General features: G+C 44.0%; 10 non-coding genes across 10 annotated transcripts; all 10 read left to right on the forward strand.

Moving 5' to 3' along the window:
* Window positions 1-4,604: 4,604 nt before the first annotated feature.
* TRNAI-GAU (transfer RNA isoleucine (anticodon GAU)) lies at window positions 4,605-4,677 on the forward strand. The gene has a single exon. It is a non-coding gene; the product is annotated as a tRNA-Ile (tRNA).
* Window positions 4,678-5,338: 661 nt separating this feature from the next.
* On the forward strand, window positions 5,339-5,411 carry TRNAI-GAU (transfer RNA isoleucine (anticodon GAU)). The gene has a single exon. It is a non-coding gene; the product is annotated as a tRNA-Ile (tRNA).
* A 662-nt stretch (window positions 5,412-6,073) lies between these two features.
* TRNAD-GUC (transfer RNA aspartic acid (anticodon GUC)) lies at window positions 6,074-6,146 on the forward strand. The gene has a single exon. It is a non-coding gene; the product is annotated as a tRNA-Asp (tRNA).
* Window positions 6,147-9,157: 3,011 nt separating this feature from the next.
* TRNAN-AUU (transfer RNA asparagine (anticodon AUU)) lies at window positions 9,158-9,230 on the forward strand. Its single transcript has one exon. It is a non-coding gene; the product is annotated as a tRNA-Asn (tRNA).
* Window positions 9,231-9,745: 515 nt separating this feature from the next.
* On the forward strand, window positions 9,746-9,818 carry TRNAD-GUC (transfer RNA aspartic acid (anticodon GUC)). Its single transcript has one exon. It is a non-coding gene; the product is annotated as a tRNA-Asp (tRNA).
* A 955-nt stretch (window positions 9,819-10,773) lies between these two features.
* On the forward strand, window positions 10,774-10,846 carry TRNAN-AUU (transfer RNA asparagine (anticodon AUU)). The gene has a single exon. It is a non-coding gene; the product is annotated as a tRNA-Asn (tRNA).
* A 515-nt stretch (window positions 10,847-11,361) lies between these two features.
* TRNAD-GUC (transfer RNA aspartic acid (anticodon GUC)) lies at window positions 11,362-11,434 on the forward strand. Its single transcript has one exon. It is a non-coding gene; the product is annotated as a tRNA-Asp (tRNA).
* A 13,521-nt stretch (window positions 11,435-24,955) lies between these two features.
* TRNAT-GGU (transfer RNA threonine (anticodon GGU)) lies at window positions 24,956-25,028 on the forward strand. The gene has a single exon. It is a non-coding gene; the product is annotated as a tRNA-Thr (tRNA).
* Window positions 25,029-26,085: 1,057 nt separating this feature from the next.
* On the forward strand, window positions 26,086-26,158 carry TRNAT-GGU (transfer RNA threonine (anticodon GGU)). The gene has a single exon. It is a non-coding gene; the product is annotated as a tRNA-Thr (tRNA).
* Window positions 26,159-27,215: 1,057 nt separating this feature from the next.
* On the forward strand, window positions 27,216-27,288 carry TRNAT-GGU (transfer RNA threonine (anticodon GGU)). The gene has a single exon. It is a non-coding gene; the product is annotated as a tRNA-Thr (tRNA).
* Window positions 27,289-71,085: the final 43,797 nt, after the last annotated feature.

The following is a 71,085-nucleotide window of genomic DNA, read 5'->3' on the forward strand; positions in this document are numbered from 1 at the left end:
AACTTTGGCTTTCTACGTTACATTTGAGATCCCACAACACCGCTCCCGGGTGGGCTCGAACCACCAACCTATGGGTCAACAGCAGAACGCGCTAACCATTGCGCCACGGAAGCCCAAAAATTAAATGCTCGTCAGGTTTTGTGTGTGGTTCGAGCCCATCCGGGAGCGGTGTTGTGACGTCTCAGATGTGATGTAAAAAGTCAAGGTTTTTTCCACAACACCTGACGACCATTTAAATTTTGGGATTCCGTGGCGCAATGGTTAGCGCGTTCGGCTGTTAACCAATAGGTTGGTGGTTCGAGCCCATCCGGGAGCGGTGTTGTGAGGTCTCAGATGTAACGTAAAATGTCAGAGTTTTTCCACAATACCTGACGAACATTTAATTTTTGGGCTTCCGTGGCGCAATGATTAGCGCGTTCAGCTGTTAATCGAAAGGTTGAAGGTTCGAGCCCACCCGGGAGAGGTGTTGTAGGGTCTCAGATGTAACGTAACAAGTTGGGAAAACCAAAATATTACCTCTCCGAGACAAGATTACCCATATATGGAAATGTTTCTTTTTAATGAACAAATGCTGAAGTTAATTTTATGAAATATTAAAGAAGTATACAAAGCATAGCGAATATACTGTAAATCAGACGACTTTTTACATCCAATAAGGATATACTTGTGCACATTAAAATCATCCGATGGGGAAAAAACGGGAAATAAAGGGATAAAACTTTAGAGGGATATTACCTTTACGTGTTTGTAAAGGCCCCATTTTCTACTCCTCAACTGTATACCCTCTATGTTCAAAGCCAGATTCACAACAGGGTTGCCGTGTAAACACTATCCTCTCGGTTCACCTCGACGATTTTCTTAATTTGTCAACATGACTGTTAACGTTACATAACACCAAAGCGTATTTGTGGCTACACGCATTGAAAGTAATTGCGCACCATATAACGCATGAAAACACGAAGCTAGAACCCGATAACGATCAGACCTTTCACTGATCTGCGCTGCCTTCAGCAGAGCTCACCAAAAAGACAGCGGATTTTGGAAAACGTTAACCGGTGAGCTCTGTCATCATAGCTTTGCTGAACGCTTTTCTCCGGTCATCGGTGTTTTAAAAATTACGCTAGTGCAATAAAGCGTGCAAGGTACCAAGGTTTAACAAAAATTGTATGATAACATATTTATAGAGATAGATAAGAACAACTTTTATAATTAAAATTAGAAACTAACATCTCTCTTAAAATTCTCGCGTGATCAACTGGTTTCACGCCAATTAAATAGGTATAGTCCCATCAGAATCAGCAAGAGCTATTTGTAATAATACCTCCATGTTTTTACCGCCAAGCTGACAACTACGCGTTTTACGTCACGTTATCCAAAAACTCGACTATTTTCTTTGGTGACCGCGCTGGCTCAGCGCTGAGCTCTGAGCACCGTGACGTCAAAATTCTAAAACCAAATCCCTTTCTGTATGACATTGCTAACAGTGTATTTAACTTTCGGCCCACTCTGAACCGTTAATGTCTCTGCATTACAGAAACGAAAACAAAACCCAAGCGTTTACTTTTGGGTTCACTAGGCCTATTGAAAAACAAAAGTTCATTTGACCGACACAGTAGCGTTCTCCTTGTTATCAATAACGAAAGGTTTATGCTATAAACAGATGTAGTATAGCTTAAGTAATATATAAACATCCATTTCAAATAATAATTATAAAAAATATTCCTGTGATATCAAAATGAAACAGAGCTTTAAAGCTACAAAACTACTAAAGGCATCGAAATTACGAAAAATATTTCCATATATTAATTTTACATTATGAGAAAACCAAATATTAAGGTTTTGTAGAATTTCTTTCCACATCAACACAAGGCGAATTGCTAACGCGAAGCACTAGTGTAACAACGGACGGACACACACAGACAAACACAGACAAACACATAGACTGCTGTTTTACCCTTTCCGTATTAATTTTGTTTTGAGAGACAAGATTACTTTAAATACTAAAATAAATATAACAAATATAATTATTATAATATATTTTCTTCGTTAGTTGTTCGCCTTATTGAACGTTACATCGTTTTGATAAAGAACAATTAAACATTCTTGAGAGACTTGACTAATATTGGCGTTTGAAATGAAGCATACGCCGCTTGCTTCGCGTTACTCAAATAGGTAGTATATAATGGTGTCGAATCGCAGCTACGGATAAGAACATCGCAATTGCGTGAACCTTGGCGGAAGACCCCGTCAATGGAAGGCTAGACGTTTCTCGTAACCCTAGCCGATCGCCGCGTATGTCTTAACCTTAAGGATGATGGTGTTGTTAGAAGCCAGGTGTGCAGACTGGTGTCCATGTGGGATGGACAAAGGATAGAAGATGGTGGTGTTTAGAAGCCAGCAAGTACAGACTGGTGTCCATGTGGAATGGACAAAGACGAGAAGGTGGTGGTGGTGTTTAGAAGCCAGTAAGTTCAGACTGGTGTCCATGTGGAATGGGTGAAAGACTAGAAGATGGTGGTGTTTAGAAGCCAATAAGTTCAGACTGGTGTCCATGTGGGGTGGAAAAATGAACAGAGTTGTTAAACAGGCAATGGAGTAATAGCCTGTAAGTCGAATGCAATTTCCGGGACTGTAAATACGGTCTGGAAATTGAATACACGTTTGCTCCGATTTGCAAACTGCGAACGCGGTCACGTGGGTGTAACAACGGACAGACAGACACACAGACACACAGACAGACACACAGACACTTCGAAATTAGAACCTCTCCGTGACATACGTCACTCGGAGAGGTAAAAAGTCTTAACTTATCTACAATACCTGACAACCATTTAATTTCTGAGCTTCCGTGGCTCAAAGGTTAGCGCGTTCGGCTGTTAACCAATAGGTGTGTGGTTCGAGCCCATCCGGGAGCGGTGTTGTGACGTATCAAATGTGAAGTAAAAAGTCAAGGTTTTTTCCACAACATCTGACGACCATTTAAATTCTGAGCTTCCTTGGCTCAATGGTTAGCGAATTCGGCTGTTAACAAATAGGTTGGTGGTTCGAGCCCATCCGGGAGCTGTGTTTTGGGATCTCAAATGTAACGTTGAAAGCTAAAATTTTTCCACAATACCTGACGACCATTTAATTTTTGGGCTTCCGTGGCGCAATGGTCAGCGCGTTCAGCTGTTAACCGAAAGGTTAATGTTCGAGCTCATCCGGGAGCGGTGTTGTGACGTCTCAGATGTAACGTAAAATGTCAGAGTTTTTCCACAATACCTGACGAACATTTAATTTTTGGGCTTCCTTGGCGCAATTATTAGCGCGTTCAACTGTTAATCGAAAGGCTGGTGGTTCAAGCGCACCCGGAAGAGGTGTTGTGGGGTCTCAGATGTAGCGTAAAAAGTCAAAACTTATCCACAATACGTGACAACCATTTAATTTCTGAGCTTCCGTGGCTCAAAGGTTAGCGCGTTCGGCTGTTAACCAATAGGTGTGTGGTTCGAGCCCATCCGGGAGCGGTGTTGTGACGTCTCAGATGTAACGTAAAATGTCAGAGTTTTTCCACAATACCTGACGAACATTTAATTTTTGGGCTTCCGTGGCGCAATGATTAGCGCGTTCAGCTGTTAATCGAAAGGTTGAAGGTTCGAGCCCACCCGGAAGAGGTGTTGTGGGGTCTCAGATGTAGCGTAAAAAGTCAAAACATTTCCACAATACGTGACAACCATTTAATTTCTGAGCTTCCGTGGCTCAATGGTTAGCGCGTTTGGCTGTTAACCAATAGGTTGGTGGTTCGAGCCCATCCGGGAGCGGTATTGTGACGTCTCAGATGTGAGGTTAAAAGTCAAGGTTTTTCCAAAATACCTGACGACCATTTAATTTTTGGGCTTCCGTGGCGCAATGGTTAGCGCGTTCAGCTGCTATTCAAAAGACTGGTGGTTTGAGCTCTCCCGGAAGCGGTGTTGTAACGTCTCAAATGTAACATAAAATGTCAGAGTTTTTCCACAATACCTGTCGAACATTGAATTTTTGGGCTTCCGTGGCTCAATGGTTAGCGCGTTCGGCTGTTAACCAATAGGTTGGTGGTTCGAGCCCATCCGGGAGCGGTGTTGTGAGGTCTCAGATGTGACGTAAAAAGTCAAGGTTTTTACACAATACCTGACGAGCATTTAATTTTGGGCTTCCGTGGCTCAATGGTTAGCGCGTTCGGCTGTTAACCAATAGGTTGGTGGTTCGAGCCCATCCGGGAGCGGTATTGTGACGTCTCAGATGTGACGTTAAAAGTCAATGTTTTTCCAAAATACCTGACGACCATTTAATTTTTGGGCTTCCGTGGCGCAATGGTTAGCGCGTTCAGCTGCTATTCAAAAGACTGGTGGTTTGAGCTCTCCCGGGAGCGGTGTTGTGACGTCTCAAATGTAACATAAAATGTCAGAGTTTTTCCACAATACCTGTCGAACATTGAATTTTTGGGCTTCCGTGGCGCAATGGTTAGCGCGTTCAGCTGTTAATCGAAAGGTTGGTGGTACGAGCCCACCCGGGAGCGTTTTGTGGGGTCTCAGATATAATGTAAAAAGTCTGAGTTTCTCCACAATACCTGACAACCAATTAATTACAGAGCTTCCGTGGCTCAATGGTTAGCGCGTTCGGCTGATAACCAATAGGTTGGTGGTTCGAGCCCATCCGGGAGCGGTGTTGTGAGGTCTCAGATGTAACGTAAAATGTCATAGTTTTTCCACAGCACCTGACGACCATTTAAATTTTGGGCTTCCGTGGCGCAATAGTTAGCGCGTTCGGCTATTAACCAATAGGTAGGTGGTTCGAGCCCATCCGGGAGAAGTGTTGTGACGTCTCAGATGTAACGTAAAATGTCGGAGTTTTTCCACAATACCTGACGAACATTTAATTTTTGGGCTTCAGTGGCGCAATGGTCAGCGCGTTCGGCTGTTAACCAATAGGTTGGTGGTTCGAGCCCATCCGGGAGCGGTATTGTGACGTCTCAGATGTGACGTTAAAAGTCAATGTTTTTCCAAAATACCTGACGACCATTTAATTTTTGGGCTTCCGTGGCGCTATGGTTAGCGCGTTCAGCTGCTATTCAAAAGACTGGTGGTTTGAGCTCTCCCGGGAGCGGTGTTGTGACGTCTCAAATGTAACATAAAATGTCAGAGTTTTTCCACAATACCTGTCGAACATTGAATTTTTGGGCTTCCGTGGCGCAATGGTTAGCGCGTTCAGCTGTTAATCGAAAGGTTGGTGGTACGAGCCCACCCGGGAGCGTTTTGTGGGGTCTCAGATATAATGTAAAAAGTCTGAGTTTCTCCACAATACCTGACAACCAATTAATTACAGAGCTTCCGTGGCTCAATGGTTAGCGCGTTCGGCTGATAACCAATAGGTTGGTGGTTCGAGCCCATCCGGGAGCGGTGTTGTGAGGTCTCAGATGTAACGTAAAATGTCATAGTTTTTCCACAGCACCTGACGACCATTTAAATTTTGGGCTTCCGTGGCGCAATGGTTAGCGCGTTCGGCTATTAACCAATAGGTAGGTGGTTCGAGCCCATCCGGGAGAAGTGTTGTGACGTCTCAGATGTAACGTAAAATGTCGGAGTTTTTCCACAATACCTGACGAACATTTAATTTTTGGGCTTCAGTGGCGCAATGGTCAGCGCGTTCAGCTGTTAACCGAAAGGTTGGTGGTTCGAGCCCAAACGAGAGAGGTTTTGTGGGGTCTCAGATGTAGCTTGAAAAGTCGTAACTTTTCAACAATACCTGACAACCATTTAATTTCTGAGCTTCCGTGGCTCAATGGTTAGCGCGTTCGGCTGTTAACCTATAGGTTGGAGGTTCTAGCCCATCCGGGAGCGGTGTTGTGATGTCTCAGATGTAACGTAAAATGTCAGAGTTTTTCCACAATACCGGACGAACATTTAATTTTTGGGCTTCCGTGGCGCAATGGTTAGCGCGTTCAGCTGTTAATCGAAAGGTTGGTGGTTCGAGCCCACCCGGAAGAGGTGTTGTGGGGTCTCAGATGTAGCGTAAAAAGTCAAAACTTTTCCACAATACGTGACAACCATTTAATTTCTGAGCTTCCGTGGCTCAATGGTTAGCGCGTTCGGCTGTCAATCGAAAGGTTGGTGGTTCGATCCCATCCGGGAGCGGTGTTGTGAGGTCTCGGATGTGAAGTAAAAAGTCAAAGTTTTACCTCAATACCTGACGAAAATTTAATTTTTGGGCTTCAGTGGCGCAATGGTCAGCGCGTTCAGCTGTTAACCGAAAGGTTGGTTGTTCGAGCCCTCCCGGGAGCGGTGTTGTGACGTCTCAGATGTAACGTAAAATGTGAGAGTTTTTCCACAATACCTGACGAACATTTAATTTTTGGGCTTCCGTGGCGCAATGGTTAGCGCGTTCAGCTGTTAATCGAAAGGTTGGTGGTTCGAGCCCACCCGGAAGAGGTGTTGTGGGGTCTCAGATGTAGCGTTAAAAGTCAAAATTTTTCCACAATACGTGACAACCATTTAATTTTTGGGCTTCCTTGGCGCAATGGTTAGCGCGTTCGGCTGTTAACCGAAAGGATGGTGGTTCGAGCCCACCTGGGAGAGGTGTTGTAGGGTCTCAGATGTAACGTAAAAAGTCATAACTTATCCACAAAACCTAACAACCATTTAATTTCTGAGCTTCTGTGGCTCAATGGTTAGCGCGTTCGGCTGTTAACCAATTGGTTGGTGGTTCGAGCCTATCCGGGAGAAGTGTTGTGACGTCTCAGATGTAACGTAAAATGTCAGAGTTTTTCCACAATACCTGACGAACATTTAATTTTTGGGCTTGCGTGGCGCAATGGTTAGCGCGTTCAGCTGTTAATCGAAAGGTTGGTGGTTCGAGCCCACCCGGGAGAGGTGTTGTTGGGTCTCATATGTAGCGTAAAAAGTCAAAACCTTTCCACAATACGTGACAACCATTTATTTTCTGAGCTTTCGTGGCTCAATGGTTAGCGCGTTCGGCTGTTAACCAATAGGTTGGTGGTTCGAGCCCACCCGGGAGCGGTGTTTTTGGATCTCAAATGTAACGTAAATAGCCAAAGTTTTTCCACAATACCTGACGACCATTTAATTTTTGGGCGTCCGTGGCGAATGGTTAGCGCATTCGGCTGTTAACCGAAAGGTTGGTGGTTCGAGCCCATCCGGGAGCGGTTTTGTGAGGCCTCAGATGTGAAGTAAAAAGTCAAAGTTTTACCTCAATACCTGACGAAAATTTAATTTTTGGGCTTCAGTGGCGCAATGGTTAGCGCGTTCGGCTATTAACCAATAGGTTGGTGGTTCGAGCCCATCCGGGAGAAGTGTTGTGACGTCTCAGATGTAACGTAAAATGTCAGAATTTTTCCACAATACCTGACGAACATTTAATTTTTGGGCTTCAGTGGCGCAATGGTCAGCGCGTTCAGCTGTTAACCGAAAGGTTGGTGGTTCGAGCCCAAACGAGAGAGGTTTTGTGGGGTCTCAGATGTAGCGTGAAAAGTCGTAACTTTTCAACAATATCTGACAACCATTTAATTTCTGAGATTCCGTGGCTCAATGGTTAGCGCGTTCGGTTGTTAACCAATAGGTTGGTGGTTCTAGCCCATCCGGGAGCGGTGTTCTGATGTCTCAGATGTAACGTAAAATGTCAGAGTTTTTCCACAATACCTGACGAACATTTAATTTTTGGGCTTCCGTGGCGCAATGGTTAGCGCGTTCAGCTGTTAATCGAAAGGTTGGTGGTTCGAGCCCACCCGGAAGAGGTGATGTGGGGTCTCAGATGTAGCGTAAAAAGTCAAAACTTTTCCACAATACGTGACAACCATTTAATTTCTGAGCTTCCGTGGCTCAATGGTTAGCGCGTTCGGCTGTTAATCGAAAGGTTGGTGGTTCGAGCCCATCCGGGAGCGGTGTTGTGAGGTCTCGGATGTGAAGTAAAAAGTCAAAGTTTTACCTCAATACCTGACGAGCATTTATTTTTTGGGCTTCCGTGGCGCAATGGTTAGCGCGTTCAGCTGTTAACCGAAAGGATGGTGGTTCGAGCCCACCTGGGAGAGGTGTTGTAGGGTCTCAGATGTAACGTAAAAAGTCATAACTTATCCACAAAACCTAACAACCATTTAATTTCTGAGCTTCTGTGGCTCAATGGTTAGCGCGTTCGGCTGTTAACCAATTGGTTGGTGGTTCGAGCCTATCCGGGAGAAGTGTTGTGACGTCTCAGATGTAACGTAAAATGTCAGAGTTTTTCCACAATACCTGACGAACATTTAATTTTTGGGCTTGCGTGGCGCAATGGTTAGCGCGTTCAGCTGTTAATCGAAAGGTTGGTGGTTCGAGCCCACCCGGGAGAGGTGTTGTTGGGTCTCATATGTAGCGTAAAAAGTCAAAACCTTTCCACAATACGTGACAACCATTTATTTTCTGAGCTTTCGTGGCTCAATGGTTAGCGCGTTCGGCTGTTAACCAATAGGTTGGTGGTTCGAGCCCACCCGGGAGCGGTGTTTTTGGATCTCAAATGTAACGTAAATAGCCAAAGTTTTTCCACAATACCTGACGACCATTTAATTTTTGGGCGTCCGTGGCGAATGGTTAGCGCATTCGGCTGTTAACCGAAAGGTTGGTGGTTCGAGCCCAAACGAGAGAGGATTTGTGGGGTCTCAGATGTAGCGTGAAAAGTCGTAACTTTTCAACAATACCTGACAACCATTTAATTTCTGAGCTTCTGTGGCTCAATGGTTAGCGCGTTCGGCTGTTAACCAATTGGTTGGTGGTTCGAGCCTATCCGGGAGAGGTGTTGTTGGGTCTCATATGTAGCGTAAAAAGTCAAAACCTTTCCACAATACGTGACAACCATTTATTTTCTGAGCTTTCGTGGCTCAATGGTTAGCGCGTTCGGCTGTTAACCAATAGGTTGGTGGTTCGAGCCCACCCGGGAGCGGTGTTTTTGGATCTCAAATGTAACGTAAATAGCCAAAGTTTTTCCACAATACCTGACGACCATTTAATTTTTGGGCGTCCGTGGCGAATGGTTAGCGCGTTCGGCTGTTAACCGAAAGGTTGGTGGTTCGAGCCCATCCGGGAGCGGTTTTGTGAGGCCTCAGATGTGAAGTAAAAAGTCAAAGTTTTACCTCAATACCTGACGAAAATTTAATTTTTGGGCTTCAGTGGCGCAATGGTTAGCGCGTTCGGCTATTAACCAATAGGTTGGTGGTTCGAGCCCATCCGGGAGCAGTGTTGTGACGTCTCAGATGTAACGTAAAATGTCGGAGTTTTTCCACAATACCTGACGAACATTTAATTTTTGGGCTTCAGTGGCGCAATGGTCAGCGTGTTCAGCTGTTAACCGAAAGGTTGGTGGTTCGAGCCCAAACGAGAGAGGTTTTGTGGGGTCTCAGATGTAGCTTGAAAAGTCGTAACTTTTCAACAATACCTGACAACCATTTAATTTCTGAGCTTCCGTGGCTCAATGGTTAGCGCGTTCGGCTGTTAACCAATAGGTTGGAGGTTCTAGCCCATCCGGGAGCGGTGTTGTGATGTCTCCGATGTAACGTAAAATGTCAGAGTTTTTCCACAATACCTGACGAAAATTTAATTTTTGAGCTTCCGTGGCGCAATGGTTAGCGCGTTCAGCTGTTAATCGAAAGGTTGGTGGTTCGAGCCCACCCGGAAGAGGTGTTGTGGGGTCTCAGATGTAGCGTAAAAAGTCAAAACTTTTCCACAATACGTGACAACCATTTTATTTCTGAGCTTCCGTGGCTCAATGGTTAGCGCGTTCGGCTGTCAATCGAAAGGTTGGTGGTTGGAGCCCATCCGGGAGCGGTGTTGTGAGGTCTAGGATGTGAAGTAAAAAGTCAAAGTTTTACCTCAATACCTGACGAAAATTTAATTTTTGGGCTTCAGTGGCGCAATGGTTAGCGCGTTCAGCTGTTAATCGAAAGGTTGGTGGTTCGAGCCCACCCGGGAGAGGTGTTGTGAGGTCTCAGATGTAGCGTGAAAAGTCAAACTTTTTCCATAATACGTGATAACCATTTATTTTCTGATCTTTCGTGGCTCAATGGTTAGCGCGTTCGGCTGTTAACCAATAGCTTGGTGGTTCGAGCCCACCCGGGAGCGGTGTTTTTGGATCTCAAATGTAACGTAAATAGCCAAAGTTTTTCTACAATACCTGACGACCATTTAATTTTTGGGCTTCCGTGGCGCAATGGTTAGTGCGTTCAGCTGTTAATCGAAAGGTTGGTGGTTCGAGCCCAAACGAGAGAGGATTTGTGGGGTCTCAGATGTAGCGTGAAAAGTCGTAACTTTTCAACAATACCTGACAACCATTTAATTTCTGAGCTTCTGTGGCTCAATGGTTAGCGCGTTCGGCTGTTAACCAATTGGTTGGTGGTTCGAGCCTATCCGGGAGAGGTGTTGTTGGGTCTCATATGTAGCGTAAAAAGTCAAAACCTTTCCACAATACGTGACAACCATTTATTTTCTGAGCTTTCGTGGCTCAATGGTTAGCGCGTTCGGCTGTTAACCAATAGGTTGGTGGTTCGAGCCCACCCGGGAGCGGTGTTTTTGGATCTCAAATGTAACGTAAATAGCCAAAGTTTTTCCACAATACCTGACGACCATTTAATTTTTGGGCGTCCGTGGCGAATGGTTAGCGCGTTCGGCTGTTAACCGAAAGGTTGGTGGTTCGAGCCCATCCGGGAGCGGTTTTGTGAGGCCTCAGATGTGAAGTAAAAAGTCAAAGTTTTACCTCAATACCTGACGAAAATTTAATTTTTGGGCTTCAGTGGCGCAATGGTTAGCGCGTTCGGCTATTAACCAATAGGTTGGTGGTTCGAGCCCATCCGGGAGCAGTGTTGTGACGTCTCAGATGTAACGTAAAATGTCGGAGTTTTTCCACAATACCTGACGAACATTTAATTTTTGGGCTTCAGTGGCGCAATGGTCAGCGTGTTCAGCTGTTAACCGAAAGGTTGGTGGTTCGAGCCCAAACGAGAGAGGTTTTGTGGGGTCTCAGATGTAGCTTGAAAAGTCGTAACTTTTCAACAATACCTGACAACCATTTAATTTCTGAGCTTCCGTGGCTCAATGGTTAGCGCGTTCGGCTGTTAACCAATAGGTTGGAGGTTCTAGCCCATCCGGGAGCGGTGTTGTGATGTCTCCGATGTAACGTAAAATGTCAGAGTTTTTCCACAATACCTGACGAAAATTTAATTTTTGAGCTTCCGTGGCGCAATGGTTAGCGCGTTCAGCTGTTAATCGAAAGGTTGGTGGTTCGAGCCCACCCGGAAGAGGTGTTGTGGGGTCTCAGATGTAGCGTAAAAAGTCAAAACTTTTCCACAATACGTGACAACCATTTTATTTCTGAGCTTCCGTGGCTCAATGGTTAGCGCGTTCGGCTGTCAATCGAAAGGTTGGTGGTTGGAGCCCATCCGGGAGCGGTGTTGTGAGGTCTAGGATGTGAAGTAAAAAGTCAAAGTTTTACCTCAATACCTGACGAAAATTTAATTTTTGGGCTTCAGTGGCGCAATGGTTAGCGCGTTCAGCTGTTAATCGAAAGGTTGGTGGTTCGAGCCCACCCGGGAGAGGTGTTGTGAGGTCTCAGATGTAGCGTGAAAAGTCAAACTTTTTCCATAATACGTGATAACCATTTATTTTCTGATCTTTCGTGGCTCAATGGTTAGCGCGTTCGGCTGTTAACCAATAGCTTGGTGGTTCGAGCCCACCCGGGAGCGGTGTTTTTGGATCTCAAATGTAACGTAAATAGCCAAAGTTTTTCTACAATACCTGACGACCATTTAATTTTTGGGCTTCCGTGGCGCAATGGTTAGTGCGTTCAGCTGTTAACCGAAAGGTTGGTGGTTCGAGCCCAAACGAGAGAGGATTTGTGGGGTCTCAGATGTAGCGTGAAAAGTCGTAACTTTTCAACAATACCTGACAACCATTTAATTTTTGGGCGTCCGTGGCGCAATGGCTAGCGCGTTCGGCTGTTAACCGAAAGGTTGGTGGTTCGAGCCCATCCGGGAGCGGTGTTGTGACGTCTCAGATGTTACGTAAAATGTCAGAGTTTTTCCACAATACCTGACGAACATTTAATTTTTGGGCTTCCGTGGCGCAGTAATTAGCGCGTCCAGCTCTTAATCGAAAGGTTGGTGGTTTGAGCCCACCCGGAAGAGGTGTTGTGGGGTCTCAGATGTAGCGTTAAAAGTCAAAACTTTTCCACAATACGTGACAACCATTTAATTTCTGATCTTCCGTGGCTCAATGGTTAGCGCGTTCGGCTGTTAACCAATAGGTTGGTGGTTCGAGCCCACCCGGGAGCGGTGTTTTTGGATCTCAAATGTAACGTAAATAGCCAAAGTTTTTCCACAATACCTGACGACCATTTAATTTTTGGGCGTCCGTGGCGAATGGTTAGCGCGTTCGGCTGTTAACCGAAAGGTTGGTGGTTCGAGCCCATCCGGGAGCGGTGTTGTGAGGTCTCAGATGAGAAGTAAAAAGTCTAGGTTTTACCTCAATACCTGACGAAAATTTAATTTTTGGGCTTCAGTGGCGCAATGGTCAGCGCGTTCAGCTGTTAACCGAAAGGTTGGTGGTTCGAGCCCTCCCGGGAGCGGTGTTGTGACGTCTCAGATGTAACGTAAAATGTCAGAGTTTTTCCACAACACCAGACGAAAATTTAACTTTTGGGCTTCCGTGGCGCAATGGTTAGCGCGTTCGGCTGTTAACCAATAGGTTGGTGGTTCGAGCCCAATTGGGAGCGGTGTTGTGAGGTCTCAGATGTGACGTAAAAAGTCAAGGTTTTTACACAATACCTGACGAGCATTTAATTTTTGGGATTCCGTGGCGCAATGGTTAGCGCGTTCAGCTGTTAATCGAAAGGTTGGTGGTTCGAGCCCACCCGGGAGAGGTGTTGTGGGGTCTCAAATGTAACGTAGAAAGCCAAAATTTTTCCACAATACCTGACGACCATTTAATTTTTGGGCTTCCGTGGCGCAATGGTTAGCACGTTCGGCTGTTAACCAATAGGTTGGTGGTTCGAGCCCATCCGGGAGCGAAGTTGTGAGGTCTCAGATGTGACGTAAAAAGTCAAGGTTTTCCACAATACCTGACAACCATTTAATTTCTGAGCTTCCGTGGCTCAATGGTTAGCGCGTTCGGCTGTTAAGCAATAGGTTGGTGGTTCGAGCCCATCCGGGAGCGGTGTTGTGAGGTCTCAGATGTGACGTAAAAAGTCAAGGTTTTTACACAATACCTGTCGAGCATTTAACTTTTGGGCTTCAGTGGCGCAATGGTCAGCGCGTTCAGCTGTTAACCGAAAGGTTGGTGGTTCGAGCCCTCCCGGGAGCGGTGTTGTGACGTCTCAGATGTAACGTAAAATGTCAGAGTTTTTCCACAATACCTGACGAGCATTTAATTTTTGGGCTTCCGTGGCGCAATGGTTAGCGCGTTCAGCTGTTAATCGAAAGGTTGGTGGTTCGAGCCCACCCGGGAGAGGTGTTGTGAGGTCTCAGATGTAGCGTGAAAAGTCAAACTTTTTCCATAATACGTGATAACCATTTATTTTCTGATCTTTCGTGGCTCAATGGTTAGCGCGTTCGGCTGTTAACCAATAGCTTGGTGGTTCGAGCCCACCCGGGAGCGGTGTTTTTGGATCTCAAATGTAACGTAAATAGCCAAAGTTTTTCTACAATACCTGACGACCATTTAATTTTTGGGCTTCCGTGGCGCAGTAATTAGCGCGTCCAGCTCTTAATCGAAAGGTTGGTGGTTTGAGCCCACCCGGAAGAGGTGTTGTGGGGTCTCAGATGTAGCGTTAAAAGTCAAAACTTTTCCACAATACGTGACAACCATTTAATTTCTGATCTTCCGTGGCTCAATGGTTAGCGCGTTCGGCTGTTAACCAATAGGTTGGTGGTTCGAGCCCACCCGGGAGCGGTGTTTTTGGATCTCAAATGTAACGTAAATAGCCAAAGTTTTTCCACAATACCTGACGACCATTTAATTTTTGGGCGTCCGTGGCGAATGGTTAGCGCGTTCGGCTGTTAACCGAAAGGTTGGTGGTTCGAGCCCATCCGGGAGCGGTGTTGTGAGGTCTCAGATGAGAAGTAAAAAGTCAAGGTTTTACCTCAATACCTGACGAAAATTTAATTTTTGGGCTTCAGTGGCGCAATGGTCAGCGCGTTCAGCTGTTAACCGAAAGGTTGGTGGTTCGAGCCCTCCCGGGAGCGGTGTTGTGACGTCTCAGATGTAACGTAAAATGTCAGAGTTTTTCCACAACACCAGACGAACATTTAACTTTTGGGCTTCCGTGGCGCAATGGTTAGCGCGTTCGGCTGTTAACCAATAGGTTGGTGGTTCGAGCCCAATTGGGAGCGGTGTTGTGAGGTCTCAGATGTGACGTAAAAAGTCAAGGTTTTTACACAATACCTGACGAGCATTTAATTTTTGGGATTCCGTGGCGCAATGGTTAGCGCGTTCAGCTGTTAATCGAAAGGTTGGTGGTTCGAGCCCACCCGGGAGAGGTGTTGTGGGGTCTCAAATGTAACGTAGAAAGCCAAAATTTTTCCACAATACCTGACGACCATTTAATTTTTGGGCTTCCGTGGCGCAATGGTTAGCACGTTCGGCTGTTAACCAATAGGTTGGTGGTTCGAGCCCATCCGGGAGCGGTGTTGTGAGGTCTCAGATGTGACGTAAAAAGTCAAGGTTTTCCACAATACCTGACAACCATTTAATTTCTGAGCTTCCGTGGCTCAATGGTTAGCGCGTTCGGCTGTTAAGCAATAGGTTGGTGGTTCGAGCCCATCCGGGAGCGGTGTTGTGAGGTCTCAGATGTGACGTAAAAAGTCAAGGTTTTTACACAATACCTGTCGAGCATTTAACTTTTGGGCTTCAGTGGCGCAATGGTCAGCGCGTTCAGCTGTTAACCGAAAGGTTGGTGGTTCGAGCCCTCCCGGGAGCGGTGTTGTGACGTCTCAGATGTAACGTAAAATGTCAGAGTTTTTCCACAATACCTGACGAGCATTTAATTTTTGGGCTTCCGTGGCGCAATGGTTAGCGCGTTCAGCTGTTAATCGAAAGGTTGGTGGTTCGAGCCCACCCGGGAGAGGTGTTGTGAGGTCTCAGATGTAGCGTGAAAAGTCAAACTTTTTCCATAATACGTGATAACCATTTATTTTCTGATCTTTCGTGGCTCAATGGTTAGCGCGTTCGGCTGTTAACCAATAGCTTGGTGGTTCGAGCCCACCCGGGAGCGGTGTTTTTGGATCTCAAATGTAACGTAAATAGCCAAAGTTTTTCTACAATACCTGACGACCATTTAATTTTTGGGCTTCCGTGGCGCAATGGTTAGTGCGTTCAGCTGTTAACCGAAAGGTTGGTGGTTCGAGCCCAAACGAGAGAGGATTTGTGGGGTCTCAGATGTAGCGTGAAAAGTCGTAACTTTTCAACAATACCTGACAACCATTTAATTTTTGGGCGTCCGTGGCGCAATGGCTAGCGCGTTCGGCTGTTAACCGAAAGGTTGGTGGTTCGAGCCCATCCGGGAGCGGTGTTGTGACGTCTCAGATGTTACGTAAAATGTCAGAGTTTTTCCACAATACCTGACGAACATTTAATTTTTGGGCTTCCGTGGCGCAGTAATTAGCGCGTCCAGCTCTTAATCGAAAGGTTGGTGGTTTGAGCCCACCCGGAAGAGGTGTTGTGGGGTCTCAGATGTAGCGTTAAAAGTCAAAACTTTTCCACAATACGTGACAACCATTTAATTTCTGATCTTCCGTGGCTCAATGGTTAGCGCGTTCGGCTGTTAACCAATAGGTTGGTGGTTCGAGCCCACCCGGGAGCGGTGTTTTTGGATCTCAAATGTAACGTAAATAGCCAAAGTTTTTCCACAATACCTGACGACCATTTAATTCTTGGGCGTCCGTGGCGAATGGTTAGCGCGTTCGGCTGTTAACCGAAAGGTTGGTGGTTCGAGCCCATCCGGGAGCGGTGTTGTGAGGTCTCAGATGAGAAGTAAAAAGTCAAGGTTTTACCTCAATACCTGACGAAAATTTAATTTTTGGGCTTCAGTGGCGCAATGGTCAGCGCGTTCAGCTGTTAACCGAAAGGTTGGTGGTTCGAGCCCTCCCGGGAGCGGTGTTGTGACGTCTCAGATGTAACGTAAAATGTCAGAGTTTTTCCACAACACCAGACGAACATTTAACTTTTGGGCTTCCGTGGCGCAATGGTTAGCGCGTTCGGCTGTTAACCAATAGGTTGGTGGTTCGAGCCCAATTGGGAGCGGTGTTGTGAGGTCTCAGATGTGACGTAAAAAGTCAAGGTTTTTACACAATACCTGACGAGCATTTAATTTTTGGGATTCCGTGGCGCAATGGTTAGCGCGTTCAGCTGTTAATCGAAAGGTTGGTGGTTCGAGCCCACCCGGGAGAGGTGTTGTGGGGTCTCAAATGTAACGTAGAAAGCCAAAATTTTTCCACAATACCTGACGACCATTTAATTTTTGGGCTTCCGTGGCGCAATGGTTAGCACGTTCGGCTGTTAACCAATAGGTTGGTGGTTCGAGCCCTCCCGGGAGCGGTGTTGTGACGTCTCAGATGTAACGTAAAATGTCAGAGTTTTTCCACAATACCTGACGAGCATTTAATTTTTGGGCTTCCGTGGCGCAATGGTTAGCGCGTTCAGCTGTTAATCGAAAGGTTGGTGGTTCGAGCCCACCCGGGAGAGGTGTTGTGAGGTCTCAGATGTAGCGTGAAAAGTCAAACTTTTTCCATAATACGTGATAACCATTTATTTTCTGATCTTTCGTGGCTCAATGGTTAGCGCGTTCGGCTGTTAACCAATAGCTTGATGGTTCGAGCCCACCCGGGAGCGGTGTTTTTGGATCTCAAATGTAACGTAAATAGCCAAAGTTTTTCTACAATACCTGACGACCATTTAATTTTTGGGCTTCCGTGGCGCAATGGTTAGTGCGTTCAGCTGTTAACCGAAAGGTTGGTGGTTCGAGCCCAAACGAGAGAGGATTTGTGGGGTCTCAGATGTAGCGTGAAAAGTCGTAACTTTTCAACAATACCTGACAACCATTTAATTTTTGGGCGTCCGTGGCGCAATGGCTAGCGCGTTCGGCTGTTAACCGAAAGGTTGGTGGTTCGAGCCCATCCGGGAGCGGTGTTGTGACGTCTCAGATGTTACGTAAAATGTCAGAGTTTTTCCACAATACCTGACGAACATTTAATTTTTGGGCTTCCGTGGCGCAGTAATTAGCGCGTCCAGCTCTTAATCGAAAGGTTGGTGGTTTGAGCCCACCCGGAAGAGGTGTTGTGGGGTCTCAGATGTAGCGTTAAAAGTCAAAACTTTTCCACAATACGTGACAACCATTTAATTTCTGATCTTCCGTGGCTCAATGGTTAGCGCGTTCGGCTGTTAACCAATAGGTTGGTGGTTCGAGCCCACCCGGGAGCGGTGTTTTTGGATCTCAAATGTAACGTAAATAGCCAAAGTTTTTCCACAATACCTGACGACCATTTAATTCTTGGGCGTCCGTGGCGAATGGTTAGCGCGTTCGGCTGTTAACCGAAAGGTTGGTGGTTCGAGCCCATCCGGGAGCGGTGTTGTGAGGTCTCAGATGAGAAGTAAAAAGTCAAGGTTTTACCTCAATACCTGACGAAAATTTAATTTTTGGGCTTCAGTGGCGCAATGGTCAGCGCGTTCAGCTGTTAACCGAAAGGTTGGTGGTTCGAGCCCTCCCGGGAGCGGTGTTGTGACGTCTCAGATGTAACGTAAAATGTCAGAGTTTTTCCACAACACCAGACGAACATTTAACTTTTGGGCTTCCGTGGCGCAATGGTTAGCGCGTTCGGCTGTTAACCAATAGGTTGGTGGTTCGAGCCCAATTGGGAGCGGTGTTGTGAGGTCTCAGATGTGACGTAAAAAGTCAAGGTTTTTACACAATACCTGACGAGCATTTAATTTTTGGGATTCCGTGGCGCAATGGTTAGCGCGTTCAGCTGTTAATCGAAAGGTTGGTGGTTCGAGCCCACCCGGGAGAGGTGTTGTGGGGTCTCAAATGTAACGTAGAAAGCCAAAATTTTTCCACAATACCTGACGACCATTTAATTTTTGGGCTTCCGTGGCGCAATGGTTAGCACGTTCGGCTGTTAACCAATAGGTTGGTGGTTCGAGCCCATCCGGGAGCGGTGTTGTGAGGTCTCAGATGTGACGTAAAAAGTCAAGGTTTTCCACAATACCTGACAACCATTTAATTTCTGAGCTTCCGTGGCTCAATGGTTAGCGCGTTCGGCTGTTAAGCAATAGGTTGGTGGTTCGAGCCCATCCGGGAGCGGTGTTGTGAGGTCTCAGATGTGACGTAAAAAGTCAAGGTTTTTACACAATACCTGTCGAGCATTTAACTTTTGGGCTTCCGTGGCGCAATGGTTAGCGCGTTCGGCTGTTAACCAATAGGTTGGTGGTTCGAGCCCATCCGGGAGCGGTGTCGTGAGGTCTCAGATGTGACGTAAAAAGTCAAGGTTTTTACACAATACCTGACGAGCATTTAATTTTTGGGATTCCGTGGCGCAATGTTTAGCGCGTTCGGCTGTTAACCAATAGGTTGGTGGTTCGAGCCCATCCGGGAAAGGTGTTGTGAGGTCTCAGATGTGACGTAAAAAGTCAAGGTTTTTACACAATACCTGACGAGCATTTAACTTTTGGGCTTCCGTGGCGCAATGTTTAGCGGGTTCGGCTGTTAACCAATAGGTTGGTGGTTCGAGCCCATCCGGGAGCGGTGTTGTGAGGTCTCAGATGTGACGTAAAAAGTCAAGGTTTTTACACAATACCTGACGAGTATTTAACTTTTGGGCTTCCGTGGCGCAATGGTTAGCGCGTTCGGCTGTTAACCAATAGGTTGGTGGTTCGAGCCCATCCGGGAGCGGTGTTGTGAGGTCTCAGATGTGACGTAAAAAGTCAAGGTTTTTACACAATACCTGACGAGCATTTAATTTTTGGGATTCCGTGGCGCAATGGTTAGCACGTTCAGCTGTTAATCGAAAGGTTGGTGGTTCGAGCCCACCCGGGAGAGGTGTTGTGGGGTCTCAAATGTAACGTAGAAAGCCAAAGTTTTTCCACAACACCTGACAACCATTTAATTTCTGAGCTTCCGTGGCTCAATGGTTAGCGCGTTCGGCTGTTAACCAATAGGTTGATGGTTCGAGCCCATCCGGGAGCGGTGTTGTGAGGTCTCAGATGTAACGTAAAATGTCAGAGTTTTTCCACAATACCTGACGAACATTTAATTTTTGGGCTTCCGTGGCGCAATGGTTAGCGCGTTCGGCTGTTAACCAATAGGTTGGTGGTTCGAGCCCATCCGGGAGCGGTGTTGTGAGGTCTCAGATGTGACGTAAAAAGTCAAGGTTTTTACACAATACCTGACGAGCATTTAATTTTTAGCTTCCGTGGCGCAATGGTTAGCGCGTTCAGCAGTTAACAAATAGGTTAGTGGTTCGAGCCAACCCGGGAGCGGCGTTGTGGGATCTCAAACGTAACGTAGAAAGCCAAAGTTTTTCCACAATACCTGACGACCATTTAATTTTTGGGCTTCCGTGGCGCAATGGTTAACGCGTTCGGCTGTTAACCAATAGGTTGGTGGTTCGAGCCCACCCGGGAGCGGTGTTGTGGGATCTCAAATGTAACGTAGAAAGCCAAAGTTTTTCCACAATACGTGACGACCATTTAATTTCTGAGCTTCCGTCGCTCAATGGTTAGCGCGTTCGGCTGTTAACCAATAGGTTGGTGGTTCGAGCCCATCCGGGAGCGGTGTTGTGAGGTCTCAGAAGTGACGTAAAAAGTCAAGGTTTTTCCACAATACCTGACGAACATTTAATTTTTGGGCTTCCATGGCGCAATGGTTAGCGCGTTCGGCTGTTAACCGAAAGGTTGGTGGTTCGAGCCCAACCGGGAGAGGTGTTGTGGGGTCTCAGATGTAGCGTAAAAAGTCAAAACTTTTCCACAATACGTGACAACCATTTAATTTCTGAGCTTCCGTGGCTGAATGGTTAGCGCGTTCAGCTTTTAACCAATAGGGTGGTGGTTCGAGCCCACCCGGGAGCGGTGTTGTGGGATCTCAAATGTAACGTAGAAAGACAAAGTTTTTCCACAATACCTGACGACCATTTATTTTTTGGGCTTCCTTGGCGCAATGGTTAGCGCGTTCGGCTGTTAACCGAAAGGTTGGTGGTTCGAGCCCAACCGTGAGAGGTGTTGTAGGGTCTCAGATGTAACGTAATAAGTCATAACTTATCCACAATACCTGACAACAATTTAATCTCTGAGCTTCCGTGGCTCAATGGTTAGCGCGTTCGGCTGTTAACCAATAGGTTGGTGGTTCGAGCCCTTCCGGGAGCGGTGTTGTGAGGTCTCAGATGTGACGTAAAAAGTCAAGGTTTTTACACAATACCTGACGAGCATTTAACTTTTGGGCTTCCGTGGCGCAATGGTTAGCGCGTTCGGCTGTTAACCAATAGGTTGGTTGATCGAGCCCATCCGGGAGCGGTGTTGTGAGGTCTCAGATGTGACGCAAAAAGTCAAGGTTTTTACACAATACCTGACGAGCATTTAACTTTTGGGCTTCCGTGGCTCAATGGTTAGCGCGTTCGGCTCTTAACCTAAAGGTTGGTGGTTCGTGCCCATCCGGGAGCGGTGTTGTGGCGTCTCAGATGTAACGTAAAATGTCAAAACTTATCCACAATACGTGACAACCATTTAATTTCTGAGATTCCGTGGCTCAATGGTTAGCGCGTTCGGCTGTTAACCAATAGGTTGGTGGTTCGAGCCCACCCGGGAGCGGTGGTGTGGGATCTCAAATGTAACGTAGAAAGCCAAATTTTTGCCACAATACCTGACGACCATTTAAATTCTGAGCTTCCTTGGCTCAATGGTTAGCGAATTCGGCTGTTAACAAATAGGTTGGTGGTTCGAGCCCATCCGAGAGCTGTGTTTTGGGATCTCAAATGTAACGTTGAAAGCCAAAATTTTTCCACAATACCTGACGACCATTTAATTTGTGAGCTTCCGTGGCTCAAAGGTTAGCGCGTTCGGCTGTTAACCAATAGGGTGGTGGTTCGAGCCCAACCGGGAGCGGTGTTGTGAGGTCTCAGATGTAACGTAGAAAGACAAAGTTTTTCCACAATACCTGACGACCATTTATTTTTTGGGCTTCCTTGGCGCAATGGTTAGCGCGATCGGCTGTTAACCGAAAGGTTGGTGGTTCGAGCCCAACCGTGAGAGGTGTTGTAGGGTCTCAGATGTAACGTAATAAGTCATAACTTATCCACAATACCTGACAACAATTTAATCTCTGAGCTTCCGTGGCTCAATGGTTAGCGCGTTCGGCTGTTTACCAATAGGTTGGTGGTTCGAGCCCATCCGGGAGCGGTGTTGTGACGTCTCAGATGTAACGTAAAATGTCAGAGTTTTTCCACAATACCTGACGAACATTTAATTTTTGGGCTTCCGTGGCGCAATGATTAGCGCGTTCAGCTGTTAATCGAAAGGTTGAAGGTTCGAGCCCACCCGGGAGAGGTGTTGTGGGGTCTCAGATGTAGCGTAAAAACTCAAAACATTTCCACAATACGTGACAACCATTTAATTTCTGAGCTTCCGTGGCTCAATGGTTAGCGCGTTTGGCTGTTAACCAATAGGTTGGTGGTTCGAGCCCATCCGGGAGCGGTATTGTGACGTCTCAGATGTGACGTTAAAAGTCAAGGTTTTTCCAAAATACCTGACGACCATTTAATTTTTGGGCTTCCGTGGCGCAATGGTTAGCGCGTTCAGCTGCTATTCAAAAGACTGGTGGTTTGAGCTCTCCCGGAAGCGGTGTTGTAACGTCTCAAATGTAACATAAAATGTCAGAGTTTTTCCACAATACCTGTCGAACATTGAATTTTTGGGCTTCCGTGGCTCAATGGTTAGCGCGTTCGGCTGTTAACCAATAGGTGGTGGTTCGAGCCCATCCGGGAGCGGTGTTGTGAGGTCTCAGATGTGACGTAAAAAGTCAAGGTTTTTACACAATACGTGACAACCATTTAATTTCTGGGCTTCCGTGGCTCAATGATTAGCTCGTTCGGCTGTTAACCAATAGGTTGGTGGTTCGAGCCCACCCGGGAGCGGTGTTGTGGGATCTCAAATGTAACGTAAAAATTCAAGGTTTTTCCACAATACCTGACGAACATTTAATTTTTGGGCTTCCTTGGGGCAATGGTTAGCGCGTTCGTCTGTTAACCGAAAGGTTGGTGGTTCGATCCCAACCGGGAGAGGTGTTGTAGGGTATCAGATGTAACGTAATAAGTCATAACTTATCCACAATACCTGACAACCATTTAATTTCCGAGCTTCCGTGGCTCAATGGTTATCGCGTTCGGCTGTTAACCAATAGGTTTGTGGTTCGAGCCCATCCGGGATGCGGTGTTGTGAGGTCTCAGATGTTACGTAAAATGTCAGAGTTTTTCACAATACCTGACGAACATTTAATTTTTGGGCTTCCGTGGCGCAATGATTAGCGCGTTCAGCTGTTAATCGAAAGGTTGAAGGTTCGAGCCCACCCGGGAGAGGTGTTGTGGGGTCTCATATGTAGCGTAAAAAGTCAAAACTTATCCACAATGCGTGACAATCATTTAATTTTTGGGCTTCCGTGGCGCAATGGTTAGCGCGTTCTGCTGTTGACCCATAGGTTGGTGGTTCGAGCCCACCCGGGAGCGGTGTTGTGGGATCTCAAATGTAACGTAGAAAGCCAAAGTTTTTCCACAATACCTGACGACCATTTAATTTCTGAGCTTCCGTGGCTCAATGGTTAGCGCGTTCAGCTGTTAATCGAAAGGTTGGTGGTTGTGGGGTCTCAAATGTAACGTAGAAAGCCAAAGTTTTTCCACAATACCTGACAACCATTTAATTTCTGAGCTTCCGTGGCTCAATGGTTTGCACGTTCGGCTGTTAGCCAATAGGTTGGTGCTTCAAGCATACCCGGGAGCGGTGTTGTGGGATCTCGAATGTAACGTAGAAAGCCAAAGTTTTTCCACAATACCTGACGACCATTTAATTTTTGGGCTTCCGTGGCGCAATGGTTAGCGCGTTCGGCTGTTAACCGAAAGGTTGGTGGTTCAAGCCCATCCGGGAGCGGTGTTGTGACGTCTCAGATGTTACGTAAAAAGTCAAGGTTTTTCCACAATACCTGACGACCATTTAATTTTTGGGCTTCCGTGGCTCAATGGTTAGCGCGTTCGGCTGTTAACCAATTCGTTGGTGGTTCGATGCCACCCGGGAGCGGTGTTGTGGGATCTCACATGTAACGTAGAAAGCCAAAGTTTTTCCACAATACCTGAGGACCATTTAATTTTTGGGCTTCCGTGGCGCAATTGGTTAGCGCGTTCGGCTGTTAACCGAAAGGTTGGTGGTTCAAGCCCACCCGGGAGCGGTGTTGTGGGATCACGAATGTAACGTTGAAAGCCAAAGTTTTTCCAGAATACCTGACGACCATTTAATTTTTGGGCTTCCGTGGCGCAATAATTAGCGCGTTCAGCTGTTAATCGAAAGGTTGGTGGTTTGAGCCCACCCGAGAGAGGTGTTGTGGGGTCTCAGATGTAGCGTAAAAAGTCAAAACTTTTCCACAATACGTGACAACCATTTAATTTCTGAGCTTTCGTGGCTCAATGGTTAGCGCGTTCGGCTGTTAGCCAATAGGTTGGTGGTTCGAGCCCACCCGGGAGCGGTGTTGTGGGATCTCAAATGTAACGTAGAAAGCCAAAGTTTTTCCACAATACCTGACGACCATTTAATTTTTGGGCTTCCGTGGCGCAATGGTTAGCGCGTTCAGCTGTTATTCAAAAGACTGGTGGTTTGAGCCCTTTCGGGAGCGGTGTTTTGAGGTCTCAGATGTGACGTAAAAAGTCAAGGTGTTTCCACAATACCTGACGACCATTTAATTTCTGAGCTTCCGTGGCTCAATGGTTAGCGCGTTCGGCTGTTAACCAATTGGTTGGTGGTTCGAGCTCATCCGGGAGCGGTGTTGTGAGGTCTCAGATGTGACGTAAAAAGTCTAGGTTTTTACGCAAAACCTGACGAGCATTTAATTTTTGGGCTTCCGTGGCGCAATGGTTAGCGCGTTCTGCTGTTGACCCATAGGTTGGTGGTTCGAGCCCACCCGGGAGCGGTGTTGTGGGATCTCAAATGTAACGTAGAAAGCCAAAGTTTTTCCACAATACCTGACGACCATTTAATTTCTGAGCTTCCGTGGCTCAATGGTTAGCGCGTTCAGCTGTTAATCGAAAGGTTGGTGGTTGTGGGGTCTCAAATGTAACGTAGAAAGCCAAAGTTTTTCCACAATACCTGACAACCATTTAATTTCTGAGCTTCCGTGGCTCAATGGTTAGCGCGTTCGGCTGTTAGCCAATAGGTTGGTGCTTCAAGCATACCCGGGAGCGGTGTTGTGGGATCTCGAATGTAACGTAGAAAGCCAAAGTTTTTCCACAATACCTGACGACCATTAAATTTCTGAGCTTCCGTGGCTCAATGGTTAGCGCGTTCAGCTGTTAATCGAAAGGTTGGTGGTTGTGGGGTCTCAAATGTAACGTAGAAAGCCAAAGTTTTTCCACAATACCTGACAACCATTTAATTTCTGAGCTTCCGTGGCTCAATGGTTAGCGCGTTCGGCTGTTAGCCAATAGGTTGGTGCTTCAAGCATACCCGGGAGCGGTGTTGTGACGTCTCAGATGTTACGTAAAAAGTCAAGGTTTTTCCACAATACCTGATGACCATTTAATTTTTGGGCTTCCGTGGCTCAATGGTTAGCGCGTTCGGCTGTTAACCAATAGGTTGGTGGTTCGAGGCCACCCGGGAGCGGTGTTGTGGGATCTCACATGTAACGTAGAAGGCCAAAGTTTTTACACAATACCTGACGACCATTTAATTTTTGGGCTTCCGTGGCGCAATGGTTAGCGCGTTCGGCTGGTAACCGAAAGGTTGGTGGTTCAAGCCCACCCGGAAGCGGTGTTGTGGGATCACGAATGTAACGTAGAAAGCCAAAGTTTTTCCAGAATACCTGACGACCATTTAATTTTTGGGCTTCCGTGGCGCAATAATTAGCGCATTCAGCTGTTAATCGAAAGGTTGGTGGTTCGAGCCCACCCGAGAGAGGTGTTGTGGGGTCTCAGATGTAGCGTAAAAAGTCAAAACTTTTCCACAATACGTGACAACCATTTAATTTCTGAGCTTTCGTGGCTCAAAGGTTAGCGCGTTCGGCTGTTAGCCAATAGGTTGGTGGTTCGAGCCCACCCGGGAGCGGTGTTGTGGGATCTCAAATGTAACGTAGAAAGCCAAAGTTTATCCACAATACCTGACGACCATTTAATTTCTGAGCTTCCGTGGCTCAATGGTTAGCGCGTTCAGCTGTTAATCGAAAGGTTGGTGGTTGTGGGGTCTCAAATGTAACGTAGAAAGCCAAAGTTTTTCCACAATACCTGACAACCATTTAATTTCTGAGCTTCCGTGGCTCAATGGTTAGCGCGTTCGGCTGTTAGCCAATAGGTTGGTGCTTCAAGCATACCCGGGAGCGGTGTTGTGGGATCTCGAATGTAACGTAGAAAGCCAAAGTTTTTCCACAATACCTGACGACCATTTAATTTCTGAGCTTCCGTGGCTCAATGGTTAGCGCGTTCAGCTGTTAATCGAAAGGTTGGTGGTTGTGGGGTCTCAAATGTAACGTAGAAAGCCAAAGTTTTTCCACAATACCTGACAACCATTTAATTTCTGAGCTTCCGTGGCTCAATGGTTAGCGCGTTCGGCTGTTAGCCAATAGGTTGGTGCTTCAAGCATACCCGGGAGCGGTGTTGTGACGTCTCAGATGTTACGTAAAAAGTCAAGGTTTTTCCACAATACCTGACGACCATTTAATTTTTGGGCTTCCGTGGCTCAATGGTTAGCGCGTTCGGCTGTTAACCAATAGGTTGGTGGTTCGAGGCCACCCGGGAGCGGTGTTGTGGGATCTCACATGTAACGTAGAAGGCCAAAGTTTTTCCACAATACCTGACGACCATTTAATTTTTGGGCTTCCGTGGCGCAATGGTTAGCGCGTTCGGCTGGTAACCGAAAGGTTGGTGGTTCAAGCCCACCCGGAAGCGGTGTTGTGGGATCACGAATGTAACGTAGAAAGCCAAAGTTTTTCCAGAATACCTGACGACCATTTAATTTTTGGGCTTCCGTGGCGCAATAATTAGCGCATTCAGCTGTTAATCGAAAGGTTGGTGGTTCGAGCCCACCCGAGAGAGGTGTTGTGGGGTCTCAGATGTAGCGTAAAAAGTCAAAACTTTTCCACAATACGTGACAACCATTTAATTTCTGAGCTTTCGTGGCTCAAAGGTTAGCGCGTTCGGCTGTTAGCCAATAGGTTGGTGGTTCGAGCCCACCCGGGAGCGGTGTTGTGGGATCTCAAATGTAACGTAGAAAGCCAAAGTTTTTCCACAATACCTGACGACCATTTAATTTCTGAGCTTCCGTGGCTCAATGGTTAGCGCGTTCAGCTGTTAATCGAAAGGTTGGTGGTTGTGGGGTCTCAAATGTAACGTAGAAAGCCAAAGTTTTTCCACAATACCTGACAACCATTTAATTTCTGAGCTTCCGTGGCTCAATGGTTAGCGCGTTCGGCTGTTAGCCAATAGGTTGGTGCTTCAAGCATACCCGGGAGCGGTGTTGTGGGATCTCGAATGTAATGTAGAAAGCCAAAGTTTTTCCACAATACCTGACGACCATTTAATTTCTGAGCTTCCGTGGCTCAATGGTTAGCGCGTTCAGCTGTTAATCGAAAGGTTGGTGGTTGTGGGGTCTCAAATGTAACGTAGAAAGCCAAAGTTTTTCCACAATACCTGACAACCATTTAATTTCTGAGCTTCCGTGGCTCAATGGTTAGCGCGTTCGGCTGTTAGCCAATAGGTTGGTGCTTCAAGCATACCCGGGAGCGGTGTTGTGACGTCTCAGATGTTACGTAAAAAGTCAAGGTTTTTCCACAATACCTGACGACCATTTAATTTTTGGGCTTCCGTGGCTCAATGGTTAGCGCGTTCGGCTGTTAACCAATAGGTTGGTGGTTCGAGGCCACCCGGGAGCGGTGTTGTGGGATCTCACATGTAACGTAGAAGGCCAAAGTTTTTCCACAATACCTGACGACCATTTAATTTTTGGGCTTCCGTGGCGCAATGGTTAGCGCGTTCGGCTGGTAACCGAAAGGTTGGTGGTTCAAGCCCACCCGGGAGCGGTGTTTTGGGATCACGAATGTAACGTAGAAAGCCAAAGTTTTTCCAGAATACCTGACGACCATTTAATTTTTGGGCTTCCGTGGCGCAATAATTAGCGCATTCAGCTGTTAATCGAAAGGTTGGTGGTTCGAGCCCACCCGAGAGAGGTGTTGTGGGGTCTCAGATGTAGCGTAAAAAGTCAAAACTTTTCCACAATACGTGACAACCATTTAATTTCTGAGCTTTCGTGGCTCAAAGGTTAGCGCGTTCGGCTGTTAGCCAATAGGTTGGTGGTTCGAGCCCACCCGGGAGCGGTGTTGTGGGATCTCAAATGTAACGTAGAAAGCCAAAGTTTTTCCACAATACCTGCCGACCATTTAATTTTTGGGCTTCCGGGGCGCAATGGTTAGTGCGTTCAGCTGTTATTCAAAAGACTGGTGGTTTGAGCCCTTTCGGGAGCGGTGTTGTGAGGTCTCAGATGTGACGTAAAAAGTCAAGGTTTTTCCAGAATACCTGACGACCATTTAATTTTTGGGCTTCCGTGGCGCAATAATTAGCGCATTCAGCTGTTAATCGAAAGGTTGGTGGTTCGAGCCCACCCGAGAGAGGTGTTGTGGGGTCTCAGATGTAGCGTAAAAAGTCAAAACTTTTCCACAATACGTGACAACGATTTAATTTCTGAGCTTCCGTGGCTCAATGTTTAGCGCGTTCGGCTGTTAGCCAATAGGTTGGTGGTTCGAGCAAACCCGGGAGCGGTGTTGTGGGATCTCAAATGTAACGTAGAAAGCCAAAGTTTTTCCACAATACCTGATGACCATTTAATTTCTGAGCTTCCGTGGCTCAATGGTTAGCGCGTTCGGCTGTTAACCAATAGTTTGGTAGTTCGAGCCCATCCGGGAGCGGTGTTGTGAGGTCTCAGATGTGACGTAAAAAGTCAAGGTTTTTCCACAATACCTGACGACCATTTAATTTTTGAGCTTCCGTGGCGCAATGGTTAGCGCGTTCTTCTGTTAATCGAAAGGTTGGTGGTTCGAGCCCACCCGGGAGAGGTGTTGTGGGGTCTCAGATGTAGCGTAAAAAGTCAAAACTTTTCCACAATACGTGACAACGATTTAATTTCTGAGCTTCCGTGGCTCAATGTTTAGCGTGTTCGGCTGTTACCCAATAGGTTGGTGGTTCGGGCCCACCCGGGAGCGGTGTTGTGAGTTCTCAGATGTGACGTAAAATGTCAGAGTTTTTCCACAATACCTGACGAATATTTAATATTTGGGCTTTCTTGGCGCAATGGTTAGCGCGTTTGGCTGTTAACAGAAAGGTTGGTGGTTCGAGCACACCCGGGAGCGGTGCTATGAGGTCTCAGATGTTACGTAAAAAGTCAAAGTTTTTCCACAATACCGGACGACCATTTAATTTCAGAGCTTCCGTGGCTCAATGGCTAGCGCTTTCGGCTTTTAACCGAAATTTTGGTTTTTCGAGCCCATCCGGGAGCGTTTTGTGAGGTCTCAGATGTAACGTAAAAAGTCAGAGTTTTTCCACAATACATGACGACCATTTAATATTTAGGCTTCCGTGGCGCAATGGTTAGCGCGTTCAGCTGCTATTCAAAAGACTGGTGGTTTGAGCCCTCCCGGGAGCGGTGTTGTGACGTCTCGAATGTAACGTAAAATGTCAGAGTTTTTCCACAATACCTGACGAACATTTAATTTTTGGGCTTCCGTGGCGCAATAATTAGCGCGTTCAGCTGTTAATCGAAAGGTTGGTGGTTCGAGCCCACCCGGGAGAGGTTTTGTGGGGTCTCAGATGTAGCGTAAAATGTCAAAACTTTTCCACAATACGTAACAACCATTTAATTTCTGAGCTTCCGTGGCTCAATGCTTAGCGCGTTCGGCTGTTAGCCAGTACGTTGGTGGTTCGAGCCCACCCGGGAGCGGTGTTGTGGGATCTCAATTGTAACGTAGAAAGCCAAAGTTTTTCCACAATACCTGACGACCATTTATTTTTTGGGCTTCCTTGGCGCAATGGTTAGCGCGTTCGGCTGTTAACCGAAAGGTTGGTGGTTCGAGCCCAACCGAGAGAGGTGTTGTAGGGTCTCAGATGTAAAGTTATAAGTCATAACTTATCCACAATACGTGACAACCATTTAATTTCTGAGCTTCCGTGGCTGAATGGTTAGCGCGTTCGGCTGTTAACCAATAGGTTGGTGGTTCGAGCCCACCTGGGAGCGATGGTGTGGGATCTCAAATGTAACGTAGAAAGCCAAAGTTTTGCCACAATACCTGACGACCATTAAATTTTTGGGCTTCCTTGGCGCAATGGTTAGCGCGTTCGGCTGTTAACCGAAAGGTTGGTGGTTCGAGCCCAACCGGAATAGGTGTTGTGACGTCTCAGATGTGACGTAAAAAGCCAAGGTTTTTTCCACAACACCTGACGACCATTTAATTTTTGGGCTTCCGTGGCGCAATGGTTAGCGCGTTCGGCTTTTAACCAATAGGTTGGTGGTTCGAGCCCATCCGGGAGCGGTGTAGTGAGGTCTCAGATGTAACGTAAAATGTCAGAGTTTTTCCACAATACCTAACGAACATTTAATTTTTGGGCTTCCGTGCCGCAATGACTAGCGCGTTCAGCTGTTAATCGAAAGGTTGAAGGTTTGAGCCCACCCGGGAGAGGTGTTGTGGGGTCTCAGATGTAGCGTAAAAAGTCAAAACTTTTCCACAATACGTGACAACCATTTAATTTCAGAGCTTCCGTGGCTCAATGGTTAGCGCGTTCGGCTGTTAACCAATAGGTTGGTGGTTCGAGCCCATCCGGGAGCGGTGTTGTGACGTCTCAGATGTGACGTAAAAAGTCAAGGTTTTTCCACAATACCGGACGACCATTTAAATTTTGGGCTTCCGTGGCGCAATCGTTAGCGCGTTCGGCTGTTAACAGAAAGGTTGGTGGTTCGAGCACACCCGGGAGCGGTGCTATGAGGTCTCAGATGTTACGTAAAAAGTCAAAGTTTTTCCACAATACCGGACGACCATTTAATTTTTGGGCTTCCGTGGCGCAATGGTTAGCGCGTTCAGCTGCTATTCAAAAGCCTGGTGGTTTGAGCCCTCCCGGGAGCGGTGTTGTGACGTCTCAGATGTAACATAAAATGTCAGAGTTTTTCCACAATACCTGACGAACATTGAAATTTTGGGCTTCCGTGGCGCAATGGTTAGCGCGTTCAGCTGTTAATCGAAAGGTTGGTGGTTCGAGCCCACCCGGGAGAGGTGTTGTGGGGTCTCAGATGTAGCGTAAAAAGTCAAAACTTTTCCACAATACGTGACAACCATTTAATTTCTGAGCTTCCGTGGCTCAATGGTTAGCGCGTTCGGCTGTTAACTAATAGGTTAGTGGTTCGAGCCCACCCGGGAGCGGCGTTGTGGGATCTCAAATGTAACGTAGAAAGCCAAAGTTTTTCCACAATACCTGACGATCATTTAATTTTTGGGCTTCCGTGGCGCAATGGTTAGGGCGTTCGGCTGTTAACCAATTGGTTGGTGGTTCGAGCCCACCCGGGCGCGGTGTTGTGGGATCTCAAACGTAACGTGGAAAGCCAAAGTTTTTCCACAATACCTGACGACCATTTAATTTTTGGGCTTACGTGGCGCAATGATTAGCGCGTTCAGCTGTTAATCGAAAGGTTGAAGGTTCGAGCCCACCCGGGAGAGGTGTTGTGGGGTCTCAGATGTAGCGTAAAAAGTCAAAACTTTTCCACAATACGTGACAACCATTTAATTTCTGAGCTTCCGTGGCGCAATGGTTAGCGCGTTCAGCAGTTAACAAATAATTTAGTGGTTCGAGCCCACCCGGGAGCGGCGTTGTGGGATCTCAAACGTAACGTAGAAAGCCAAAGTTTTTCCACAATACCTGACGACCATTTAATTTTTGGGCTTCCGTGGCGCAATGGTTAACGCGTTCGGCTGTTAACCAATAGGTTGGTGGTTCGAGCCCACCCGGGAGTGGTGTTGTGGGATCTCAAATGTAACGTAGAAAGCCAAAGTTTTTCCACAATACGTGACGACCATTTAATTTCTGAGCTTTCGTGGCTCAATGGTTAGCGCGTTCGGCTGTTAACCAATAGGTTGGTGGTTAGAGCCCATCCGGGAGCGGTGTTGTGACGTCTCAGATGTAACGTAAAATGTCAGAGTTTTTCCACAATACCTGACGAACATTTAATTTTTGGGCTTCCGTGGCGCAATGATTAGCGCGTTCAGCTGTTAATCGAAATTTTGAAGGTTCGAGCCCACTCGGGAGAGGTGTTGTGGGGTCTCAGATGTAGCGTAAAAAGTCAAAACTTTTCCACAATACGTGACAACCATTTAATTTCTGAGCTTCCGTGGCTCAATGGTTAGCGCGTTCGGCTGTTAACCAATAGGTTGGTGGTTCGAGCCCATCCGGGAGCGGTGTTGTGAGGTCTCAGATGTGAAGTAAAAAGTCAAAGTTTTACCTCAATACCTGACGACCATTTAATATTTGGCCTCCGTTGCGCAATGGTTAGCGCGTTCGGCTGTTAACCGAAAGGTTGGTGGTTCGAGCCCATCCGGGAGCGGTGTTGTGACGTTTCAGATGTTACGTAAAATGTCAGAATTTTTCCACAATACCTGACGAACATTTAATTTTTGGGCTTCCGTGGCGCAATAATTAGCGCGTCCAGCTGTTAATCGAAAGGTTGGTGGTTCGAGCCCACCCGGGAGCGGTGTTGTGCGATCTCAAATGTAACGTAGAAAACCAAAGTTTTTCCACAATACCTGACTACCATTTAATTTTTGGGCTTCCTTGGCGCAATGGTTTGCGCGTTCGGCTGTTAACCGAAAGGTTGGTGGTTCGAGCCCTCCCGGGAGCGGTGTTGTGACGTCTCAGATGTAACGTAAAATGTCAGAGTTTTTCCACAATACCTGACGAGCATTTAATATCTGGGCTTCCGTGGCGCAATGGTTAGCGCGTTCAGCTGTTAATCGAAAGGTTGGTGGTTCGAGCCCACCCGGAAGAGGTGTTGTGGGGTCTCAGATGTAGCGTAAAAAGTCAAAACTTTTCCACAATACGTGACAACCATTTAATTTCTGAGCTTCCGTGGCTCAATGGTTAGCGCGTTCGGCTGTTAACCAATAGGTTGGTGGTTCGAGCCCACCCGGGAGCGGTGGTGTGGGATCTCAAGTGTAACGTAGAAAGCCAAAGTTTTGCTACAATACCTGACGACCATTAAATTTTTGGGCTTCCTTGGCGCAATGGTTAGCGCGTTCGGCTGTTAACCGAAAGGTTGGTGGTTCGAGCCCAACCGGAAGAGGTGTTGTAGGGTATCAGATGTAACGTAATAAGTCATAACTTATCCACAATACCTGACAACCATTTGATTTCTGAGCTTCCGTGGCTCAAAGGTTAGCGCGTTCGGCTGATAACAAATAGGTTGGTGGTTCGAGCCCATCCGGGAGCGGTGTTGTGAGGTCTCAGATGTGACGTAAAAAGTCAAGGTTTTTTCCACAACACCTGACGACCATTTAATTTTTGGGCTTCCGTGGCGCAATGGTTAGCGCGTTCGGCTGTTAACCAATAGGTTGGTGGTTCGAGCCCATCCGGGAGCGGTGTTGTGAGGTCTCAGATGTAACGTAAAATGTCAGAGTTTTTCCACAATACCTGACGAACATTTAATTTTTGGGCTTCCGTGGCGCAATGATTAGCGCGTTCAGCTGTTAATCGAAATTTTGAAGGTTCGAGCCCACTCGGGAGAGGTGTTGTGGGGTCTCAGATGTAGCGTAAAAAGTCAAAACTTTTCCACAATACGTGACAACCATTTAATTTCTGAGCTTCCGTGGCTCAATGGTTAGCGCGTTCGGCTGTTAACCAATAGGTTGGTGGTTCGAGCCCATCCGGGAGCGGTGTTGTGAGGTCTCAGATGTGAAGTAAAAAGTCAAAGTTTTACCTCAATACCTGACGACCATTTAATATTTGGCCTCCGTTGCGCAATGGTTAGCGCGTTCGGCTGTTAACCGAAAGGTTGGTGGTTCGAGCCCATCCGGGAGCGGTGTTGTGACGTTTCAGATGTTACGTAAAATGTCAGAATTTTTCCACAATACCTGACGAACATTTAATTTTTGGGCTTCCGTGGCGCAATAATTAGCGCGTCCAGCTGTTAATCGAAAGGTTGGTGGTTCGAGCCCACCCGGGAGCGGTGTTGTGCGATCTCAAATGTAACGTAGAAAACCAAAGTTTTTCCGCAATACCTGACTACCATTTAATTTTTGGGCTTCCTTGGCGCAATGGTTAGCGCGTTCGGCTGTTAACCGAAAGGTTGGTGGTTCGAGCCCTCCCGGGAGCGGTGTTGTGACGTCTCAGATGTAACGTAAAATGTCAGAGTTTTTCCACAATACCTGACGAGCATTTAATATCTGGGCTTCGTGGCGCAATGGTTAGCGCGTTCAGCTGTTAATCGAAAGGTTGGTGGTTCGAGCCCACCCGGAAGAGGTGTTGTGGGGTCTCAGATGTAGCGTAAAAAGTCAAAACTTTTCCACAATACGTAACAACCATTTAATTTCTGAGCTTCCGTGGCTCAATGGTTAGCGCGTTAGGCTGTTAATCGAAAGGTTGGTGGTTCGAGCCCATCCGGGAGCGGTGTTGTGAGGTCTCGGATGTGAAGTAAAAAGTCAAAGTTTTACCTCAATACCTGACGAAAATTTAATTTTTGGGCTTCAGTGGCGCAATGGTCAGCGCGTTCAGCTGTTAACCGAAAGGTTGGTGGTTCGAGCCCTCCCGGGAGCGGTGTTGTGTCGTCTCAGATATAACGTAAAATGTCAGAGTTTTTCCACAATACCTGACGAACATTTAATTTTTGGGCGTCCGTGGCGAATGGTTAGCGCGTTCGGCTGTTAACCGAAAGGTTGGTGGTTCGAGCCCTCGCGGGAGCGGTGTTGTGACGTCTCAGATGTAACGTAAAATGTCAGAGTTTTTCCACAATACCTGACGAGCATTTAATATTTGGGCTTCCGTGGCGCAATGGTTAGCGCGTTCAGCTGTTAATCGAAAGGTTGGTGGTTCGAGCCCACCCGGGAGAGGTGTTGTGAGGTCTCAGATATAGCGTGAAAAGTCAAACTTTTTCCATAATACGTGATAACCATTTATTTTCTGATCTTTCGTGGCTCAATGGTTAGCGCATTCGGCTGTTAACCAATAGCTTGGTGTTTCGAGCCCACCCGGGAGCGGTGTTTTTACCTCTCCGTGTGACGTAGTCCAGGAGAGGTTCTGTAACGGCCGTGTCTGTCTGTGTGTCTGTCTGTCTGTGTGTGTGTCTGTCTGTCCGTTGTTACACCCACGTGACCGCGTTCGCAGTTTGCGTATCGGAGCAAACGTGTTCGCCATTTCCGAACTGCTTTCACAGTCACGGAAATGGCTCCTCTACTTGAGTTCTCACACCACCAATCTTCTGGTCTTTGTCCATACCACACGGACACTAGTCTGTTCTTACTGGCTGCTAATCACCACCATCTTCTGGTCTTCGTCCATTCCACGTGGACACCAGTCTGTACATACTGGCTTCTAATCACCACCATCTTCTGTTCTTTGTCAATCCCACATTGACACCCGTCTGCACTTACACTGCCTTCTAACACCACCATCCACTGGTCTTCCGTCTATTCCACATAGACACCAATCTGTATCATTGGCTTCTACTCCATTATCATCGTTTGGTTTTAGGATATACGCGGCGATCAGCTAGGGTTACGAGAAACGTCTAGCCTCCCTAAGGTAGGATCGCTACCAAAGGTTTTCGCATTTGCGGTTTTTCCTTACTATTATAATGGAGACGAATCGTATATATACCCCAAAATTTGAAGAAAGCGGGAAGAGGGGTACCCTTCACTTTAAACGTCAATATTAGCAAAGTTTGAGAAGATAATAAGTATAACTTTATTTTAAACGATTTAACTATTATTAATGTTAATTATTGAAGATTAAAATAATTAAAAATAATTATATTTATTTAAATATTAAAGATAAACCTCTCGTGCAAAGAGAGAGATTATCATTGCCTCCTATATCTACCAAGGCCCGTGCATGCGATATATTTCCTTCATTGCCTCCTATATCTATCAAGGCCCGTGCATTGTGATATATTTCATTCATTGCATAAACATAAGCGAGATTGTTTTGGGAAAAAAATACTGCTTCCACTAATGCGTTTATACTCCTTGTTACTGTTGTATAGAGTAATCATGATAAAAGCTTAAAAAATTACGAGAGGACAGACCTTTTTTATCCTCATTCAAAAATATTTTTTGGTGCTAAGACTGCTTTAAAAAATCCAAACGGTTAGGCATTGGTAAAAAAGACAAATGATATTTTTCAAATCTTATGAGATAACGCCCACCTAGTTGAAAATTGCCGTTTTTTATCCGCCGGAGCCATTCCTTATGAGAATTTCGATGCTAGTAGGATGTCAATTAAACTACCGGTATATTATTGTTGTTGGAAATTGGATATTAAGTCAAATTAAGTGGTTGTAAAGAGCCAGCAGGTTTTTGCCACTTCTTTTTGTGAGTATTTGATTTTTATATGTAAAATGGAGGAAGATAATGTTGAGAGTAAGGATGAAATGCGGAAGCGCAAAGCGCGGGAAAGGATGAGGGCAAAAGGTCGACGTTTTCATTGGATACTTAAGGTTATATAATCTTCTCGACACGGAGAGGTAATATTTTGGTTTTCCCGACTTGTTGGATCTCAAATGTAACGTAAATAGCCAAAGTTTTTCCGCAATACCTGACGACCATTTCTTTTGGGCGTCCGTGGCGCAATGGTTAGCGCGTTCGGCTGTTAACCGAAAGGTTGGTGGTTCGAGCCCATCCGGGAGCGGTGTTGTGAGGCCTCAGATGTGAAGTAAAAAGTCAAAGTTTTACCTCAATACCTGACGAAAATTTAATTTTTGGGCTTCAGTGGCGCAATGGTCAGCGCGTTCAGCTGTTAACCGAAAGGTTGGTGGTTCGAGCCCTCCCGGGAGCGGTGTTGTGACGTCTCAGATGTAACGTAAAATGTCAGAGTTTTTCCAAAATACCTGACGAGCATTTAATTTTTGGGCTTCCGTGGCGCAATGGTTAGCGCGTTCAGCTTTTAATCGAAAGGTTGGTGGTTCGAGCCCACCCGGAAGAGGTGTTGTGGGGTCTCAGATGTAGCGTAAAAAGTCAAAACTTTTCCAGAATACGTGACAACCATTTAATTTCTGAGCTTCCGTGGCTCAATGGTTAGCGCGTTCGGCTGTTAATCGAAAGGTTGGTGGTTCGAGCCCATCCGGGAGCGCTGTTGTGAGGTCTCGGATGTGAAGTAAAAAGTCAAAGTTTTACCTCAATACCTGACGAAAATTTAGTTTTTGGGCTTCAGTGGCGCAATGGTCAGCGCGTTCAGCTGTTAACCGAAAGGTTGGTGGTTCGAGCCCTCCCGGGGTGTTGTGTCGTCTCAGATGTAACGTAAATTGTCAGAGTTTTTCCACAATACCTGACGAGCATTTAATTTTTGGGCTTCCGTGGCGCAATGGTTAGCGCGTTCAGCTGTTAATCGAAAGGTTGGTGGTTCGAGCCCACCCGGGAGAGGTGTTGTGAGGTCTCAGATGTAGCGTGAAAAGTCAAACTTTTTCCATAATACGTGATAACCATTTATTTTCTAATCTTTCGTGGCTCAATGGTTAGCGCCTTCGGCTGTTAACCAATAGCTTGGTGGTTCGAGCCCACCCGGGAGCGGTGTTGTGACGTCTCAGATGTAACGTAAAATGTCAGAGTTTTTCCACAATACCTGACGAGCATTTAATATTTGGGCTTCCGTGGCGCAATGGTTAGTGCGTTCAGCTGTTAATCGAAAGGTTGGTGGTTCGAGCCCAAACGAGAGAGGATTTGTGGGGTCTCAGATGTAGCGAGAAAAGTCGTAACTTTTCCACAATACCTGACGAACATTTAATTTTTGGGCTTCCGTGGCGAAGTAATTAGCGCGTCCAGCTCTTAATCGAAAGGTTGGTGGTTCGAGCCCACCCGGAAGAGGTGTTGTGGGGTCTCAGATGTTGCGTTAAAAGTCAAAACTTTTCCACAATACGTGACAATTATTTAATTTCTGATCTTCCTTGGCTCAATGGTTTGCGCGTTCGGCTGTTAACCAATAGGTTGGTGGTTCGAGCCCATCCGGGAGCGGTGTTGTGAGGTCTCAGATGTGACGTAAAAAGTCAAGGTTTTCCACAATACCTGACAAGCATTTAACTTTTGGGCTTCCGTGGCGCAATGGTTAGCGCGTTCGGCTGTTAACCAATAGGTTGGTGGTTCGAGCCCATCCGGGAGCGGTGTTGTGAGGTCTCAGATGTGACGTAAAAAGTTAAGGTTTTTACACAATACCTAACAAGCATTTAACTTTTGGGCTTCCGTGGCGCAATGGTTAGCGCGTTCGGCTGTTAACCAATAGGTTGGTGGTTCGAGCCCATCCGGGAGCGGTGTTGTGAGGTCTCAGATGTGACGTAAAAAGTCAAGGTTTTTACACAATATCTGACGAGCATCTAATTTTTGGGCTTCCGTGGCGCAATGGTTAGCGCGTTCAGCTGTTAATCGAAAGGTTGGTGGTTCGAGCCCACCCGGGAGAGGTGTTGTGGGGTCTCAAATGTAACGTAGAAAGCCAAAGTTTTTCCACAATACCTGACAACCGTTTAATTTCTGAGCTTCCGTGGCTCAATGGTTAGCGCGTTCAGCTGTTAACCAATAGGTTGGTGGTTCGAGCCCACCCGGGAGCGGTGTTGTGTGATCTCAAATGTAACGTAGAAAGCCAAAGTTTTTCCACAATACCTGACGACCATTTAATTTTTGGGCTTCCGTGGCGCAATGGTTAGCGCGTTCAGCTGTTAATCGAAAGGTTGGTGGTTCGAGCCCACCCGGGAGAGGTGTTGTGGGGTCTCAAATGTAACGTAGAAAGCCAAAGTTTTTCCACAATACCTGACAACAATTTAATTTCTGAGCTTCCGTGGCTCAATGGTTAGCGCGTTCGGCTGTTAACCAATAGGTTGGTGGTTCGAGCCCATCCGCGAGCGGTGTCGTGAGGTCTCAGATGTGACGTAAAAAGTCAAGGTTTTTACACAATACCTGACGAGCATTTAACTTTTGGGCTTCCGTGGCGCAATGGTTAGCGCGTTCGGCTGTTAACCAATAGGTTGGTGGTTCGATCCCATCCGGGAGCGGTGTTGTGAGGTCTCAGATGTGACGTAAAAAGTCAAGGTTTTCCACAATACCTGACAACCATTTAATTTCTGAGTTTCCGTGGCTCAATGGTTAGCGCGTTCGGCTGTTAACCAATAGGTTGGTGGTTCGAGCCCACTCGGGAGCGGTGTTGTGGGATCTGAAATGTTACGTAGAAAGCCAAAGTTTTTGCACAATAAATGACGACCATTTAATTTTTGGGCTTCCGTGGCGCAATGGTTAGCGCGTTCGGCTGTTAACCAATAGGTTGGTGGTTCGACCCCATCCGGGAGCGGTGTTGTGAGGTCTCAGATGTGACGTAAAAAGTCAAGGTTTTTGCATAATACCTGACGAGCATTTAACTTTTGGGCTTCCGTGGCGCAATGGTTAGCGCGTTCGGCTGTTAACCAATAGGTTGGTGGTTCGAGCCCATCCGGGAGCGGTGTTGTGAGGTCTCGGATGTGACGTAAAAAGTTAAGGTTTTTACACAATACCTAACAAGCATTTAACTTTTGGGCTTCCGTGGCGCAATGGTTAGCGCGTTCGGCTGTTAACCAATAGGTTGGTGGTTCGAGCCCATCCGGGAGCGGTGTTGTGAGGTCTCAGATGTGACGTAAAAAGTCAAGGTTTTTACACAATACCTGACGAGCATTTAACTTTTGGGCTTCCGTGGCGCAATGGTTTGCGCGTTCGGCTGTTAACCAATAGGTTGGTGGTTCGAGCCCATCCGGGAGCGGTGTTGTGAGGTCTCAGATGTGACGTAAAAAGTCAAGGTTTTTACACAATATCTGACGAGCATCTAATTTTTGGGCTTCCGTGGCGCAATGGTTAGCGCGTTCAGCTGTTAATCGAAAGGTTGGTGGTTCGAGCCCACCCGGGAGCGGTGTTGTGTGATCTCAAATGTAACGTAGAAAGCCAAAGTTTTTCCACAATACCTGACGACCATTTAATTTTTGGGCTTCCGTGGCGCAATGGTTAGCGCGTTCGGCTGTTAACCAATAGGTTGGTGGTTCGAGCCCATCCGGGAGCGGTGTTGTGAGGTCTCAGATGTGACGTAAAAAGTCAAGGTTTTTACACAATACCTGACGAGCATTTAATTTTTGGGCTTCCGTGGCACAATGGTTAGCGCGTTCAGCTGTTAATCGAAAGGTTGGTGGTTCGAGCCCACCCGGGAGAGGTGTTGTGGGGTCTCAAATGTAACGTAGAAAGCCAAAGTTTTTCCACAATACCTGACAACAATTTAATTTCTGAGCTTCTGTGGCTCAATGGTTAGCGCGTTCGGCTGTTAACCAATAGGTTGGTGGTTCGACCCCATCCGGGAGCGGTGTTGTGAGGTCTCAGATGTGACGTAAAAAGTCAAGGTTTTTACATAATACCTGACGAGCATTTAACTTTTGGGCTTCCGTGTCGCAATGGTTAGCGCGTTCGGCTGTTAACCAATAGGTTGGTGGTTCGAGCCCATCCGGGAGCGGTGTTGTGAGGTCTCAGATGTGACGTAAAAAGTCAAGGTTTTTACACAATACCTAACGAGCATTTAACTTTTGGGCTTCCGTGGCACAATGGTTAGCGCGTTCAGCTGTTAATCGAAAGGTTGGTGGTTCGAGCCCACCCGGGAGAGGTGTTGTGGGGTCTCAAATGTAACGTAGAAAGCCAAAGTTTTTCCACAATACCTGACAATAATTTAATTTCTGAGCTTCCGTGGCTCAATGGTTAGCGCGTTCGGCTGTTAACCAATAGGTTGGTGGTTCGACCCCATCCGGGAGCGGTGTTGTGAGGTCTCAGATGTGACGTAAAAAGTCAAGGTTTTTTCCACAACACCTGACGACCATTTAATTTTTGGGCTTCCGTGGCGCAATGGTTAGCGCGTTCGGCTGTTAACCGAAAGGTTGGTGGTTCGAGCCCATCCGGGAGCGGTGTTGTGAGGTCTCAGATGTAACGTAAAATGTCAGAGTTTTTCCACAATACCTGACGAACATTTAATTTTTGGGCTTCCGTGGCGCAATGATTAGCGCGTTCAGCTGTTAATCGAAAGGTTGAAGGTTCGAGCCCACCCGGGAGAGGTGTTGTGGGGTCTCAGATGTAGCGTAAAAATTCAAAACTTTTCCACAATACGTGACAACCATTTAATTTCTGAGCTTCCGTGGCTCAATGGTTAGCGCGTTCGGCTGTTAACCATTAGGTTGGTGGTTCGAGCCCATCCGGGAGCGGTGTTGTGAGGTCTCAGATGTGACGTAAAAAGTCAAGGTTTTTACACAATACCTGACGAAAATTTAATTTTTGGGCTTCAGTGGCCCAATGGTCAGCGCGTTCAGCTGTTAACCGAAAGGTTGGTGGTTCGAGCCCTCCCGGGAGCGGTGTTGTGTCGTCTCAGATATAACGTAAAATATCAGAGTTTTTCCACAATACCTGACGAACATTTAAGTTTTGGGCGTCCGTGGCGAATGGTTAGCGCGTTCGGCTGTTAACCGAAAGGTTGGTGGTTCGAGCCCTCCCGGGAGCGGTGTTGTGACGTCTCAGATGTAACGTAAAATGTCAGAGTTTTTCCACAATACCTGACGAGCATTTAATATTTGGGCTTCCGTGGCGCAATGGTTAGCGCGTTCGGCTGTTAACCGAAAGGTTGGTGGTTCGAGCCCATCCGGGAGCGGTGTTGTGAGGCCTCAGATGTGAAGTAAAAAGTCAAAGTTTTACCTCAATACCTGACGAAAATTTAATTTTTGGGCTTCAGTGGCGCAATGGTCAGCGCGTTCAGCTGTTAACCGAAAGGTTGGTGGTTCGAGCCCTCCCGGGAGCGGTGTTGTGACGTCTCAGATGTAACGTAAAATGTCAGAGTTTTTCCAAAATACCTGACGAGCATTTAATTTTTGGGCTTCCGTGGCGCAATGGTTAGCGCGTTCAGCTTTTAATCGAAAGGTTGGTGGTTCGAGCCCACCCGGAAGAGGTGTTGTGGGGTCTCAGATGTAGCGTAAAAAGTCAAAACTTTTCCAGAATGCGTGACAACCATTTAATTTCTGAGCTTCCGTGGCTCAATGGTTAGCGCGTTCGGCTGTTATTTGAAAGGTTGGTGGTTCGAGCCCATCCGGGAGCGCTGTTGTGAGGTCTCGGATGTGAAGTAAAAAGTCAAAGTTTTACCTCAATACCTGACGAAAATTTAATTTTTGGGCTTCAGTGGCGCAATGGTCAGCGCGTTCAGCTGTTAACCGAAAGGTTGGTGGTTCGAGCCCTCCCGGGAGCGGTGTTGTGTCGTCTCAGATGTAACGTAAAATGTCAGAGTTTTTCCACAATACCTGACGAGCATTTAATTTTTGGGCTTCCGTGGCGCAATGGTTAGTGCAATCAGCTGTTAACCGAAAGGTTGGTGGTTCGAGCCCAAACGAGAGAGGATTTGTGGGGTCTCAGATGTAGCGAGAAAAGTCGTAACTTTTCCACAATACCTGACGAACATTTAATTTTTGGGCTTCCGTGGCGCAGTAATTAGCGCGTCCAGCTCTTAATCGAAAGGTTGGTGGTTCGAGCCCACCCGGAAGAGGTGTTGTGGGGTCTCAGATGTTGCGTTAAAAGTCAAAACTTTTCCACAATACGTGACAACCATTTAATTTCTGATCTTCCTTGGCTCAATGGTTAGCGCGTTCGGCTGTTAACCAATAGGTTGGTGGTTCATGCCCACCCGGGAGCGGTGTTTTTGGATCTCAAATGTAACGTAAATAGCCAAAGTTTTTCCACAATACCTGACGACCATTTAATTTTTGGGCGTCCGTGGCGAATGGTTAGCGCGTTCGGCTGTTAACCGAAAGGTTGGTGGTTCGAGCCCATCCGGGAGCGGTGTTGTGAGGTCTCAGATGTAACGTAAAATGTCAGAGTTTTTCCACAATACCTGACGAACATTTTATTTTTGGGCTTCCGTGGCGCAATGATTAGCGCGTTCAGCTGTTAATCGAAAGGTTGAAGGTTCGAGCCCACCCGGGAGAGGTGTTGTGGGGTCTCAGATGTAGCGTAAAAAGTCAAAACTTTTCCACAATACGTGACAACCATTTAATTTCTGAGCTTCCGTGGCTCAATGGTTAGCGCGTTCGGCTGTTAACCAATAGATTGGTGGTTCGAGCCCATCCGGGAGCGGTGTTGTGAGGTCTCAGATGTGACGTAAAAAGTCAAGGTTTTTACACAATACCTGACGAGCATTTAACTTTGGGCTTCCGTGGCTCAATGGTTAGCGCGTTCGGCTGTTAACCAATAGGTTGGTGGTTCGAGCCCATCCGGGAGCGGTGTTGTGAGGTCTCAGATGTAACGTAAAATGTGAGAGTTTTTCCACAATACCTGACGAACATTTAATTTTTGGGCTTCCGTGGCGCAATGGTTAGCGCGTTCAGCTGCTATTCAAAAGACTGGTGGTTTGAGCCCTCCCGGGAGCGGTGTTGTGACGTCTCAAATGTAACATAAAATGTCAGAGTTTTTCCACAATACCTGTCGAACATTGAATTTTTGGGCTTCCGTGGCGCAATGGTTAGCGCGATCAGCTGTTAATCGAAAGGTTGGTGGTACGAGCCCACCCGGGAGAGGTGTTGTGGGGTCTCAGATGTAGCGTAAAAGGTCATAACTTTTCCACAATACGTGACAACCATTTAATTTCTGAGCTTCCGTGGCTCAATGGTTAGCGCGTTCGGCTGTTAACCAATAGGTTAGTGGTTCGAGCCCATCCGGGAACGGTGTTGTGAGGTCTCAGATGTGACGTAAAAAGTCAAGGTTTTTACACAATACCTGACGAGCATTTAATTTTTGGGCTTCCGTGGCGCAATGGTTAGCGCGTTCGGCTGTTAACCAATAGGTTGGTGGTTCGGCCCCTGTTTGTCGTAGAGCCGAGATATTAAGCAAAATGTTCGTCAACTTTTGTATCGTCTCACTTATTTTTATTATGTTACTTATGATTTTTGCACTAATCTTTGGAGGCTCATAACTCTTGTTCTACAAGAGATACTGGGATCTCCTTTGGATATGTTATAGTACTCTTTGCTCCCCATACAAGGATACTTTAAACTTGAGGCTACCGCAATATCGTCGTCAACTTATTTTTTGTCTCACTTATTGTTAGAAGGTTACTTTTGATTTTTGAAAATAAATTTTGCAGGCTCGTAACTCTGTTTCTACTGGAGATACGGGGATGTCCTTTGAGTATGTTATAGACCAATTTGTCCTTCATCTAGCCATACCAAGAATTAGGGCTACGACAAACAGTAGTCGAGTAATTAAGCTAATCCTAAACAAACAAACCCCCTCCATAGGAAATACATTAGACTAAATTCTGGAGGCTCGTAACTGTGGTTCAACCAGAGATACGGGGATGTAAATAATGTGACCTTGACACAAATGTTCGGATAATTATAAAAAAAAACTTCGCAGTTTCGAACCTGTGGCCTTCCGGGAGTGAGGCGGATGCGATAACCGCTACACTAAAGATATGTTATTATTTTTAATCGAAAGAACAGGGTCAAGTAATTAAGCAATACGTGAAAAAACAAACCCCTCCATAGAAAATGCATTAGACTATACTTTGCAGGCTCCTAACTCTGTTTCTACTGGAGATACGGGGATGTCCTTTGGGTATGTTATAGTCCAATTTGTCCCCCATCTAACCATACTAAAAATATTGAGCTTCGACCAACAGGGGCCGAGTAATTAAGCTAAACGTAAACAAACAACCCGTCCATAGGAAATGCAGTAGACTATATTTTGCAGGCCCATAACTCTGTGTCTACTAGAGATACGGGGATGTCCTTAGGATTTGTTATAGTCCAAATTGTCCCCCATCTAACCATACTAAAAACTTTGGGCTACGACAAACAGGGGCCGAGTACTTAAGCAAAACGTAACGAAACAAACCCCCTCCATAGGAAATGCATTAGACTATAGTTTGCAGGCTCGTAACTCTGTTTCTATTGGAGATACGGGGATGTCCTTTGAGTATGTTATAGTCCAATTTGTCCCCCATCTAACCATACTAAAAACATTGAGCTACGACAAACAGGGGCCGAGTAATTAAGCTAAAAATAAACAAACAACCCGTCCATAGCAAATGCATTAGACTATACTTTGCAGGCCCATAACTCTGTGTCTACTAGAGATACGGGGATGTCCTTAGGATATGTTATAGTCCAAATTGTCCCCCATCTAACCATACTAAAAACATTGAGCTAGGACAAACATGGTCCGAGATATTAAGCAAAATGTTCGTCAACTTTTGTATCGTCTCACTTATTTTTATTATGTTACTTATGATTTTTGCACTAAACTTTGGAGGCTCATAACTCTTGTTCTACAAGAGATACTGGGATCTCCTTTGGATATGTTATAGTACTCTTTGCTCCCCATACAAGGATACTTTAAACTTGAGGCTACCGCAATATCGTCGTCAACTTATTTTTTGTCTCACTTATTGTTAGAAGGTTACTTTTGATTTTTGAAAATAAATTTTGCAGGCTCGTAACTCTGTTTCTACTGGAGATACGGGGATGTCCTTTGAGTATGTTATAGACCAATTTGTCCTTCATCTAGCCATACCAAGAATTAGGGCTACGACAAACAATAGTCGAGTAATTAAGCTAATCGTAAACAAACAAACCCCCTCCATAGGAAATACATTAGACTAAATTCTGGAGGCTCGTAACTCTGGTTCTACCAGAGATACGGGGATGTAAATAATGTGACCTTGACACAAATGTTCGGATAATTATAAAAAAAAACTTCGCGGTTTCGAACCTGTGGCCTTCCGGGAGTGAGGCGGATGCGATAACCGCTACACTAAAGATATGTTATTATTTTTAATCGAAAGAACAGGGTCAAGTAATTAAGCAATACGTGAAAAAACAAACCCCTCCATAGAAAATGCATTAGACTATACTTTGCAGGCTCCTAACTCTGTTTCTACTGGAGATACGGGGATGTCCTTTGAGTATGTTATAGTCCAATTTGTCCCCCTTCTAACCATACTAAAAATATTGAGCTACGACCAACAGGGGCCGAGTAATTAAGCTAAACGTAAACAAACAACCCGTCCATAGGAAATGCAGTAGACTATATTTTGCAGGCCCATAACTCTGTGTCTACTAGAGATACGGGGATGTCCTTAGGATATGTTATAGTCCAATTTGTCCCCCATATAACCATACTAAAAACATTGAGCTACGACAAACATTGGCCGAGATATTAAGCAAAATGTTCGTCAACTTTGGTATCGTCTCACTTATTTTTATTATGTTACTTATGATTTTTGCACTAAACTTTGGAGGCTCATAACTCTTGTTCTACAAGAGATACTGGGATCTCCTTTGGATATGTTATAGTACTCTTTGCTCCCCATACAAGGATACTTTAAACTTGAGGCTACCTCAATATCGTCGTCAACTTATTTTTTGTCTCACTTATTGTTAGAAGGTTACTTTTGATTTTTGAAAATAAACTTTGCAGGCTCGTAACTCTGGTTCTACCAGAGATACGGGGATGTAAATAATGTGACCTTGACACAAATGTTCGGATAATTATAAAGGTCTTTGCATGTTCCAAGCAAAAAAAAAACTTCGCGGTTTCGAACCTGTGGCCTTCCGGGAGTGAGGCGGATGCGATAACCGCTACACTAAAGATATGTTATTATTTTTAATCGAAAGAACAGGGTCAAGTAATTAAGCAATACGTGAACAAACAAACGCCTCCATAGGAAATGCATTAGACTATACATTGCAAGGCCCATAACTCCGTGTCTACTAGAGATACCGGGATGTCCTTAGGATATGTTATGGTCCAATTTGTCCTTCATCTAACCATACTAAAAACTTTGGGCTACGACAAACAGGGGCCGAGTACTTAAGCAAAACGTAAAGAAACAAACCCCCTCCATAGGAAATGAGTTAGACTATACTTTGCAGGCTCGTAACTCTGTTTCCACTGGAGATACGGGGATGTCCTTTGAGTATGTTATAGTCCAATTTGTCCCCCATCTAACCATACTAAAAACATTGAGCTACGACAAACAGGGGCCGAGTAATTAAGCCAAACGTAAACAAACAACCCGTCCTTAGGAAATGCATTAGACTATACTTTGCAGGCCCATAACTCTGTGTCTACTAGAGATACGGGGATGTACTTAGGATATGTTATAGTCCAAATTGTCCCCCATCTAACCATACTAAAAACATTGAGGTACGACAAACAAGGGCCGAGATATTAAGCAAAATGTTCGTCATTTTTGGTATCGTCTCACTTATTTTTATTATGTTATTTATGATTTTTGCACTAAACTTTGGAGGCTCATAACTCTTGTTCTACAAGAGATACTGGGATCTCCTTTGGATATGTTATAGTACTCTTTGCTCCCCATACAAGGATACTTTAAACTTGAGGCTACCTCAATATCGTCGTCAACTTATTTTTTGTCTCATTTATTGTTAGAAGGTTACTTTTGATTTTTGAAAATAAACTTTGCAGGCTCGTAACTCTGTTTCTACTGGAGATACGGGGATGTCCATTGAGTATGTTATAGACCAATTTGTCCCCCATCTAGCCATACTAAGAATTAGGGCTTCGACAAACAGTAGTCGAGTAATTAAGCTAATCGTAAACAAACAAACCCCTCCATAGGAAATACATTAGACTAAATTCTGGAGGCTGGTAACTCTGGTTCTACCAGAGATACGGGGATGTAAATAATGTGACCTTGACACAAATGTTCGGATAATTATAAAAAAAAACTTCGCGGTTTCGAACCTGTGGCCTTCCGGGAGTGAGGCGGATGCGATAACCGCTACACTAAAGATATGTTATTATTTTTAATCGAAAGAACAGGGTCAAGTAATTAAGCAATACGTGAACAAACAAACCCCTCCATAGAAAATGCATTAGACTATACTTTGCAGGCTCGTAACTCTGTTTCTACTGTAGATACGGGGATGTCCTTTGAGTATGTTACAGTCCAATTTGTCCCCCATCTAACCATACTAACAACTTTGAGCTACGACAAACAGGGGCCGAGTAATTAAGCTAAACGTAAACAAACAACCCGTCCATAGGAAATGCATTAGACTATACTTTGCAGGCCCATAACTCTGTGTCTACTAGAGATACGGGGATGTCCTTAGGTTATGATATAGTCCAAATTGACCCCCATCTAACCATACTAAAAACTTTGGGCTACGACAAACAGGGGCCGAGTAATTAAGCTAAACGTAAACAAACAACCCCTCCATAGGAAATGCATTAGACTATACTTTGCAGGCTCGTAACTCTGTTTCTACTGGAGATACGGGTATGTCCTTTGAGTATGTTTTAGTCCAATTTGTCCCCCATCTAACCATACAAAAACATTGAGCTACGACAAACAGGGGCCGAGATATTAAGCAAAATGTTCGTCAACTTTGGTATCGTCTCACTTATTTTTATTATGTTACTTATGATTTTTGCACTAAACTTTGGCGGCTCAAAACTCTTGTCGTAGCTCAATGTTTTTCGTATGGTTAGATGGGGGACAAATTGGACTAAAACATATTCAAAGGACATCCCCGTATCTCCAATAGAAACAGAGTTACGAGCCTGCAAAGTATAGTCTAATGCATTTCCTATGGAGGTGGTTTGTTTCGTTACGTTTTGCTTAAGTACTCGGCCCCTGTTTGTCGTAGCCCAAAGTTTTTAGTATGGTGAGATGGGGGACAATTTGGACTATAACATATCCTAAGGACATCCCCGTATCTACAGTAGAAACAGAGTTACGAGCCTGCAAAGTATAGTCTAATGCATTTTCTATGGAGGGGTTTGTTTGTTCATGTATTGCTTAATTACTTGACCCTGTTCTTTCGATTAAAAATAATAACATATATTTAGCGTAGCGGTTATCGCATCCGCCTCACTCCCGGAAGGCCACAGGTTCGAAACCGCGAAATTTTTTTTTATAATTATCCGAACATTTGTGTCAAGGTCACATTATTTACATCCCCGTATCTCTGGTAGAACCAGAGTTACGAGCCTCCAGAATTTAGTCTAATGGATTTCCTATGGAGGGGTTTGTTTGTTTACGATTAGCTTAATTACTCGACTACTGTTTGTCGTAGCTCAATGTTTTTAGTATGGTTAGATGGGGGACAAATTGGAATATAATATACTCAAAGGATATCGCCGTATCTACAGTAGAAACAGAGTTACGAGCCTGCAAAGTATAGTCTAATGCATTTTCTATGGAGGGGTTTGTTTGTTCATGTATTGCTTAATTACTTGACCCTGTTCTTTCGATTAAAAATAATAACATATATTTAGCGTAGCGGTTATCGCATCCGCCTCACTCCCGGAAGGCCACAGGTTCGAAACCGCGAAATTTTTTTTTATAATTATCCGAACATTTGTGTCAAGGTCACATTATTTACATCCCCGTATCTCTGGTAGAACCAGAGTTACGAGCCTCCAGAATTTAGTCTAATGGATTTCCTATGGAGGGGTTTGTTTGTTTACGATTAGCTTAATTACTCGACTACTGTTTGTCGTAGCTCAATGTTTTTAGTATGGCTAGATGGGGGACAAATTGGTCTATAACATACTCAAAGGACATCCCCGTATCTCCAGTAGAAACAGAGTTACGAGCCTGCAAAATTTATTTTCATAAATCAAAAGTAACCTTCTAACAATAAGTGAGACAAAAAGTAAGTTGACGACGATATTGAGGTAGCCTCAAGTTTAAAGTATCCTAGTATGGGGAGCAAAGAGTACTATAACATATCCAAAGGAGATCCCAGTATCTCTTGTAGAACAAGAGTTATGAGCCTCCAAAGTTTAGTGCAAAAATCATAAGTAACATAATAAAAATAAGTGAGACGATACCAAAATTGACGAACATTTTGCTTAAAATCTCGGCCCCTGTTTGTCGTAGCTTAATGTTTTTAGTATGGTTAGATGGGGGACAAATTGGACTATAACATACTCAAAGGACATCCCCGTATCTACAGTAGAAACAGAGTTACGAGCCTGCAAAGTATAGTCTAACTCATTTCCTATGGAGGGGGTTTGTTTCTTTACGTTTTGCTTAAGTACTCGGCCCCTGTTTGTCGTAACCCAAATATTTTAGTATGGTTAGATGGGGGACAAATTGGACAATACCATACTCAAAGGACATCCCCGTATCTCCAGTAGAAACAGAGTTACGAGCTGAAAAGTATAGTCTAATGCATTTCCTATGGAGGGGTTGTTTGTTTACGTTTAGCTTAATTACTCGGCCCCTGTTTGTTGTAGCTCAATGTTTTTAGTATGGTTCGATGGAAGACAAATTGGACTATAACATACTCAAAGGACATCCCCGTATCTCTAGTAGAAACAGAGTTATGAGCCTGCAAATTATAGTCTAACTCATTTCCTATGGAGGGGGTTTGTTTCATTACGTTTTGCTTAAGTACTCGGCCCCTGTTTGTCGTACCGCCAAGTTTTTAACATGGTTAGATGAAGGACAAATTGGACTATAACATATCTTAAGGACATCCCGGTATCTCTAGTAGACACAGAGTTATGGGCCTGCAAAGTATAGTCTAATGCATTTTCTATGGAGGGGTTTGTTTGTTCACGTATTGCTTAATTACTTGACCCTGTTCTTTCGATTAAAAATAATAACATATCTTTAGTGTAGCGGTTATCGCATCCGCCTCACTCCCGGAAGGCCACAGGTTCGAAACCGCGAAGTTTTTTTTTTGCTTGGAACATGCAAAGACCTTTATAATTATCCGAACATTTGTGTCAAGGTCACATTATTTACATCCCCGTATCTCTGGTAGAACCAGAGTTACGAGCCTCCAGAATTTAGTCTAATGTATTTCCTATGAAGGGGTTTGTTTGTTTACGATTAGCATAATTACTCGACTACTGTTTGTCGTAGCCCTAATTCTTAGTATGGCTAGATGGGGGACAAATTGGTCTATAACATACTCAAAGGACATCCCCGTATCTCCAGTAGAAACAGAGTTACGAGCCTGCAAAGTTTATTTTCAAAAATCAAAAGTAACCTTCTAACAATAAGTGAGACAAAAAAAAGTTGACGACGATATTGAGGTAGCCTCAAGTTTAAAGTATCCTTGTATGGGGAGCAAAGAGTACTAAAACATATCCAAAGGAGATCCCAGTATCTCTTGTAGAACAAGAGTTATGAGCCTCCAAAATTTAGTGCAAAAATCATAAGTAACATAATAAAAATAAGTGAGACGATACCAAAGTTGACGAACATTTTGCTTAATATCTCGGCCCTTGTTTGTCGTAGCTCAATGTTTTTAGTATGGTTAGATGGGGACAAATTGGACTATAACATACTCAAAGGACATCCCCGTATCTCCAGTAGAAACAGAGTTACGAGCCTGCAAAGTATAGTCTAATGCATTTTCTATGGAGGGTTTGTTTGTTCACGTATTGCTTAATTACTTGACCCTGTTCTTTCGATTAAAAATAATAACATATCTTTGGTGTAGCGGTTATCGCATCCGCCTCACTCCCGGAAGGCCACAGGTTCGAAACCGCGAAGTTTTTTTTTTATTGGAACATGCAAATTTCTTTATAATTATCCGAACATTTGTGTCAAGGTCACATTATTTACATCCCCGTATCTCTAGTAGAACCAGAGTTACGAGCCTCCAAAATTTAGTCTAATGTATTTCCTATGAAGGGGTTTGTTTGTTTACGATTAGCTTAATTACTCGACTACTGTTTGTCGTAGCCCTAATTCTTAAAATGGCTAGATGGGGGACAAATTGGTCTATAACATACTCAAAGGACATCCCCGTATCTCCAGTAGAAACAGAGTTACGAGCCAGCAAAGTTTATTTTCAAAAATCAAAAGTAACCTTCTAACAATAAGTGAGACCAAAAATAAGTTGACGACGATATTGAGGTAGCCTCAAGTTTAAAGTATCCTTGTATGGGGAGCAAAGAGTACTATAACATATCCAAAGGAGATCCCAGTATCTCTTGTAGAACAAGAGTTATGAGCCTCCAAAGTTTAGTGCAAAAATCATAAGTAACATAATAAAAATAAGTGAGACGATACCAAAGTTGACGAACATTTTGCTTAATATCTCGGCCCCTGTTTGTCGTAGCTCAATGTTTTTAGTATGGTTAGATGACAGACAAATTGGACTAAAACATACTCAAAGGACATCCCCGTATCTACAGTAGAAACAGATTTACGAGCCTGCATAATTAGTCTAATGCATTTTCTACGGAGGGGTTTGTTTGTTCCAAGCAAAAAAAAAAAAACTTCGCGGTTTCGAACCTGTGGCCTTCCGGGAGTGAGGCGGATGCGATAACCGCTACACTAAAGATATGTTATTATTTTTAATCGAAAGAACAGGGTCAAGTAATTAAGCAATACGTGAAAAAACAAACCCCTCCATAGAAAATGCATTAGACTATACTTTGCAGGCTCCTAACTCTGTTTCTACTGGAGATACGGGGATGTCCTTTGAGTATGTTATAGTCCAATTTGTCCCCCATCTAACCATACTAAAAACATTGAGCTACGACCAACAGGGGCCGAGTAATTAAGCTAAACGTAAACAAACAACCCGTCCATAGGAAATGCAGTAGACTATATTTTGCAGGCCCATAACTCTGTGTCTACTAGAGATACGGGGATGTCCTTAGGATATGTTATAGTCCAAATTGTCCCCCATCTAAATATACTAAAAACATTGAGCTACGACAAACAGGGGCCGAGATATTAAGCAAAATGTTCGTCAACTTTGGCATCGTCTCACTTCTTTTTATTATGTTACTTATGATTTTTGCACTAAACTTTGGAGGCTCATAACTCTTGTTCTACAATAGATACTGGGATCTCCTTTGGATATGTTATAGTACTCTTTGCTCCCCATACAAGGATACTTTAAACTTGAGGCTACATCAATATCGTCGTCAACTTATTTTTTGTCTCACTTATTGTTAGAAGGTTACTTTTGATTTTTGAAAATAAACTTTGCGGGCTCGTAACTCTGGTTCTACCAGAGATACGGGGATGTAAATAATGTGACCTTGACACAAATGTTCGGATAATTATAAAGGTCTTTGCATGTTCCAAGCAAAAAAAAAACTTCGCGGTTTCGAACCTGTGGCCTTCCGAGAGTGAGGCGGATGCGATAACCGCTACACTAAAGATATGTTATTATTTTTAATCGAAAGAACAGGGTCAAGTAATTAAGCAATACGTGAACAAACAAACCCCTCCATAGAAAATGCATTAGACTATAATTTGCAGGCTTGTAACTCTGTTTCTACTGGAGATACGGGGATGTCCTTTGAGTATGTTATAGTCCAATTTGTCCCCCATCTAACCATACTTAAAACATTGAGCTACGACAAACAGTAGTCGAGTAATTAAGCTAATCGTAAACAAACAAACCCCTCCATAGGAAATGCATTAGACTATACTTTGCAGGCCCATAACTCTGTGTCTACTAGAGATACGGGGATGTCCTTAGGATATGTTATAGTCCAAATTGTCCCCCATCTAACCATACTAAAAACTTTGGGCTACGACAAACAGGGGCCGAGTACTTAAGCAAAACGTAACGAAACAAACCCCCTCCTTAGGAAATGCATTAGACTATACTTTGCAGGCTCGTAACTCTGTTTCTACTGGAGATACGGGGATGTCCTTTGAGTATGTTATAGACCAATTTGTCCCCCATCTAGCCATACTAAGAATTAGGGCTACGACAAACAGTAGTCGAGTAATTAAGCTAATCGTAAACAAACAAACCCCCTCCATAGGAAATACATTAGACTAAATTCTGGAGGCTCGTAACTCTGGTTCTACCAGAGATACGGGGATGTAAATAATGTGACCTTGACACAAATGTTCGGATAATTATAAAGGTCTTTGCATGTTCCAAGCAAAAAAAAAAACTTCGCGGTTTCGAACCTGTGGCCTTCTGGGAGTGAGGCGGATGCGATAAGCGCTACACTAAATATATGTTATTAGTTTTAATCGAAAGAACAGGGTCAAGTAATTAAGCAATATGTGAACAAACAAACCCCTCCATAGAAAATGCATTAGACTATACTTTGCAGGCTCGTAACTCTGTTTCTACTGGAGATACGGGGATGTCCTTTGAGTATGTTATAGTCCAATTTGTCCCCCATCTAACCATACTAAAAACATTGAGCTACGACAAACAGTAGTCGAGTAATAAGGCTAATCGTAAACAAACAAACCCCTCCATAGGAAATGCATTAGACTATACTTTGCAGGCCCATAACTCTGTGTCTACTAGAGATACGGGGATGTCCGTAGGATATGTTATAGTTCAAATTGTCCCCCATCTAACCATACTAAAAACTTTGCGCTACGACAAACAGGGGCCGAGTACTTAAGCAAAACGTAACGAAACAAACCCCCTTCATAGGAAATGCGTTAGACTATAGTTTGCAGGCTCGTAACTCTGTTTCTATTGGAGATACGGGGATGTCCTTTGAGTATGTTATAGTCCAATTTGTCCCCCATCTAACCATACTAAAAACATTGAACTACGACAAACAGGGGCCGAGTAATTAAGCTAAACGTAAACAAACAACCCGTCCATAGGAAATGCATTAGACTATACTTTGCAGGCCCATAACTCTGTGTCTACTAGAGATACGGCGATGTCCTTAGGATATGTTATAGTCCAAATTGTCCCCCATCTAACCATACTAAAAACATTGAGCTAGGACAAACAGGGTCCGAGATATTAAGCAAAATGTTCGTCAACTTTGGTATCGTCTCACTTATTTTTATTATGTTACTTATGATTTTTGCACTAAACTTTGGAGGCTCATAACTCTTGTTCTACAAGAGATACTGGGATCTCCTTTGGATATGTTATAGTACTCTTTGCTCCCCATACAAGGATACTTTAAACTTGAGGCTGCCTCAATATCGTCGTCAACTTATTTTTTGTCTCACTTATTGTTAGAAGGTTACTTTTGATTTATGAAAATAAATTTTGCAGGCTCGTAACTCTGTTTCTACTGGAGATACGGGGATGTCCTTTGAGTATGTTATAGACCAATTTGTCCCCCATCTAGCCATACTAAGAATTAGGGCTTCGACAAACAGTAGTCGAGTAATTAAGCTAATCGTAAACATACAAACCCCTCCATAGGAAATACATTAGACTAAATTCTGGAGGCTGGTAACTCTGGTTCTACCAGAGATACGGGGATGTAAATAATGTGACCTTGACACAAATGTTCGGATAATTATAAAAAAAACTTCGCGGTTTCGAACCTGTGGCCTTCCGGGAGTGAGGCGGATGCGATAACCGCTACACTAAAGATATGTTATTATTTTTAATCGAAAGAACAGGGTCAAGTAATTAAGCAATACGTGAACAAACAAACCCCTCCATAGAAAATGCATTAGACTATACTTTGCAGGCTCGTAACTCTGTTTCTACTGGAGATACGGGGATGTCCTTAGGATATGTTATGGTCCAATTTGTCCTTCATTTAACCATACTAAAAACTTTGGGCTACGACAAACAGGGGCCGAGTACTTAAGCAAAACGTAAAGAAACAAACCCCCTCCATAGGAAATGAGTTAGACTATACTTTGCAGGTTCGTAACTCTGTTTCCACTGGAGATACGGGGATGTCCTTTGAGTATGTTATAGTCCAATTTGTCCCCCATCTAACCATACTAAAAACATTGAGCTACGACAAACAGGGGCCGAGTAATTAAGCCAAACGTAAACAAACAACCCGTCCTTAGGAAATGCATTAGACTATACTTTGCAGGCCCATAACTCTGTGTCTACTAGAGATACGGGGATGTCCTTAGGATATGATATAGTCCAAATTGTCCCCCATCTAACCATACTAAAAACTTTGGGCTACGACAAACAGGGGCCGAGTAATTAAGCTAAACGCAAACAAACAACCCCTCCATAGGAAATGCATTAGACTATACTTTGCAGGCTCGTAACTCTGTTTCTACTGGAGATACGGGTATGTCCTTTGAGTATGTTTTAGTCCAATTTGTCCCCCATCTAACCATACCAAAACATTGAGCTACGACAAACATTGGCCGAGATATTAAGCAAAATGTTCGTCAACTTTGGTATCGTCTCACTTATTGTTATTATGTTACTTATGATTTTTGCACTAAACTTTGGCGGCTCATAACTCTTGTCATAGCTCAATGTTTTTAGTATGGTTAGATGGGGGACAATTTGGACTATATCATATCCTAAGGACATCCCCGTATCTCTTGTAGACACAGAGTTATGGGCCTGCAAAGTATAGTCTAATGCATTTCCTATGGACGGGTTGTTTGTTTACGTTTAGCTTAATTACTCGGCCCCTGTTTGTCGTAGCTCAATGTTTTTAGTATGGTTAGATGGGGGACAAATTGGACTATAACATACTCAAAGGACATCCCCGTATCTCCAGTAGAAACAGAGTTACGAGCCTGCAAAATTTATTTTCAAAAATCAAAAGTAACCTTCTAACAATAAGTGAGACAAAAAATAAGTTGACGACGATATTGAGGTAGCCTCAAGTTTAAAGTATCCTTGTATGGGGAGCAAAGAGTACTATAACATATCCAAAGGAGATCCCAGTAACTCTTTTAGAACAAGAGTTATGAGCCTCCAAAGTTTAGTGCAAAAATCATAAGTAACATAATAAAAATAAGTGAGACGATACCAAAGTTGACGAACATTTTGCTTAATATCTCGGCCCCTGTTTGTCGTAGCTCAATGTTTTTAGTATGGTTAGATGACAGACAAATTGGACTAAAACATACTCAAAGGACATCCCCGTATCTCTAGTAGAAACAGAGTTACGAGCCTGCAAAGTATAGTCTAATGCATTTCCTATGGAGGGGTTGTTTTTTTACGTTTAACTTAATTACTCGGCCCCTGTTTGTCGTAGCCCAACGTTTTTACTATGGTTAGATGGAAGACAATTTGGACTATAACATATCCTAAGGACATCCTCGTATCTCCAGTAGAAACAGAGTTACGAGCCTGCAAAGTATAGTCTAACTCATTTCCTATGGAGGGGGTTTGTTTCTTTACGTTTTGCTTAAGTACTCGGCCCCTGTTTGTCGTAACCCAAATATTTTAGTATGGTTAGATGGGGGACAAATTGGACAATACCATATCCTAAGGACATCCCCGTATCTCTAGTAGACACAGAGTTATGGGCCTGCAAAGTATAGTCTTATGCATTTCCTATGGACGGGTTGTTTGTTTACGTTTAGCTTAATTACTCGGCACCTGTTTGTCGTAGCTCAATGTTTTTAGTATGGTTAGATGGGGGACAAATTGGACTATAACATACTCAAAGGACGTCCCCGTATCTCCAGTGGAAACAGAGTTACGAGCCTGCAAATTATAGTCTAATGCATTTTCTATGGAGGGGTTTGTTTGTTCACGTATTGCTTAATTACTTGACCCTGTTCTTTCGATTAAATATAATAACATATCTTTAGTGTAGCGGTTATCGCATCCGCCTCACTCCCGGAAGGCCACAGGTTCGAAACCGCGAAGTTTTTTTTTTTGCTTGGAACATGCAAAGACCTTTATAATTATCCGAACATTTGTGTCAAGGTCACATTATTTACATCCCCGTATCTCTGGTAGAACCAGAGTTACGAGCCTCCAGAATTTAGTCTAATGTATTTCCTATGGAGGGGTTTGTTTGTTTACGATTAGCTTAATTACTCGACTACTGTTTGTCGTAGCCCTAATTCTTAGTATGGCTAGATGTTGGACAAATTGGTCTATAACATACTCAAAGGACATCCCCGTATCTCCAGTAGAAACAGAGTTACGAGCCTGCAAAGTATAGTCTAATGCATTTTCTATGGAGGGGTTTGTTTGTTCACGTATTGCTTAATTACTTGACCCTGTTCCTTCGATTAAAAATAATAACATGTCTTTGGTGTAGCGGTTATCGCATCCGCCTCACTCCCGGAAGGCCACAGGTTCGAAACCGCGAAGTTTTTTTTTTTTTGCTTGGAACATGCAAAGACCTTTATAATTATCCGAACATTTGTGTCAAGGTCACATTATTTACATCCCCGTATCTCTGGTTGAACCAGAGTTACGAGCCTCCAGAATTTAGTCTAATGTATTTCTATGGAGGGGTTTGTTTGTTTACGATTAGCTTCATTACTCGACTACTGTTTGTCGTAGCCCTAATTCTTAATATGGCTAGATGGGGGACAAATTGGTCTATAACATACTCGAAGGACATCCCCGTATCTCCAGTAGAAACAGAGTTACGAGCCTGCAAAGTATAGTCTAATGCATTTTCTATGGAGGGGTTTGTTTGTTCACGTATTGCTTAATTACTTGACCCTGTTCCTTCGATTAAAAATAATAACATGTCTTTGGTGTAGCGGTTATCGCATCCGCCTCACTCCCGGAAGGCCACAGGTTCGAAACCGCGAAGTTTTTTTTTTTTGCTTGGAACATGCAAAGACCTTTATAATTATCCGAACATTTGTGTCAAGGTCACATTATTTACATCCCCGTATCTCTGGTTGAACCAGAGTTACGAGCCTCCAGAATTTAGTCTAATGTATTTCTATGGAGGGGTTTGTTTGTTTACGATTAGCTTCATTACTCGACTACTGTTTGTCGTAGCCCTAATTCTTAATATGGCTAGATGGGGGACAAATTGGTCTATAACATACTCGAAGGACATCCCCGTATCTCCAGTAGAAACAGAGTTACGAGCCTGCAAAGTATAGTCTAATGCATTTTCTATGGAGGGGTTTGTTTGTTCACGTATTGCTTAATTACTTGACCCTGTTGCTTCGATTAAAAATAACAACAAATCTTTAGTGTAGCGGTTATCGCATCCGCCTCACTCCCGGAAGGCCACAGGTTCAAAACCGCGAAGTTTTTTTTTTTTTTGCTTGGAACATGCAAAGACCTTTATAATTATCCGAACATTTGCGTCAAGGTCACATTATTTACATCCCCGTATCTCTGGTAGAACCAGAGTTACGAGCCTCCAGAATTTAGTCTAATGTATTTCCTATGGAGGGGTTTGTTTGTTTACGATTAGCTTAATTACTCGACTACTGTTTGTCGTAGCCCTAATTCTTAGTATGGCTAGATGGGGGACAAATTGGTCTATAACATACTCAAAGGACATCCCCTTATCTCCAGTAGAAACAGAGTTACGAGCCTGCAAAGTTTTTTATCAAAAATCAAAAGTAACCTTCTAACAATAAGTGAGACAAAAAATAAGTTGACGACGATATTGAGGTAGCCTCAAGTTTAAAGTATCCTTGTATGGGGAGCAAAGAGTACTATAACATATCCAAAGGAGATCCCAGTATCTCTTGTAGAACAAGAGTTATGAGCCTCCAAAAATTAGTGCAAAAATCATAAGTAACATAATAAAATAAGTGAGACGATACCAAAGTTGACGAACATTTTGCTTAATATCTCGGCCCCTGTTTGTCGTAGCTCAATGTTTATAGTATGGTTAGATGGGGGACAATTTGGACTATAACATATCCTAGGGACATCCCCGTATCTCTAGCAGACACAGAGTTATGGGCCTGCAAAGTATAGTCTAATGCATTTCCTATGGACGGCATGTTTGTTTACGTTTAGCTTAATTACTCGGCCCCTGTTGGTCGTAGCTCAATGTTTTTAGTATGGTTAGATGGGGGACAAATTGGACTATAACATACTCAAAGGACATCCCCGTATCTCCAGTAGAAACAGAGTTACGAGCCTGCAAAGTATAGTCTAATGCATTTCCTATGGAGGGGGTTTGTTTCGTTACGTTTTGCTTAATTACTTGACCCTGTTCTTTCGATTAAAAATAATAACATCTCTTAAGTGTAGCGGTTATCGCATCCGCCTCACTCTGGGAAGGCCACAGGTTCGAAACCGCGAAGTTTTTTTTATAATTATCCGAACATTTGTGTCAAGGTCACATTATTTAGATCCCCGTATCTCTGGTAGAACCAGAGTTACGAGCCTCCAGAATTTAGTCTAATGTATTTCCTATGGAGGGGTTTTTTTGTTTACGATTAGCTTAATTACTCGACTACTGTTTGTCGTAGCTCAATGTTTTTAGTATGGTTAGATGGGGGACAAATTGGACTATATCATACTCAAAGGACATCCCCGTATCTCCAGTAGAAACAGAGTTACGAGCCTGCAAAGTATAATCTAATGCATTTTCTATGGAGGGGTTTGTTTGTTCACGTATTGCTTAATTACTTGACCCTGTTCTTTCGATTAAAAATAATAACATATCTTTAGTGTAGCGGTTATCGCATCCGCCTCACTCCCGGAAGGCCACAGGTTCGAAACCGCGAAGTTTTTTTTGCTTGGAACATGCAAAGACCTTTATAATTATCCGAACATTTGTGTCAAGGTCACATTATTTACATCCCCGTATCTCTGGTAGAACCAGAGTTACGAGCCTGCAGAGTAAATTTTCAAAAATCAAAAGTAACCTTCTAACAATAAGTGAGACAAAAAGTAAGTTGACGACGATATTGAGGTAGCCTCAAGTTTAAAGTATCCTTGTATGGGGAGCAAAGAGTACTATAACATATCCAAAGGAGATCCCAGTATCTCTTGTAGAACAAGAGTTATGAGCCTCCAAAATTTAGTGCAAAAATCATAAATAACATAATAAAAATAAGTGAGACGATACCAAAGTTGACGAACATTTTGCTTAATATCTCGGCCCCTTTTTGTCGTAGCTCAATGTTTTTAGTATGGTTAGATGGGGGACAAATTGGACAATAACATACTCAAAGGACATCCCCGTATGTCCAGTAGAAACAAAGTTACGAGCCTGCAAAGTATAGTCTAATGCATTTCCTATGGAGGGGGTTTGTTTCGTTACGTTTTGCTTAATTACTTGACCCTGTTCTTTCGATTAAAAATAATAACATATCTTTAGTGTAGCGGTTATCGCATCCGCCTCACTCCCGGAAGGCCACAGGTTCGAAACCGCGAAGTTTTTTTTTATAATTATCCGAACATTTGTGTCAAGGTCACATTATTTAGATCCCCGTATCTCTGGTAGAACCAGAGTTACGAGCCTCCAGAATTTAGTCTAATGTATTTCCTATGGAGGGGTTTGTTTGTTTACGATTAGCTTAATTACTCGACTACTGTTTGTCGTAGCTCAATGTTTTTAGTATGGTTAGATGGGGGACAAATTGGACTATATCATACTCAAAGGACATCCCCGTATCTCCAGTAGAAACAGAGTTACGAGCCTGCAAAGTATAGTCTAATGCATTTTCTATGGAGGGGTTTGTTTATTCACGTATTGCTTAATTACTTGACCCTGTTCTTTCGATTAAAAATAATAACATATCTTTAGTGTAGCGGTTATCGCATCCGCCTCACTCCCGGAAGGCCACAGGTTCGAAACCGCGAAGTTTTTTTTTTGCTTGGAACATGCAAAGACCTTTATAATTATCCGAAAATTTGTGTCAAGGTCACATTATTTACATCCCCGTATCTCTGGTAGAACCAGATTTACGAGCCTCCAGAATTTAGTCTAATGTATTTCCTATGGAGGGGTTTGTTTGTTTACGATTAGCTTAATTACTCGACTACTGTTTGTCGTAGCCCTAATTCTTAGTATGGCTAGATGGGGGACAAATTGGTCTATAACATACTCAAAGGACATCCCCGTATCTCCAGTAGAAACAGAGTTACGAGCCTGCAAAGTTTATTTTCAAAAATCAAAAGTAACCTTCTAAAAATAAGTGAGACAAAAAGTAAGTTGACGACGATATTGAGGTAGCCTCAAGTTTAAAGTATCCTTGTATGGGGAGCAAAGAGTACTATAAAATATCCAAAGGAGATCCCAGTATCTCTTGTAGAACAAGAGTTATGAGCCTCCAAAGTTTAGTGCAAAAATCATAAGTAACATAATAAAAATAAGTGAGACGATACCAAAGTTGACGAACATTTTGCTTAATATCTTGGCCCTTGTTTGTCGTAGCTCAATGTTTTTAGTATGGTTAGATGGGGGACAAATTGGACAATAACATACTCAAAGGACATCCCCGTATATCCAGTAGAAACAGAGTTACGAGCCTGCAAAGTATAGTCTAATGCATTTCCTATGGAGGGGGTTTGTTTCGTTACGTTTTGCTTAATTACTTGACCCTGTTCTTTCGATTAAAAATAATAACATCTCTTTAGTGTAGCGGTTATCGCATCCGCCTCACTCTGGGAAGGCCACAGGTTCGAAACCGCGAAGTTTTTTTTATAATTATCCGAACATTTGTGTCAAGGTCACATTATTTAGATCCCCGTATCTCTGGTAGAACCAGAGTTACGAGCCTCCAGAATTTAGTCTAATGTATTTCCTATGGAGGGGTTTGTTTGTTTACGATTAGCTTAATTACTCGACTACTGTTTGTCGTAGCTCAATGTTTTTAGTATGGTTAGATGGGGGACAAATTGGACTATATCATACTCAAAGGACATCCCCGTATCTCCAGTAGAAACAGAGTTACGAGCCTGCAAAGTATAGTCTAATGCATTTTCTATGGAGGGGTTTGTTTGTTCACGTATTGCTTAATTACTTGACCCTGTTCTTTCGATTAAAAATAATAACAAATCTTTAGTGTAGCGGTTATCGCATCCGCCTCACTCCCGGAAGGCCACAGGTTCGAAACCGCGAAGTTTTTTTTTTGCTTGGAACATGCAAAGACCTTTATAATTATCCGAAAATTTGTGTCAAGGTCACATTATTTACATCCCCGTATCTCTGGTAGAACCAGATTTACGAGCCTCCAGAATTTAGTCTAATGTATTTCCTATGGAGGGGTTTGTTTGTTTACGATTAGCTTAATTACTCGACTACTGTTTGTCGTAGCCCTAATTCTTAGTATGGCTAGATGGGGGACAAATTGGTCTATAACATACTCAAAGGACATCCCCGTATCTCCAGTAGAAACAGAGTTACGAGCCTGCAAAGTTTATTTTCAAAAATCAAAAGTAACCTTCTAAAAATAAGTGAGACAAAAAGTAAGTTGACGACGATATTGAGGTAGCCTCAAGTTTAAAGTATCCTTGTATGGGGAGCAAAGAGTACTATAAAATATCCAAAGGAGATCCCAGTATCTCTTGTAGAACAAGAGTTATGAGCCTCCAAAGTTTAGTGCAAAAATCATAAGTAACATAATAAAAATAAGTGAGACGATACCAAAGTTGACGAACATTTTGCTTAATATCTTGGCCCTTGTTTGTCGTAGCTCAATGTTTTTAGTATGGTTAGATGGGGGACAAATTGGACAATAACATACTCAAAGGACATCCCCGTATATCCAGTAGAAACAGAGTTACGAGCCTGCAAAGTATAGTCTAATGCATTTCCTATGGAGGGGGTTTGTTTCGTTACGTTTTGCTTAATTACTTGACCCTGTTCTTTCGATTAAAAATAATAACATCTCTTTAGTGTAGCGGTTATCGCATCCGCCTCACTCTGGGAAGGCCACAGGTTCGAAACCGCGAAGTTTTTTTATAATTATCCGAACATTTGTGTCAAGGTCACATTATTTAGATCCCCGTATCTCTGGTAGAACCAGAGTTACGAGCCTCCAGAATTTAGTCTAATGTATTTCCTATGGAGGGGTTTGTTTGTTTACGATTAGCTTAATTACTCGACTACTGTTTGTCGTAGCCCTAATTCTTAGTATGGCTAGATGGGGGACAAATTGGTCTATAACATACTCAAAGGACATCCCCGTATCTCCAGTAGAAACAGAGTTACGAGCCTGCAAAGTTTATTTTCAAAAATCAAAAGTAACCTTCTAAAAATAAGTGAGACAAAAAGTAAGTTGACGACGATATTGAGGTAGCCTCAAGTTTAAAGTATCCTTGTATGGGGAGCAAAGAGTACTATAAAATATCCAAAGGAGATCCCAGTATCTCTTGTAGAACAAGAGTTATGAGCCTCCAAAGTTTAGTGCAAAAATCATAAGTAACATAATAAAAATAAGTGAGACGATACCAAAGTTGACGAACATTTTGCTTAATATCTTGGCCCTTGTTTGTCGTAGCTCAATGTTTTTAGTATGGTTAGATGGGGGACAAATTGGACAATAACATACTCAAAGGACATCCCCGTATATCCAGTAGAAACAGAGTTACGAGCCTGCAAAGTATAGTCTAATGCATTTCCTATGGAGGGGGTTTGTTTCGTTACGTTTTGCTTAATTACTTGACCCTGTTCTTTCGATTAAAAATAATAACATCTCTTTAGTGTAGCGGTTATCGCATCCGCCTCACTCTGGGAAGGCCACAGGTTCGAAACCGCGAAGTTTTTTTATAATTATCCGAACATTTGTGTCAAGGTCACATTATTTAGATCCCCGTATCTCTGGTAGAACCAGAGTTACGAGCCTCCAGAATTTAGTCTAATGTATTTCCTATGGAGGGGTTTGTTTGTTTACGATTAGCTTAATTACTCGACTACTGTTTGTCGTAGCTCAATGTTTTTAGTATGGTTAGATGGGGGACAAATTGGACTATATCATACTCAAAGGACATCCCCGTATCTCCAGTAGAAACAGAGTTACGAGCCTGCAAAGTATAGTCTAATGCATTTTCTATGGAGGGGTTTGTTTGTTCACGTATTGCTTAATTACTTGACCCTGTTCTTTCGATTGAAAATAATAACATATCTTTAGTGTAGCGGTTATCGCATCCGCCTCACTCCCGGAAGGCCACAGGTTCGAAACCGCGAAGTTTTTTTTTTGCTTGGAACATGCAAAGACCTTTATAATTATCCGAAAATTTGTGTCAAGGTCACATTATTTACATCCCCGTATCTCTGGTAGAACCAGATTTACGAGCCTCCAGAATTTAGTGTAATGTATTTCCTATGGAGGGGTTTGTTTGTTTACGATTAGCTTAATTACTCGACTACTGTTTGTCGTAGCCCTAATTCTTAGTATGGCTAGATGGGGGACAAATTGGTCTATAACATACTCAAAGGACATCCCCGTATCTCCAGTAGAAACAGAGTTACGAGCCTGCAAAGTTTATTTTCAAAAATCAAAAGTAACCTTCTAAAAATAAGTGAGACAAAAAGTAAGTTGACGACGATATTGAGGTAGCCTCAAGTTTAAAGTATCCTTGTATGGGGAGCAAAGAGTACTATAAAATATCCAAAGGAGATCCCAGTATCTCTTGTAGAACAAGAGTTATGAGCCTCCAAAGTTTAGTGCAAAAATCATAAGTAACATAATAAAAATAAGTGAGACGATACCAAAGTTGACGAACATTTTGCTTAATATCTTGGCCCTTGTTTGTCGTAGCTCAATGTTTTTAGTATGGTTAGATGGGGGACAAATTGGACAATAACATACTCAAAGGACATCCCCGTATATCCAGTAGAAACAGAGTTACGAGCCTGCAAAGTATAGTCTAATGCATTTCCTATGGAGGGGGTTTGTTTCGTTACGTTTTGCTTAATTACTTGACCCTGTTCTTTCGATTAAAAATAATAACATCTCTTTAGTGTAGCGGTTATCGCATCCGCCTCACTCTGGGAAGGCCACAGGTTCGAAACCGCGAAGTTTTTTTATAATTATCCGAACATTTGTGTCAAGGTCACATTATTTAGATCCCCGTATCTCTGGTAGAACCAGAGTTACGAGCCTCCAGAATTTAGTCTAATGTATTTCCTATGGAGGGGTTTGTTTGTTTACGATTAGCTTAATTACTCGACTACTGTTTGTCGTAGCTCAATGTTTTTAGTATGGTTAGATGGGGGACAAATTGGACTATATCATACTCAAAGGACATCCCCGTATCTCCAGTAGAAACAGAGTTACGAGCCTGCAAAGTATAGTCTAATGCATTTTCTATGGAGGGGTTTGTTTGTTCACGTATTGCTTAATTACTTGACCCTGTTCTTTCGATTGAAAATAATAACATATCTTTAGTGTAGCGGTTATCGCATCCGCCTCACTCCCGGAAGGCCACAGGTTCGAAACCGCGAAGTTTTTTTTTTGCTTGGAACATGCAAAGACCTTTATAATTATCCGAAAATTTGTGTCAAGGTCACATTATTTACATCCCCGTATCTCTGGTAGAACCAGATTTACGAGCCTCCAGAATTTAGTGTAATGTATTTCCTATGGAGGGGTTTGTTTGTTTACGATTAGCTTAATTACTCGACTACTGTTTGTCGTAGCCCTAATTCTTAGTATGGCTAGATGGGGGACAAATTGGTCTATAACATACTCAAAGGACATCCCCGTATCTCCAGTAGAAACAGAGTTACGAGCCTGCAAAGTTTATTTTCAAAAATCAAAAGTAACCTTCTAAAAATAAGTGAGACAAAAAGTAAGTTGACGACGATATTGAGGTAGCCTCAAGTTTAAAGTATCCTTGTATGGGGAGCAAAGAGTACTATAAAATATCCAAAGGAGATCCCAGTATCTCTTGTAGAACAAGAGTTATGAGCCTCCAAAGTTTAGTGCAAAAATCATAAGTAACATAATAAAAATAAGTGAGACGATACCAAAGTTGACGAACATTTTGCTTAATATCTTGGCCCTTGTTTGTCGTAGCTCAATGTTTTTAGTATGGTTAGATGGGGGACAAATTGGACTATATCATACTCAAAGGACATCCCCGTATCTCCAGTAGAAACAGAGTTACGAGCCTGCAAAGTATAGTCTAATGCATTTTCTATGGAGGGGTTTGTTTGTTCACGTATTGCTTAATTACTTGACCCTGTTCTTTCGATTGAAAATAATAACATATCTTTAGTGTAGCGGTTATCGCATCCGCCTCACTCCCGGAAGGCCACAGGTTCGAAACAGCGAAGTTTTTTTTTTGCTTGGAACATGCAAAGACCTTTATAATTATCCGAAAATTTGTGTCAAGGTCACATTATTTACATCCCCGTATCTCTGGTAGAACCAGATTTACGAGCCTCCAGAATTTAGTCTAATGTATTTCCTATGGAGGGGTTTGTTTGTTTACGATTAGCTTAATTACTCGACTACTGTTTGTCGTAGCCCTAATTCTTAGTATGGCTAGATGGGGGACAAATTGGTCTATAACATACTCAAAGGACATCCCCGTATCTCCAGTAGAAACAGAGTTACGAGCCTGCAAAGTATAGTCTAATGCATTTTCTATGGAGGGGTTTGTTTGTTCACGTATTGCTTAATTACTTGATCGTGTTCCTTCGATTAAAAATAATAACATATCTTTAGTGTAGCGGTTATCGCATCCGCCTCACTCCCGGAAGGCCACAGGTTCGAAACCGCGAAGTTTTTTTTTTGCTTGGAACATGCAAAGACCTTTATAATTATCCGAACATTTGTGTCAAGGTCACATTATTTACATCCCCGTATCTCTGGTAGAACCAGAGTTACTAGCCTGCAAAGTATATTTTCAAAAATCAAAAGTAACCTTCTAACAATAAGTGAGACAAAAAGTAAGTTGACAACGATATTGAGGTAGCCTCAAGTTTAAAGTATCCTTGTGTGTGACGTAGTCCAGGAGAGGTTCTGTAACGGCCGTGTCTGTCTGTGTGTCTGTCTGTCTGTGGGTCTGTCTGTCTGTGTGTGTGTCTGTCTGTCCGTTGTTACACCCACGTGACCGCGTTCGCAGTTTGCGTATCGGAGCAAACGTGTTCGCCATTTCCGAACTGCTTTCACAGTCACGGAAATGGCTCCTCTACTTGAGTTCTCACACCACCAATCTTCTGGTCTTTGTCCATACCACACGGACACTAGTCTGTTCTTACTGGCTGCTAATCACCACCATCTTCTGGTCTTCGTCCATTCCACGTGGACACCAGTCTGTACATACTGGCTTCTAATCACCACCATCTTCTGTTCTTTGTCAATCCCACATTGACACCCGTCTGCACTTACACTGCCTTCTAACACCACCATCCACTGGTCTTCCGTCTATTCCACATAGACAACAATCTGTATCATTGGCTTCTACTCCATTATCATCGTTTGGTTTTAGGATATACGCGGCGATCAGCTAGGGTTACGAGAAACGTCTAGCCTCCCTAAGGTAGGATCGCTACCAAAGGTTTTCGCCTTTGCGGTTTTTCCTTACTATTATAATGGAAACGAATCGTATATATACCCCAAAATTTGAAGAAAGCGGGAAGAGGGGTACCCTTCACTTTAAACGTCAATATTAGCAAAGTTTGAGAAGATAATAAGTATAACTTTATTTTAAACGATTTAACTATTATTAATGTTAATTATTGAAGATTAAAATAATTAAAAATAATTATATTTATTTAAATATTAAAGATAAACCTCTCGTGCAAAGAGAGAGATTATCATTGCCTCCTATATCTACCAAGGCCCGTGCATGCGATATATTTCCTTCATTGCCTCCTATATCTATCAAGGCCCGTGCATTGTGATATATTTCATTCATTGCATAAACATAAGCGAGATTGTTTTGGGAAAAAAATACTGCTTCCACTAATGCGTTTATACTCCTTGTTACTGTTGTATAGAGTAATCATGATAAAAGCTTAAAAAATTACGAGAGGACAGACCTTTTTTATCCTCATTCAAAAATATTTTTTGGTGCTAAGACTGCTTTAAAAAATCCAAACGGTTAGGCATTGGTAAAAAAGACAAATGATATTTTTCAAATCTTATGAGATAACGCCCACCTAGTTGAAAATTGCCGTTTTTTATCCGCCGGAGCCATTCCTTATGAGAATTTCGATGCTAGTAGGTTGTCAATTAAACTACCGGTATATTATTGTTGTTGGAAATTGGATATTAAGTCAAATTAAGTGGTTGTAAAGAGCCAGCAGGTTTTTGCCACTTCTTTTTGTGAGTATTTGATTTTTATATGTAAAATGGAGGAAGATAATGTTGAGAGTAAGGATGAAATGCGGAAGCGCAAAGCGCGGGAAAGGATGAGGGCAAAAGGTCGACGTTTTCATTGGATACTTAAGGTTATATAATCTTCTCGACACGGAGAGGTAATATTTTGGTTTTCCCGACTTGTTGGATCTCAAATGTAACGTAAATAGCCAAAGTTTTTCCGCAATACCTGACGACCATTTCTTTTGGGCGTCCGTGGCGCAATGGTTAGCGCGTTCGGCTGTTAACCGAAAGGTTGGTGGTTCGAGCCCATCCGGGAGCGGTGTTGTGAGGCCTCAGATGTGAAGTAAAAAGTCAAAGTTTTACCTCAATACCTGACGAAAATTTAATTTTTGGGCTTCAGTGGCGCAATGGTCAGCGCGTTCAGCTGTTAACCGAAAGGTTGGTGGTTCGAGCCCTCCCGGGAGCGGTGTTGTGAGGTCTCAGATGTAACGTAAAATGTCAGAGTTTTTCCAAAATACCTGACGAGCATTTAATTTTTGGGCTTCCGTGGCGCAATGGTTAGCGCGTTCAGCTTTTAATCGAAAGGTTGGTGGTTCGAGCCCACCCGGAAGAGGTGTTGTGGGGTCTCAGATGTAGCGTAAAAAGTCAAAACTTTTCCAGAATACGTGACAACCATTTAATTTCTGAGCTTCCGTGGCTCAATGGTTAGCGCGTTCGGCTGTTAATCGAAAGGTTGGTGGTTCGAGCCCATCCGGGAGCGCTGTTGTGAGGTCTCGGATGTGAAGTAAAAAGTCAAAGTTTTACCTCAATACCTGACGAAAATTTAGTTTTTGGGCTTCAGTGGCGCAATGGTCAGCGCGTTCAGCTGTTAACCGAAAGGTTGGTGGTTCGAGCCCTCCCGGGAGCGGTGTTGTGTCGTCTCAGATGTAACGTAAAATGTCAGAGTTTTTCCACAATACCTGACGAGCATTTAATTTTTGGGCTTCCGTGGCGCAATGGTTAGCGCGTTCAGCTGTTAATCGAAAGGTTGGTGGTTCGAGCCCACCCGGGAGAGGTGTTGTGAGGTCTCAGATGTAGCGTGAAAAGTCAAACTTTTTCCATAATACGTGATAACCATTTATTTTCTAATCTTCCGTGGCTCAATGGTTAGCGCCTTCGGCTGTTAACCAATAGCTTGGTGGTTCGAGCCCACCCGGGAGCGGTGTTGTGACGTCTCAGATGTAACGTAAAATGTCAGAGTTTTTCCACAATACCTGACGAGCATTTAATATTTGGGCTTCCGTGGCGCAATGGTTAGTGCGTTCAGCTGTTAATCGAAAGGTTGGTGGTTCGAGCCCAAACGAGAGAGGATTTGTGGGGTCTCAGATGTAGCGAGAAAAGTCGTAACTTTTCCACAATACCTGACGAACATTTAATTTTTGGGCTTCCGTGGCGAAGTAATTAGCGCGTCCAGCTCTTAATCGAAAGGTTGGTGGTTCGAGCCCACCCGGAAGAGGTGTTGTGGGGTCTCAGATGTTGCGTTAAAAGTCAAAACTTTTCCACAATACGTGACAACCATTTAATTTCTGATCTTCCTTGGCTCAATGGTTAGCGCGTTCGGCTGTTAACCAATAGGTTGGTGTTTCGTGCCCACCCGGGAGCGGTGTTTTTGGATCTCAAATGTAGCGTAAATAGCCAAAGTTTTTCCACAATACCTGACGACCATTTAATTTTTGGGCGTCCGTGGCGAATGGTTAGCGCGTTCGGCTGTTAACCGAAAGGTTGGTGGTTCGAGCCCATCCGGGAGCGGTGTTGTGAGGTCTCAGATGTGAAGTAAAAAGTCAAGGTTTTACCTCAATACCTGACGAAAATTTAATTTTTGGGCTTCAGTGGCGCAATGGTCGGCGCGTTCAGCTGTTAACCGAAAGGGTGGTGGTTCGAGCCCTCCCGGGAGCGGTGTTGTGACGTCTCAGATGTAACGTAAAATGTCAGAGTTTTTCCACAACACCTGACGAACATTTAACTTTTGGGCTTCCGTGGCGCAATGGTTAGCGCGTTCAGCTGTTAATCGAAAGGTTGGTGGTTCGAGCCCGCCCGGAAGAGGTATTGTGTGGTCTCAGATGTAGCGTAAAAAGTCAAAAGTTTTCCACAATACGTGACAACCATTTAATTTCTGAGCTTCCGTGGCTTAATGGTTAGCGCGTTCGGCTGTTAATCGAAAGGTTGGTGGTTCGAGCCCATCCGGGAGCGGTGTTGTGAGGTCTCAGATGTAGCGTGAAAAGTCAAACTTTTTCCATAATACGTGATAACCATTTATTTTCTGAGCTTCCGTGGCTCAATGGTTAGCGCGTTCGGCTGTTATCCAATAGGTTGGTGGTTCGAGCCCACCCGGGAGCGGTGTTTTGGGATCTCAAATGTAACGTAAATAGCCAAAGTTTTTCCACAATACCTGACGACCATTTAATTTTTGGGCCTCAGTGGTGCAATGGTTAGCGCGTTCAGCTGTTAACCGAAAGGTTGGTGGTTCGAGCCCAAACGAGAGAGGATTTGTGGGGTCTCAGAAGTAGCGTGAAAAGTCGTAACTTTTCAACAATACGTGACAACCATTTAATTTCTGAGCTTCCGTGGCTTAATGGTTAGCGCGTTCGGCTGTTAACCGAAAGGTTGGTGGTTCGAGCCCATCCAGGAGCGGTGTTGTGACGTCTCAGATGTGACGTAAAAAGTCAAGGTTTTTACACGATACCTGACGAGCATTTAACTTTTGGGCTTCCGTGGCGCAATGGTTAGCGCGT

The sequence above is a fragment of the Phalangium opilio genome, unplaced genomic scaffold (assembly GCF_054372755.1).
Source record: "Phalangium opilio isolate 3A_F unplaced genomic scaffold, DU_Popi_V2 ptg000390l_1, whole genome shotgun sequence".
NCBI lineage: Eukaryota > Metazoa > Arthropoda > Arachnida > Opiliones > Phalangiidae > Phalangium > Phalangium opilio.